General features: G+C 39.6%; 1 protein-coding gene across 1 annotated transcript; it reads right to left on the bottom strand.

Moving 5' to 3' along the window:
• Positions 1–5,649: 5,649 nt before the first annotated feature.
• On the bottom strand, positions 5,650–58,069 carry LOC124256250. The gene is made up of 12 exons (XM_046690215.1): positions 57,791–58,069; positions 40,727–40,792; positions 27,895–28,096; positions 18,845–18,957; positions 16,026–16,157; positions 13,725–13,898; positions 12,164–12,234; positions 11,823–11,921; positions 11,565–11,638; positions 10,890–11,044; positions 8,825–8,917; positions 5,650–7,625 (listed from the first exon to the last, which is right to left on the bottom strand). Exons 1-12 carry the CDS (start codon positions 57,908–57,910, stop codon positions 7,533–7,535), a joined length of 1,392 nt encoding a protein of 463 aa, XP_046546171.1. The 5' UTR covers positions 57,911–58,069; the 3' UTR covers positions 5,650–7,532.
• Between the last annotated feature and the right edge of the window lie 1,481 nt (positions 58,070–59,550).

The raw sequence follows: 59,550 nt of genomic DNA on the forward strand, positions 1-59,550 counted from the left end.
GATATGGCTTACAGATCTAATTGGCTTGATGATGATTTAGATTTTGACCTCGACCTAGATTTTGATTCAGATTTTATTGATGACGAGGGGAGCCAGAGTTAACTCTTTTAGACTTTGATCACTTCGATGAAGAAGACTTTTTCCGGTTCCTAGATTGGGATCGGGATTTGACCATAATTAGCCAACTTTCCTCAGACATCTCTTGGCAAAATAAACATTGTTCCGAGAGTGAACAGGACGCACAAAAGGAGTGGGGACCTATATCAGCCATAAATTTTTTACTCGGTAGACACTTGCTCTGGGACATGACGATCGCTCCTAAAAAGGGTGGGAAAATTAAAGTCCAATAACATGAAAAATCACCTAAGAAAAATGCGAATTAAATAGAATGCGACTCGATTTTACAGAGAATGCAATTGACTAACCTATGAATAGCTTGTAGGGAAGAAGGGAAGACTTGATTAGAGAAAAAATTCACTATCTCTTCTACACGTCTTGAGTGTGGAACATACAGAAAAATTATGAAGGTTTAAAAACAATACAGTGACGTCATGGTCAGGGGAGTTAACTCAGTAGTCTATTAATCATACCACTAGGAATAGCTATGACTAAATGTTTAACTATGTTTAAAATTTTATTTTATTTTCTGAATGTATCTGTGGAACCACAGGAATAAAGGCTACCATAATCCAGAGGGAATGTTTACGTTATAATTAGGAAACAGTACTCAGATCTTTAATCAACAAGTATTCCTATTTCAGTGAGTACCTCACACGCCAGGTGATGGACGGCCTCAACTCCACCTTGTCCAGATATACCGACATGTCAATCAGACTTCTGTGGCCTGCTCTGGTCTTCGCCGTCATCCTGTTCGTGCTCGGTTTCCTTGGCAACTGCATGGTTCTGCGCATATACCATCGTCACATGGCGCCAACAATGTACGGCCTTTTTGTCAAATCCTTAGCGACGCTTGACTTGTTCAGCATCTGTGTATGTCTTCCTACTTCCTTCTATTTCAACTTTTTTACACGTTCCAATAACACGCCACACATGTGTAAGTTTATAACGTTCATGAGCAATTTCACGACCGTCACCTCGGGCATCCTTCTGAGCATCATCGCATATGAGCGGTACAGGAAGGTATGTCATCCACTCGCCTCACAGATAACCCAGTCGCTAGCTAAGAAGTTATTCCTCGGAGGCAGTATCATTGTGCTTATGCTTAGCATACCTGTCCTCCTAATTGTGGGTGACAGTCACAACAAACTACATCTTGGTAACGACAGCATTGAGTTTCCTGGATGTGACTATCAGGCAAAATTCAAGCAGAACGGAAACGCAATAATATTCTCAATCAGCATGAACATAGGGTACATAGGAATAGTGTCTTTCATGGGAATACTGTATAGTCTCATAGGACGGGCCCTCCATCAACACAAGAAGCAACACAGAGATACAGGTCAAAAGAAAAGAATCCGAACAAAGATATTCTTCATCCTGACCATTGTATACCTCGTCTGTGTCTTTCCTATGATGGCCTTATCCTTGATCACTCCCCTACATCCCAACTTTAATGACATGTCCTTGACCAAAATGATGCTCCTCAATCTGGCTTGGTACTTTCCCTACGTGAACGCCGTTGCCAACCCCTTTATATACAGTTTGTCGTCTAAGCTGTTCAGGGAAAAGTGCCGAGACATACTCTGTTGTCATGAAGTTGCAGGTGTTACAAAAAGGACAAGAACCCTTACAGTACAATGAATTTTCATCCTTCCCGAAATATTCTCTGCAATTTGGAAATGAATACTGGCTCCAAACAAAAGATGGACTGGTCAATGTAATTAAAACTACTGCATTATTTATTTCATTTCCTTGTTTGTGATTGCTGTTTTGTTTGTTTTCTATATTTGAGGGATGCCTCCCAGGAATACTCCTGTGAATGATCTTCTGAACCAGACATTCCATCTATCAATAGTATGAGTGATGTCACATGACGTCAGGGTAGGATGGCATGTCATCAGCCAAGCTACACCACCTGATTCACATAATTAACTCAAGGTCAAATATAGAGCATTTTAAAGGGAAAAATGCTTGTTTTTGTTTGTTGTTTATTGCCGCACTCAGGAATATTCCAGTTCAATGGCACTAATGGCAGTGGTCTGTAAATAATAAAATCTGGACCAGACAATCCAGTGATCAACAGCATGAGCATCAATCTAGGTAGTTGGGATGCAATGTTGGCCAGCCAGACCACGTAATCTCTCACAACAAGCTTCCATGGATGAAGACAATTCTAACACGCATCTCCTTGAGTATGAGGAAAGAAAAGGAAAAGAAAGAAAAGGAACACATACATCACTGATGATAGATCTGAGACAATTTTATTTGCACCAAGAGCAAAGTCTTACATACAGTGTTAACAGTCTGGCTAGAACAACCTACATTATGTCAACAAGAGGTAACAAAGAACATCATAAATATATAGAAGTTCTGGAATTCACAGCCCAATATGTCAGACCCAACATGGCCGACTGTATTGAAACCTCAGTACCTGCCTTTATGCATGATTAGAATTTGAAGGATGATTGGAATAATTGATCTCAGAAACATGACTTCCAAAATGCTTGTCATTAAGATATGATCCACCTGAAATGCATGCCTTTTGACAAATACACAAATATTTAAAGGTCAAAATTTGAGGTTTTCTATTCACCCCACAATATAAAATTAACATAACAATTGAAAAAAAATGTGTATAAAAGTCATTGTCCGACACTGCCAATACGATCAGTTTTTAGTGGCATACTGTTCAATGATACCAGAGTGAGTGAGTGAGTTTAGTTTTAGCAATATACCAGCAATATCACGAAGGGGGAGACCAGAAATGGGCTTCACACAATGTACCTATGTCGGGAATCGAGCGTGACGAGCGAACACTTTAACCACTAGGCTACCCCACCGCCCCCAGTGATACCCGAAAATATGTAACAGAATAAGATGTCTGAGGGTAAGAAGTTAGCATTGGTATCATCCACGTCCAGGATGTTCAGGTTGTACAAGGAACCTGATGTATTTGACCTTCATTTTGATTTGGCTGGTTGGTGCAGTTGAAAAATGCATGTCGCTGCTAACCTTTTACAGCACAATCAGCAATATTCCAGCTAAATGGAGTCATTGAGTTTGAACTAGAGATTGACATCATGAGCATCCATCTATGCAACTGGAATATGATGTCATGCATTTGAAGAAAATCAGCAAGCCTGACCACCTGATCTCATGAGTCGCCTTTTACGACAAGCATGGGTTGCTTAAGACAAATTCTATCCCGAATCTTCATGGTAAAACCATGTCGGACACTAGATTTACACTCGAGATAGAACTCGGCAAAATCATTCCAGCTATATGGCGGCGGTTTGTAAATAATCAAATCTGGACCAGACAATCCAGTGATTGACAGCATGAGCATCGACATACGCAATTGCAATATGATGACCTGTGTCAACCAAGTCAGCGAGCCTGACCACCCGATCCCGTTAGTCACCTGTTACGACAAGCATGGGTTGCTGAAGACCAATTCTAACCCAGAACTCAAATGATGGACATCTTTAGAAGACACTGTTCAGATATCATTATTCAAAACACTTAACGGTTGGTCAACAGAGCATCATATAATGACCCACAATCTACAATCTATTCACAACTTAACAGATAATATTATAAAATTCTGCAACATATAAAAAATGACAAATCAACCCAATAACAAGCACATGTACATGAAAACATATGATACACTCAATAAAACCATGAGAAAATAACATATATTTGTCTACACGAGAAAATTCAGATTAAAAACTACTTCCCTGAAAACTCTTTGGTCCACTAACAAGAAATTATTAAAAAACTGAAAAACCAATCTCCCAACAAAGTCATTTCTTGTGCCATTGAATATTTTGATTTTTTTAAATGTTAGAAAATCCCTAAAGAAGGCATTACTTGTGCCACTTCATATTTTCATTTACTGAAAATTTAAGAAAACAATTGCGATATTATCCTGACACTAGGAACAGCTTTTGAAAAAAACTATTTGATTACTCACCACACCCACAAAGTGGACACAATTATGTCTGTGATTAGCAAAAGTAATAATGATGAAACTATATAACAGCAATACTACATTATTATGACATTAAGTTAATGAGACGCGTACAGTAAAAGATATGCTCCCATGATTATTGTGGGAGATGTTTATCAAACCTCCAAACGTGCACAGCAGTCATAACGATTTTTAAACAGTCAATTCAAAACATAATTCATGATAACATACTAACAGATTCACTACTACCTGTCTGATAGGATCATGCTGGTGAGCCACTAGGTGGCCTCGCAGGCTGCGTACTGTACTAGCCAGTCTGATTTGGTACATTAGGAGACAGATGTTACTAGCCTGTCTCGTGTCTTACTAGTCTGTCTTGCAAGTACAGCTGAGTACTTCTCATTCACTACAAGCCTGGGAGGTTAAATTCCACAATGCTGATAAGCAACTAATCTTTCTAGTCTATTACTAGTCTGTCTTGCTGGTGAAATTCTATGATATTGATCTACTAGCCGGTCTAGTTTACTATTAGACTAGTAAGTGACATATATCTATAATACACTGCTTCTATACACCATGGTCAATCACAGCATCAAAATACAGATAGCACTTCAGTAAAGTATCTTTTACAGGTGCTTCAACAGATTTTATCTGCTTGGTTTATATCTCTACTATCCAATGTGCAACAATATTTTATGGAAATCACTGTTTCTTTGTTGTTTAACGCCGCACTCAGCAATATTCCAGATATATGACATCATTCTGCCAGACAATCTAGTGGTCAACATCATGAGCATCAATCTACGCAATTCTATATAACACTGTTAACACTCTCTCTGCCAACCTATATTAACCCCTACAGATATACTGCTGATAATAACTTTGTTTGTTGGGTATTAAACGCGCACCGAGCAATATTCCAGCTATATGGTGGCGGTCTGTAACTAATCCAGTCTGGATTGTCGCAATTGGAGTTTTACAGTTTTACAGTTTTAGAAAGTTAAATGATTACAGGTTTAATCTTTTTCTCATTATCATCATTGCCTTGGTAATCAACTAGTAAGATTTAAACGTTTGTGTGGAGTGAGTGAGTGAGTTTAGTTTTACACCGCACTCAGCAATATTCCAGCTATATGGTGGCAGTCTTTAAATAATGGAGTCTGGACCAGACAATCCAGTGATCAACAGTATGAGCATCGATATGCGTAATTGGGAACCGATGACATGTGTCAACCAAGCCAGCGAGCCTGACCACCCGATCCTGTTAGTCACCTCTTACAACAAGCATGGGTTACTCAAGATCAATATTCTAACCCGGACCTTCACGGGTTGGCAAAAATATGAAATAGGTATGGACAAATACGCTCAACACAGTGATAATAAATACACAGTGATGTCTTGGCCCACCTGCCGAAAGCTGTCATGAGGTGAATACAAGTGTGAGCCTATGTATGGGAGTAACTCAAAGCTTAGTGCTACGACTGCTTTGTGCAGGTGGGCCGAGGAGTGGGTGACGGCACGTCTATTGCATCGATGATAACCCAAGACACTACAAGTGGAAGAGAAAAGCTATGTTTATTGAGAAAATAAAGTATACTACATTATTAAAACAACAATGTTAAGTGATAAAATGTGTTTGGGACTTGCTCATCTGATTGCTAAACATAACTGATATAGCTATTATCACATGCCTGTCTCATGATCAACCTTAAACAGCACCAAAAGCTCTAACACACCACATGCAACTCAAACACAACAAAAAGACTTCACTGGGAAAGAAGCTGTCAGTGTAGGGAACTCAATAAACAAAGAGATACCCTCAAACCTGGTTTTCAATCATTCTGATTATTGGAGAAATATTGCAGTTGGGATCATCCTCTCTTATCAAGGGTAATATGATGATAATAATAATAATAAGGCCACTTATTAGAGCTGAACATGGGCATGTTCTAAGCACACAACATAATGGACATTATTTACCCTGGATACCCTGCCTGTGGGTTAATAGTCACATGACTCATCCCACCGGGTACCCATATTCTAATGGGTGAACAGAGACAGTTTTGAACAAACTTATTTACCTTAGGTGAGACCACATGTGTCACGTGTGCTTCCTTGTTGGGTGGATCAGTACTAGAAACGCAGGAGTCAAGCTGCCATACACGATCACCTATCTATGGACTATGTGATCAACGCTGCTGAACTTCAACTGATTTCTGCCCTGGGCAGTTGAACAAAGTCACTCCATTCATACACAATACACAGAGCCTCCAAACCAGCTAGTCCATGTTTCAACCCAATATTCAAAAGCCAGGCAAGGTAACAACATGTATTTTGGTAGGACCTGACCTGGGATCAAACTAAACCTTCCAGCCTCCAAGCAGGAGCAGTATCCATTTGGCCACAGAGGGCAAGGAGGAGGGAGTGAACAAGTGAGTGAGTTTAGTTTTACGCCGCTTTTAGCAATATTCCAGCAATATCATGGTAGGGGATACCAGAAATGGGCTTCACACATTGTACCCATGTGGGGAATTGAACCTGTGTCTTCAGCGTCACGAGCAAACACTACCCCACCACCCTAGGGCAAGGATGAAACTTTCATAATTAACTTCTTGTGGCCTATTCAAAGATGATGAAGAACTTCCTTCACATATAATAATCCTACAGGAAACGCTTACAACCGCATTAGCTGCTTAATCCTTCACATTATGGTATGAAGAAATTATGTTTATCAGAGTTCCCAGTGCGATTATATCTTTTTAAAACAACAATTTCATGACACACAATATGTACAATAAAATAAATCTTCATAATAAAACAAATAGCAGGGACTTTAACAACATGCCATAAAATTGTGGAATAGGACTTCCAACCATTATCACAGCCGGAGGTGTCAATGGAGATGCTAAAAAAAATGGCTGCCACTGTCTCTTTCTTGTGGAAGCTGCATCAACATGTCAGATAAACTGGATCACGGAACATATCATTTACTGGACGAGATTTTATGCTGCTTACAATATTTTCATGACCATCAGCAGATGAGGAAGGAATGCTCCACACACGTGATCAAATCTAGGACCATAAACAGATGAATTTTTGGGATTAAAGTCAGCAGATCCTGGCTCGATTAAGACATGTAACTCCGCACAGCAGAGTATATCACTTTAGCAGTTGAACAGACAGAGACAAAGTATCACATACCCCCAATGCTGTTTTCACAAATTCTGGAAACAGACTTGGGACAGTCTACTACGGACATTTTTATAAGAAGAGGTTTTAAAAACACCACCTGACATGCCAAACGCACTGATTTGAGTTGATGGCTGAAAACTTTTGTGTGATCCTAAAGTACGACACTTGGCTAAAATACCACAATTAAATATTCAGCTGTCCATCCAATTGTCTGTGATTAGCACCATCTTCTGGAATGTGGCTGGTTTTATCGGTTGTAAGAGTGGCCTCCCCTGACTCCGCCCCACTCCAGGATCTGCTTGTCAGGGTTTTCACCCCAGTTCTCCGTCTCCAAACGCAACTGGAATAAACAAGAAACATTAAAAGATTCAGGTTGTTCATGAAGAAGAAATGGCTTTATTACACGAAATATTGATTGGCATTGATTGCAGCCCTATCTCTGGAACATTCTACTACTAAAGAAATAGAAATTGCTGATGCTTTCAAAACTGCCCTCAAAACTCATCTGTTCAAACTCTCTTTTCCATAGACATTGTCTACAATCTCTTCTCTTTATAGCGCCATTGAGCAATATCTTTTGGAAATAGGCGTTCTATAAATCAATTATTATTATTATTATTACTTATTGATGAGAAAATTTCCACAACTTGAATGAGTTAGTGCGTTTAGATTTAAGCCGTTTTTATTCCCGCAATATCATGGCAGGGGACACTAGAAATGGGCTTCACACATTGTATCCATGTGGGAAATCGAACCCTGGTATTGGCATGATGAGGGAACGCTTTACCCACTAGGCTGCCCCACCGCTCCTCCACAGCATGAATTACTCTAGTATAATATAATACAGCTGACCTGCGGTTCATCCCGGGTTCGGAAAAAGACACAGAGTAAACAATTAAAATGAACTAAAAGGGACCAGCCCAGGTCTTCCACAACCACCTCTGTGCACGTCACTCCCTCACCCCAGTGTCTCTACCCCACCCCAGGTCTTCCACAACCACCTCTGTGCACGTCACTCCCTCACCCCAGTGTCTCTCCCCCACCCCTGGTCTTCCACAACCCTCTGTGCGTCACTCCCTCAGCCCAGTGTCTCTCCCCACCCTGGTCTTCCCACAACCACCTCTGTGCCGTCACTCCCCAAGCCCAGTGTCTCTCCCCACCCATGGTCTCCCTCACCTCCCTTTGTGCATCTCCCCCTACACCCACGGACTCCTCACCTTCCTCCTGGCATGTCTCTCCTCCACCCTTACGGACTCCTCACCTTCCTCTGGGCATGTCTCTCCCCACCCACAGTGTCTCTCCCACACTCACGGACTCCTCAAGTTCCTCTGGGCATGTCTCTCCCCACCCACAGTGTCTCTCCTCCACCCACAGTGTCTCTCCCCACCCACAGTGTCTCCCCCCACACCCTTGGACTCCTCACCTTCCTCTGGGCATGTCTCTCCCACCCACAGTGTCTCTCCTCCACCCACAGTGTCTCTCCCCACCCACAGTGTCTCTCCCCACCCACAGTGTCTCCCCACACCCCGGACTCCTCACCTTTCTTTGGGCGTGTCTCTGAGTGTCCCGAGCCTCCCACTGCTTCTGTTTCAGCTGAGCATCCTTCACTGTCGATCCTCCACAGCCCCACACCTACCCAACATAACACACAACTACTCACAACGAAAGACTGTGCGGATTTAGTCATTTTACACATCAACCAGCATCCTTCACTGTCGATCCTCCACAGCCCCACACCTGCCAACACCAACACACAACTACTCACAGCGAAAGGCTAATGCGGTTAGTCATTTTACATCAGCCAGCATCCTTCACTGTCGATCCTCCACAGCCCCACACCTACCCAACATAACACACAACTACTCACAACGAAAGACTGTGCGGATTTAGTCATTTTACACATCAACCAGCATCCTTCACTGTCGATCCTCCACAGCCCCACACCTACCCAACAAAACACACAACTACTCACAACGAAAGACTGTGCGGATTTAGTCATTTTACACATCAACCAGCATCCTTCACTGTCGATCCTCCACAGCCCCACACCTACCCAACAAAACACACAACTACTCACAACGAAAGACTGTGCGGATTTAGTCATTTTACACATCAACCAGCATCCTTCACTGACGATCCTCCACAGCCCCACACCTACCCAACATAACACACAACTACTCACAACGAAACACTGTGCGAATTTAGTCATTTTACACATCAACCAGCATCCTTCACTGACGATCCTCCACAGCCCCACACCTACCCAACAAAACACACAACTACTCACAACGAAAGACTGTGCGGATTTAGTCATTTTACACATCAACCAGCATCCTTCACTGTCGATCCTCCACAGCCCACACCTACCCAACAAAACACACAGCTACTCTGGCGAAGGGAAGCATCCTTCACTGACGATCCTCCACAGCCCCACACCTACCCAACAAAACACACAACTACTCACAACGAAAGACTGTGCGGATTTAGTCATTTTACACATCAACCAGCATCCTTCACTGACGATCCTCCACAGCCCCAAACCTACCCAACACAACGAAAGACTGAGCCGGTTTAGTCATCTTACACATCAATCAGCAATATTTAAACCAAACGAGCAATCAGAAATAATTGAGTCTGAACCAGACAATCCAGTGGTTTATTTAATAAGTATCATTTGAGAGACCCATGAAGACCCACGCTAGAGCTGGTCTTCAGTAACCCATGCTTGTCGTAAGAGGCAACTAACAGGATCGGGCAGTCAGACTCGCTGACTTGGTTGACACATGTCATTGTATCCCAATTGCCTAGGTCGATGCTCATGTTGTTGATCACTGGATTGTCTGGTTCAAACTTGTTTACGTAAAGACAGCTACCATATGGCTGGAATATTGGGGTAGCCTAATGGTTAAAGCGTTGGCTTGTCACGCCGAAGACCCGGGTTCGAATCCCCACATGGGCACAATGTGTGAAGCCCATTTCTGGTGTCCCCAGCCGTGATGTTGCTGGAATATTGCTAAAAGTGGCGTAAAACCAAACTCAGTCAGTCAGTCAGTCTTAAACATAATCAGCTGAGGATTGTCCAGATCAACTAATCAACAGGCCCTGTGTTTTAAGAAACCAAATATGGTCAATTCTCCAACCTCAAACTTAGGAATTTTGATTGAATTGGGAAGTAGCACATGCATCTCAGTACATATCAGTAAAGGTAAGTCAACACTTTGTTCTCATGGCACCAGTGTAACCATGGCAACTGTCAACCACCCTGCTGCATCGTCTACTTCTGTCTTCTACAGATTACACATGAAACCATTGTTGGTTGGTTGGTTTGTTGTCCAATGCCGCACTCAGCAATATTCCAGCTTAATGGCGGTGGTCTGTAAATAATCGAATCTGTACCAGACAATCCTGTGATCACCATCATGAGCACCGTTACACACAATTGGGATACGATGTGTCAAGCAAGTCAGCGAGCCTGACCACCCGATCCCGTTAGTCGCCTCTTACGACAAGCATGGGTTACTGAAGACCATTTATAACCCAGATATTCACAGGTTGACGCCATTGTAACTATGGTTACTGTGAACATCCCTCCTGCATCACCCACCTCTATTTTCTGCAGATTACACATGACGCCATAATGTTTGACGCAGTCGAACTCGTGTGGTATGAACAGCACTGGACTTCGCACATCCTTTCCAATCTCGATACCCCTGGGCAGACTTCGGCTCAGGTCATTGTACAGCAACATCTTCTCCCCCGCTGCAGAGAAAACAGCAATCATTCGAAAAAATTGGGAAAGTGTCTCTTACAGTTTTGTTAATTAGACTTGTACAAAACATTATTTCTAGTTGTACGATAACATTGTTTGTTCATCGGAATTACTTGTTCATAAGTGACCTTGACCTTTGTTTGAACTCATCACTGACACAATATCAAAGCATATAAAAGACCGTTCATAATTATGGTGTGTGTGTGTGTGTGTGTGTGTGTGTGTGTGTGTGTGTGTGTGTGTGTGTGTGTGTGTGTGTGTGTGTGTGTGTGTGTGTGTGTGTGTGTGTGTGTGTGTGTGTGTGTGTGTGTGTGTGTGTGTGTGTGTGTGTGTTCCCATCAATTTTGTACAAAAATGTATTTTAAAATTATGCTTAAAAATTATGGGAGGGGGGATCATTCATTTTGTATATGACATGCAGTGGGGTCACTAACTTTTTACATAAATGTACACGTGACCAGACTTTTCATGGAACTCTGGGTAGGAGACTGATCCGTATGTAGAACTCACCCTGAATGACCCTGTACACCGGACATATCTGTATCAGCATACAGTCCTCGCCTCCAAACCGTGTGTCACCCTCTCTGTCACAAAGATAAACACATGACCAAATGATACAACATCACACATAGCACGTGCATAATTCTACACGTGGCAAGTTTTACACACACAGAAAAGAGGTAGACATATTGATTACACATGACGTCATCTGTAGCCATGGCAACTGGTAATGGTACATATATTCATTATCAAAATAACGGTCCATACCGTAGTCCCGTATCCATAGCAATACAGTACAGATTTCTTCCTTCGAACGCTACAAGGGTGATGGTGGGGCCCATATAGGAAGACACATGGTGGTTAAATCTGTGTGAAAAAAAGGAGATGATATTAAAATAAATAATAAAATATCTAAAAGATCAAAAATCCAAAATCAATAATGTAATTGTTGTTTAATGTTTGCTGTGTTACCATCAGGAAGCTCAACTAAACTGGCTTCATTACTTGATGAAAAAATATTCAGGGCTGATAGCTTTAGAGATAGTTCCATGATGACATTTATGTATGCAGTGAGACCATGTATGACAAGTAGGTGTTACCATGGTTACCTGTTTATGGAAAGTCCATGGTCATCACTGTTGTAAAGGAGTGCCCAGCTCTGGCACCTTGACAGACGAGCCTGAAAGACCAACACCAAACGAGGGTCACTCTCCGAGAAGTCGGATTATGTTTGTAACAGATGTCTTCACTGATCTGATCACCAACCTATTTTCTCAGAGTGCTAACATGAAGCCTTTTGACAGATTCTGGGTGTCTTACCACTGATTTTTAATTCTTTTTCGCAAATTTTCATTTGGCAACATGGGTCCACTGACTCCTATTTGTGATGCCTTGACTGTCATTTTCAAAACAAAGAAGTATCTCCTCTGATCTACAACTCTGAAGTGGAACCTATATAACCAAGGTAATTCAAAACAAAAGATGACACATTAATTGTGACCATTCTACTCCTACACACTATTCTACACCCACCCACTATTCCACCTCCTACCGTTACTCTACCCCCACTATTCTACCCCACCCCTACCCCCACCACTATTCTACCTCTACACACCCACCCACTATTCTACCCCACCCACTATTCTACCCTACCCAATTATATATACTACCCCCACCCACTATGCTCTATCCCTACTTATTATATATACTACCCCCTGCCAATACTCTCTACTATTTACACTATTCTACCCTCACACACTATTCTACCCCCACCCGATACTCTACCCCCACCCACTATTCTACCCCACCCACTACTCTACCCCCACCCAATATTCTACCCCCTGCCCACTATTCTACCCTCACCCACTATTCTGCCCCACTATTTCTACCCCTACCCACTATTCTACCCCATCCACTATTCTACCCATACCTATAGTTCTACCCATACCCACCTACCCCCCACCACTATTCTACCCCCACCCACATCCACTATTCTACCCCATACCCATGAATCTACCATCCATACCCACTATTCTATCCCCACCCACTATTCTACCCCACCCACTATTCTACCCTACCCACTATTCCACTATTATTCTACCCTTACCCACTATTCTACCCCCCATCACCCACTATTCTACCTACCCATACCCATCCACTATCTACCCATATTCCATACCCACTATTCTACCCCCATCCAATATTCTACCCAAACCCACTATTCTACCCCAACCCACTATTCTACACCCATCCACTATTCTACCCCTACCCACTATTCTACCCCATCCACTATGATTCTACCCATACCCACTATTCTACCCATACCCACTATTTTACCCCTATCCACTATTCTACCCCCATCCACTATTCTACCCCCATGATTCTAACCCAACCCACTATCTCTACCCCATCCACTATTCTGCCCCTACCCACTATTTTAACCCCATCCACTATTCTGCCCCCACCCACTATTCTAACCCCATCCACTATTCTACCACAACCCTTATTCTCTATTCTATCCCCACTCCCTATAATACTTCAGTCACTAGCTTCCTGAAAGGATTGGAGGAATTCATGAGATGATTACAGGACTGCTACCACTATCCACTATACTAACCCCAAAACACTTTCCTATCCCTACCCCCCGCTTCCTAAGGAGAAGCTACTCACCAGTTTCATGATGAGATGGTAGGAGTTTATGAGAGGGTTGGAGGACTGTTGTTCCTGCTGAGGGGTGTGAGTGTAGACTTGGGGCAGCGTCGCTGACAACAACCACAGCATGCCCATGGTGACGCTGTACCTGCCCTCCACAAAGCCCTCCAGCTGTGGCACTGGTGCTGTCTCCTGTCAAACACATCACAAGGATGAGAGAGTGAGTGAGTGAGTAAGTATGTTTTTTTCATCACTTTAAGAAGTATTAAAGCAATATCACGGCGGGGGACACCAGAAATGAGCTTCACACATTGTACCAATGTGGGGAATTGAACCGGGTCTTAGGGTTGACAAACAAATAATTTAAACACTAGGCTACCCTACCCCCCCTCAAGGAACGGACTAGGGAAAATAATAACAGCAAAAAGTAAAGACAGTTACCACTATTCCACTGCCATAGGGGACATTCCAGTGGTTTTACGTTCAATATCAGTCTTGATGACAATCTCTGAGATAAGCTTGAAAATTTCTTAAAATCACGATAAAACATTTTTTTCTTGAAAATGAAGTTTTAATGAATGTAATGCTTCGAAACTAACAGGCCATGATGGGTAATTATTAATTCTTTCAATCATAAACTCTTGGAACGAATATATTTGCATCCATAAGATATCAAATGTAATTATTAAACAATTTGGGATGCGGTTTATACAGAACATACACCTTGATATACGTTGTACCAAAATGAAAGCAAAATATTCAGTCGTGACAAATATCTCTGAACTAAGCATTAAAACTTTCATTTACAGTACAACCAGAAATTATTGAGAATTTAAGATTAGAATTTTTTAGAATTTTTTCACTCATTACTCACATATTAAATGTGTATATTAGCAGAACATAACTCCAGATTCAAAGACAGGTGAACAGTTTGTATTTGGTCAAGTCACCATGGGCAGCAATGCAGGCTTCAACGCGGCGGGGCATACTACTGATCAAAGAAGTTAGAAAGTCGTGGTCCATGCTGTCCCAATATCGGACCACCTCTTCTTTCATTTCACCAATATTTGTCAGATTTTTCTTATTGACACTTTCCTTCATAAGTCCCCAAACATTTTCTATTGGATTTAGGTCAGAGCTATAGCTTGGCCAATCTAATAATGTCATATTTTGGGTCCGAAACCAGGCCTGTGAATGCTTTGAACGATGTTTTGGGTCGTTGTCCTGCTGGAAAATCCAAATATTTCCAAAGAACACATGAGCAGATGGAAGTAAATGTCCCTCGAGAATATCTGTGTACCGCTCACTGTTCATATTCCCTTCAAATACACAGAGGGGCCTTGCCCCTAACACAGATATGCCACCCCACACGTTCAATTTTGGACTGTACTTTGGGCGCTGATACAAAGGTTTTTCAGTTTGTTTGGTCCAGAATTTCAGTGTATTAGGAAACAGCCACACAGAACTTTCATCTGAGAAAATCACATTGTCCCAGTTAAAATTTCTATGCTGTAAGCACCAGTTCAACCTTCGCTCCTTTTGTTCAGGTTTCATGATCCGTGATGGAATTCCTCAACTTTTCTGCCAACCCATTGCATGCAGCTCACTTCTAATTGTCTCCTTACAGACAGCCACAATTCCTCTATCAATCCTATCCAGCCTTAAGTTTTCTAAACTCCTTCGTTTGTTTTAGAAACAAAATATACTCCTGTCACCGACAGTCAATTTTCTGGGCCTACCTGAGGCCTCCCTGGTGCTCAGTGCCATATCCATTTGCAATATTTTTCAAAACACAATAAACAGTGGACAAAGGGATGCCTGTTCTACTTGAAATCACTTTAGCTGATCTGATGTCCTTGTTATAATACTCTAAAATCAACTTCCTCTTCTCTAAATCATCCATACTGAGGATCACTGAAAATGTTGTCTGCTAGCAAGTAAACTAAGGGGATAACTCTTCACAAACTAATGAAAAAGTATTAACAGAGTTGTCTCTCTTGAATAAAACCAAGCACTTGATAGCTGGTCAAGGTTGTTTATACTAGAAATCCAATTAAACATATTCCTACAATTCTCAATAATTTCTGGTCATACTATATGTACCTTCAGTATAGTTGCTGAGGAAAATCTGTTCCAATTTCACACAGTATGCCCCACTTAATGCCAGGAGATTTCAACAGAATTATATCCTCTCATAATTGTCATGCTAATGCATAGCACTTGAAAAACATTTCCATTGTGAGAGTTATCTCCCTTAGACAACCATGTCTGCACCATATTGGAGACATGGTCGATACAATGAAACTGTGAGTGTCTTACCAGTTCTGATGGCAGAGTTGATCCCGTGAGGATCAAGTAGACCCAGTTGTGTACACCACAGAAGAGATGAGGACAGTTCCACTTCAGCCAGCTCTCAAAACCATCGTAGGATATCTGGGTCTCGATGCCGAACTGAAACAACAGTATGTAGGGGTGACTATTGAGGGGGAAACAACATCCTATTGCGATAGCGATAGTTTATTGCCACCAACTATTAAATATATAGTTTATATGAAATAAAATCAGGTTGAAGTAGTTTCAGTCTCTTTTATTTAATAACTGACAAGAAACTATCTTCTACCATACAGATTCATGTGACTTTTGATGTGTTTGTTTTTAAATGTTTTAGCACGCTTTGAGCACGCCCCCTAGTGGTACAGAGTATTGCCCAGTATAAGTACCCTCAGTATTATTATTACTAAACCCAGATCAAGTAAACAGTTAAAACATATACGCAATGAAGCTGCAAGTCTGCACCCAATCATCCTGTATTGTGCACTGCGCATTTATCAACGGAAGTCAATTACTAAACTATTGATAATCACACATACTATCCCTGCATTGATTTTTCGTGTCTATCATCGATTAATTGCTATCGGAGACTCAAAATTGCAATCTATCTATAGTTCGATGCATCGTTACAGCCCTACCAGCATGTTTTCAATAAACAGTTTAGATGATTTAACCTATGGAATAAAAAAACATGATTCTACGAATGTTTTCTACAGCTGTGCAAACGAAACTGAGTGAGTGAGTTGAGTTTGGGTGGGAGGGTGGGTGATTTGGTGAAGTGAGTGAGTGAGTGAGTGAGTGAGTGAGTGAGTGAGTGAGTGAGTGAGTGAGTGAGTGAGTGAGTGAGTGAGTGAGTGAGTGAGTGAGTGAGTGAGTGAGTGTCGATTCCAAACTGAAACAGCATGTTCTCAATAAACAATTCGGATGATTTAAATTTAGGATTAAAAAACATGATTCTCATAATTTAGCATCTAGCTGAAGCTTTGGAGTAGTATGTGATAACAGGCATCACATCGATGTGTGAGAACAAAATCAATATCCATTATTGGGGAGGACCTAAGGTCCGATAATGATGGCCTGCTTTACTGATTGGAATATATTCATATGTGAGTCACGCTTCAGGCAAAACTCATATACATCTGTGTCAGAAGTTTACAGTTTTAGAAAGTTAAATGATTACAGGTTTAATCTTTTTCTCATTATCATCATTGCCTTGGTAATCAACTAGTAAGATTTAAACGTTTGTGTGGAGTGAGTGAGTAAGTTTAGTTTTACACCGCAATCAGTAATATTCCAGCTCTATTGCGGCGGTCTGTAAATAATCAAGTCTGGACCAGACAATCCAGTGATCAACAGCATGAGCATCGATCTGCATAATTGGGAACCGATGACATGTGTCAACCAAGTCAGCGAGCCTGACCACCCGATCCCGTTAGTCGCCTCTTACGACAAGCATGGGTTACTGAAGGTTCATTCTAACCCAGACCTTCACGGGTAAACGTTTGTGTGGAAGGTCACACTAGGTATGAATAGTAAGCAATATACTTGATGATGTCACCGCGACTGTTGTGTTTCGTATTAATACTGCCACTCCATATGACAGTTTGATGGATATTTTAGCACTATTAGAATTGAAAGCATGGCTCTCATTAACCAGTTCTTCTTATGAGTAAATGTGAGTTTTACGCCGCTTTTAGCAATATTCCAGCAATATCACGGCGGGAGACACCAGAAAATGGGCTTCACACATTGTACCCATGTAGGGAATCGAACACGGATGTTTGGCGTGACGAGTGAACGCTTCAAGACATGTTTTACCACTGGGCACTTCTTATGCTTCATGTTACTGGTGCATCAAGAATTTGCTTCCATATTTCATGCATATGTTAACACCAAAATCATAATGGTTGTCATTTACTGCTTTTCTCCCTATCAACATCTGGCCTCCCATCATTTTACAGGTCCAGAGTACCTGCACAGGACAGTATGTAAATTGTGTTGCTTTGTGTGTTTATTGGTGAAACGTACCACACAGAGCCATCATGTAAGCAGCCATTAACATTTGGCGTGAATCACATCTGTCGACAGTCTACACAGCTGCATTGAACGACATGTAAAATAACAACTGGAACACGATAAAATGACTGCCAGTTCACATTGTTTTTACTTTGAATGAGAATCTAATAATTAATTTAGTTTGGCTGAAAGTCTGTGATCATCTTTATCAGCTACTTTTTAGCAATGGGCTGATTAAGACTTTGTTAAAGCACTTCCAGTTAACAACAGCATCAAGAAGAATCAATATTTGATAATTTGTTCGTTCAGTAATATTACAGTTTCATGACAGGAGTCTCTAAGTAATCAAATCTGGACCAGAAAATCAAGTGATTGACATCAAGAGTATTGTATATTATATACAATGACATGGATCAACCTGACCACCCAATCCTGTTAGTTGCCTCTTATGATAAGCTAAGAGGCAACTAACGGGATCAGGTGGTCAGGCTCGCCGACTTGGTTGACACATGTCATCGGTTCCCAATTGAGCAGACCGATGCTCATGCTGTTGATCACTGGATTGTCTGGTCCAGACACGATTATTTACAGACCGCTGCCATATAGCTAGAATATTACTGAGTGCGGCGTAAAACTAAACTCACCCTTATGATAAGCATAAATTGCTGAAGATCAATTCTAACCAAGATCTCTTTGGACAACCAAATTTACAGGTGCACCCACACTGATGTGATTGCATCAGCTTGACGAGAGTACAACCTTCCCTGACTGTTCATGTCATACACCCTTACCATGCTGGTAACCATGGCCTCGAACACTTTGTCATCACGGTCACGCTTACTGAAGGGAATCTTGGATGCCGACAGAGTCAGGGCGTAGGAGATCTGCACCATCTGTAGAGCATCTGCAACAGAGGGAATCACGGTCAACTGAGTCGGCCAATCACTGGACAGTTTGAAGTTGGCTTATTTCATACACTGGTCCACACTGACCAATGCAAATTGGGCACAGGAATATCAAGCCACTGACACAATAATGACACTACCATTCACCACCTGTCTAATAGTGTTGGGAATTGGTTAAAATCCCATAATTGATGATTGGTTCATTACAACCGATCAATCATCGAAAATAATTGGCTAGCGTCATTTATGAAATTTTCCTGGTTATTTTTGGTTGCGCAAAAACAAAAAGAAAAAAAATGTACTTCTTTGATTTTTTTGTTGCAAATTGCACATCTTTAAAGGATGACTAGTATGTTAGAAATAATTAATTTCTTGGAGTCTTTAAGATAAATTCAATCATGACTTGGAACGAGCTTGTAGTGCTTATGAAATGTAACAGACAAAACCAAACTTGTGAAAAATCTTGTTAATGCAAAAAGTTTTCCAGAATTGTTTGTGTTCGATTATGAGAAAACATGATCGATTGCTTGGTCGTTTAGTCACTGCGACCAGTCTTCGATTATTTCAATTAATCGGACCACCACTACTGTCCAACACTGCAGTATTCTGGCATCATGACAGCACTTGTAAATAACAATATCCGGACCAGACAAGCCAGTGATTCATATCATAAGCAATCATCTACCCAGTGGTATCCTCTTTTGCCAGTCGGGAAAGTTGTTTATTTAGGGATTAAGAGGATTATGAGGCATGGTCGACAGGATTCGTTTGTTTAACTAATCCCACATGGCGTAGTAGGTGCTCGTTTGTTAGCAGTGTTCACCAGCAGTAAATAAATAGAAGGAATGATTTTGGTTCAGTTATTACATACAGGTATGGAGAACAGCAATAACTAACAATGCTGAGGGTGTCAGTCGTCAGATATGGAATCATTTCGATACAGCTGGCCTGAATACAGGAAGGAAGACTATGAGACAGTATGGGGACGCAGTTTCTCATGTTGTGTATGCTCCATTGTGCATCAACCATCATTGTTTACATTTATGTTTGTTATTGATATGTATGATGATTGTGATAAGTAATTTATCATTTTTTATATGTAAGCAAATACTTGCTGAACATAAAAAATACAAATGATAGTCTAAATCAGTTGGCTTTCTTGGCTTGGTCATCCTTGGTGGAAATCCCCTGTAATCCCCCCCATTGTCTTGCTAATTAATATGGTCTGGTGATTATAAACCTTTAACAATAATGACTAGCATAAGAGGAACACCCCATCTACACAACCAGGTTACCATGACACAGTATCAACCAGTCACAAGCCCAGTCATCCGTGTTCAGCTGAACCTAACAACAAGAATAAGTTGCTGGAAAAACAATTCACTGCATCCAGAGGGACACACACTATTATGTACTGTCCCCGACAACACATCTATGACTTTGCTAAGTGTTTGGTTGTTTCTTTCAGAGCAGTTACATGCATCATTTCATCCATCAGTCCACAGGATCAACGATTGATTCCAGCCTCTAAAGATATTATCAAAACCCACAGTTATATACATTGTTCCTGCACAGGACCCTTATACTGCCTGCCAGGACCCTTACAACTAATAATTAGGGGTCCCTAGGACCCCCCTAGGACCCCCGTGTTTGTGAGCCGAGGTAAAACCCTGATGGCTGATACCCACTGAAAATAAATGCAGGGGTGGAAATAACTTTAAAATTGATAGTGTACTCCGGTATAGTGGCACATGTAAAGTCACTTGCCCTGATATTTTTTCCAGTATACCAACCGTTTTCTTGCTGATTTTTTAAATAAACAACATAATTAACATTGGAAAGTCAACTGGACACCGGTATAGTGTGATATACAAATTTGCTTGCCCGACAGAAAAAAACACTGGATTGGGGCGTCGGGCAATGGGTTATTTCCACCCCTGAAATGCAGCAGAACACTTCATTGAAAACTAAAATATGATGAGTCGGGGATAAAATGAAGCTTGCATCATAATTAAATAATAACTATAAGAGTTCCATTTATAATCATTCTATTTCATACCAAGGCACACGCAAAGTGCTTAATGTCATACTACACATATTAGCTGCACAAAAATTGTTTGAACAACAAAATTTGATTTCTTTGAGTGGCATTTTAGAAGTTGGAAAGTTTAACAAAACCTCATGGATAACAACTACTATATATTTCGTGAGTGTGATGTTTCAATACAGATTCTTGTACCAAGCAACAATGTATTTTGAGTGGCATTTGTGAAGTTGGGAAGTACACTATAGACTTGATAGATATGTGTGTCATGCTTCCTGCATCTCATTATACCAAGTGAACTCAATGGTGGACGTGATATGTTTTTGTAAACATTACATAACTGATATTCCGCTGCAGGGTCACAAACAAACCAGCAACATCGACTACTGCAAAAGGTTTCAAAATGCAGCAGTAAGCCACAAAAATATTAATCCTAGCCCTAAGGACACCACCTTCAACATTCACAAATCACCATATGGTTGAAATACTGCAGATATGATTGAAAATCCTAACTCAATCACTCATTTAACAAAACTAGTTAGTTGTTCATTTGTTGTTTTGGTTTTTTTACTTTCTGTGTTTCTTATTGCTCGACCGACCCTTCTAATTTTATTGCCAACTCCCACACAAAACTTTTTTTTCATTCCCACACTGCAGACTCAAACCTAACACATACCAAATCATCACATAACATGTTTATCTTTCAATCAGTCGCTGCCGCAAGTCAAAAGAAGGCGACAAATTGTAATAAGAATTGCAATAAATGAGAATCAATAACATCATTCAGATAATTTTGTCTTTATTAAGTTTATTTTTCTTTCCCCGACTGACTGACCCATGTTCAGAATTTGGTGGCTACGTGAAACACATAAAGAAAATATGATGCCCTATTCAATGTGATCCCCCATGACCAGCCTTGCACAATGTGGAATAAGACTGATATGTACAACAGTTGATCAGCAAGTGTCAAGTGCTCCAAACAATGAAATGTACAACAATGTATAACAAGATTGAAATCAACAATACATTGACGTAGGCATGTTCCACAATGTTACACTGCAATCAATGGCGGGCTGGTGTGAACATAACAATAGCGACCCTGATCGAGGGAGCTATGGAATTTATTGACGGTGTTATTTGTGCTGTTACTCTGTACTGGCTTTGTGCTAAATCTCGCCCTTGACATATGTTGAGACGGAAATGGAACTACAAGATTTTGTGAAGTTAATCTGGGGATACATTATTTTACCCTGAATAGATTACAATAATTCTCTACCAAAAGACAGCAGAGGGATTTGGAAATCAACATAAAAAGCTTATAATATTTTCAAATCTTGTGGTAGAATAATATCGGATTAGATCACACAGGTTATATGAATGTTGTATTTTCCATAAAACTGATCTACTTCAACAGTTTTCCTAAAATGTGAACATGATAAAATTAAAAATTTAAAAATCAAATAATGAAAAGAGTAAGTGAGTGAGTTACAAAATTACAGACACAAAAATAATGATGAATACAGACAGGTACACAAAGTACCTGATCGTGATAAACAGTTGTCAGATTTCCATTTTAGTGGCGGCCTTGGTGGCTGGGTGGGTTAGATCTCTGACTTTGTGTGCAGACGATTTCGTGCCTCTGCGACTCTGAATGTGTGGGCTTGAATCCCGGATGGGACCCAACCACAAAAACTACTTGAATTTGTACTTCCTAAACAAAGTGTGATCCTAAATAGAACATTTGTTACATCTGTCTGTTACAACAGAATGGTTGGTACTTCATGGCAAATATCTTCTCATCTTCATCACTTATTGAGAACAAATGTCTGACAATGTAACCGTAGATGCTGCTGCTAACCTATAGTACTAGAATCAGTACTTGACATATGTTTAAAATAATTACATGTATATACTTATGTATATACATTGACGCCACCAAATGCTGTATTCAGACTATGGAGGTGAGGTGAAATTGGGTTTAACGTCGTGCTTGAAATATTTCGCTCATATGACGACGTGCATGGGTGTGTATGTGTATGTGCGGCTGCTTGTACTAGCCCAGACTTAAGCTGGCTTTATAGTGCTAGCTCACTGAGATACCATGCCGCAGTCAAGGGTGAATACCCCACTCAGACACATTATACTAACTTCAAGCCGACTAGTCCTTGTTGTACCCATTAATGCCAAGCGCCAGGCAGGGACCAACAAGTACCATATTTTAACGTCTTTTGCTATGACACTGTCAAGGTTCGAACCCACGACCTTCCTCTCTCCGGTGGACGCTCTAACCCCTACACCACGGAGGCGGTCTCAGAATATCGAAAGCAAAATGACTCTCAAAATAAACACACATCTATTTCTTCTTGGCTTTTTGTAAGTGCTTGTGATACTCTGGTGGATAGCACTGTTGTTGATAGGAAGCTTCAGTACATATTACAATAACTATCAAGGAATCAATTGTTCATGCCCAATGGCAAGATTTCAGCGACAACAAGTTAAATCGTTGATAATATACATCAATGTTGTAAAATATACAGTCAAGTATGGCCGCAATTCATGACCAAAAACATTACAAGGCTACCATAGTTACCAAGGTTACCAAGGTCATCAGTTTTTCACTACAACTGAGGTCTAACGTATATAACATTATCAGACAAGCTGACAAAGGGCTGGGTTCATGTGTCATTTCACTGTTACGCACCAGTAATCTCAATACATGACAAACTCTCGTTCAAACCTATGGCTTCTCCCTATTTCTGATGCTCTAGGAAACGCCTTGAATACTCAGATTCAGTTTATAAATATAACATCCGTCGAGGTCAATGCCCGAAGAGTGGTCATTACTTTCCCCTTGGTAGACCAGGGTTTATTATTCCCTCAACCCTTCATCCGGAATAATTTTGGTCAAGGTTTTATACCCTGCACGCCTCATGGGCGATGTAAAAAGCATGATGGATGACATGAAATGGTGGTAATAGTTGAGTTTAAAATAATCGCACTTATAAAGCTACAGGGCTCCAGATAAGGGCCGTATCGGCGTATGTACGGATAAAAAATATGCACGATACGGTAGGAAATAATTTAGAAAACGTAGCACATACGCACCACAGCAATGCTGTACGGTCTTGGAATCATTTACAGACGTATGTATCTGAAAGAGTGTTGTTTATTATTGTTTATTGACCTGTTTACACAAGACTAGCAATGTTGTGGTGCATATATGAAACGAAACACAAGATTACTGATACGCCATTAAATTCCATTCAGTACTCAAAATGTACTCTTAAGTTTATCCAGTACTCCTATATTGAAAATATAAGGAGTACGTACTCCCTGATGTTGAAAATTTATCTGAAGCTATGTGCATAGACATGTGCTAGATGTTAGGGCGTGGTGGGTCAACACTGGGGTGAAGATTCAACTGTTTAAATATAAAGGCAGTGAGTATAGAAAGTTATAATAATAATGATAATAATAGTGGGTATTTATAACTCTGCCTGTATCAGTGCATTCAATGCTCGCTCAAGTCGCTACAAAAAGGGTAAATCTATGTACAATGTATACAGGAGATTACAAATAGTTGGAGTTAAAAAGAAAGAAAAGATCTAATAGAAAGCTATCGAGAAGTTTTTTAGAAGGGACTTGAAAGAGTTCAGTGATTCAGCATATTTGACATCAGCTCGCAGTGAATTCCAAAGCAATGCTGTAGTGTTGGCAAAGATCCTCTGACCATAGGAGACATGTCTGACTTTAGGGACTGTAAGTAAGTGCTGATTCTGGGATCTTAGACATCCTGTGTCCAGTGTGAGAAGTTCAGATAGATACCATGGAGCTTGACTGTTGAGACAAGTAAAGTCCCTTTAATTGGTCGTACAAGTGAGTGACTGAGTATGGTTTCATGCCACTCTTAACAATACTCCAGCAATAAGCCGCGGGGTGACACTAGAAATAGGCTTCACACTGATTGTAAAAGCATGTCCATACAATAAATGTCCGTCTGCTTCCCGTCCCCAATGAATCAAACTTCCTGGTGACCTTAGCCTTTGAAATCAAGATTCAACCCTTTAAATACCAACACAGTGATTATAGAGAGTTATGTCCCTTTGTCATGTTGGTCATGCAAGCATAATCCCTACAATAAATGTCCGTCTGCTTCCTGTCCCCAATGGATCTAACCTCATAGTGACTGAGCCTTTGAGTTCAGAATTCAACCCATTAAATACCAAAACAGTGATTATAGAGAGTTATGTCCCTTTGTCATGTTGGTCATGCAAGCATATCCCCTACAACAAATGTCCGTCTGCTTCCTGTCCCCAATGGACCTAACCTCAAGGTGGCCAAGATTCACCCCTTCCAATACAAAGGCCCTGATTACAGACAATTATCTCCCTTGGTCGGGTGTATGTATGCACAATATTTTTTTCATTCCAGAGAGTTTCTAATTCTCAAATTTGTTCAGCCATTGAATCAACATCTGCAGAGTCTAGGGCTGCTTGTAATGACGTCTCCAGGCCTCACCTTCACATAATGTGCAGATTGTCGTAACAAAGCAAGCATAGTGACACAGTTTCATGTGTTTAAATAGAGTCTTAAGCTGGCCTACATCAGAATAAAAACCGAATCCATCACATACAAATCGAGGTACATTGAGCTGATCAGTTTCTCCACTGATGTAGAAGTAATCTTTATACATCTCATACACACTTCGAAAATTAACATAACAGTAAGTTTTTCTTGTGTATATTTTGTTCGGAAGATGCATCAATGTACATTGGGTGCATCACTGCCTCAATAATCAAAACTGTTTAAAACAAATGAACTAAGTTTTTTCTCTACCAATGTGTCTCCAACAGCAAAATTTACCTGTATATGGTTTGTTAGTTTCTTGTTTAACGCTGCACTCAGCAATATTCCAGCTATATGGCAACGGTCTAAAAAATAATTGCGGTCTGTAAATAATTGAGTCTGGACTAGACAATCCAGTGATTAACATCAACAACATCGATCTACGCAATTAGGATACGATGAGTGAGTGAGAGAGTTGAGTTTTACGCCACACTCAGCAATATTCCAGCTATATGGCAGCGGTCTGTAAATAATCAAGTCTGGACCAGACAATCCAGGGAGCAACAACATGAGTGAGTGAGTGAGTATGGTTTTACGCCGCTTTTAGCAATATTCCAGCAATATCACGGCCGGGGACACCAGAAATGGGCTTCACACATTGTACCCATGTGGGGAATCGAACCTGGGTCTTCAGCGTGACGAGCAAACACTTTAACCACTAGGCTACCCCACCGCCCCCAGCAACAACATGAACATCGATCTACGCAACTCTGATACAATGACATGTGTCAACCCAGTCAGCGAGCCTGCCCTCCCGATCCTGTTAGTCGCCTCTAACAACAAGCATGGGTTACTGAAGATCAATTCTAATCTGGACCTTCACAGGTAGGATACGATGACTTGTGTCAACCTGACCACCCGCAGAGGCCCAGATAAGCTGCGTATCCGGGTAAAATACGCATGGAAAATTTCCAATTACGCATTGAAAAATCATTGTTGCATACCAATTACGCATTTAAAATGTTACATACGCAAAAAGTTTAAAACAAATGCGTACGGAATATATTTATAAAAATCGCTAGCGTAATGAAAAAGATATGGATTGCTATCAAGTTGTACTGATAGTATAGGACTAGTGTTGTACTGTCAGTATAGGATGAGTGATTTTTTTATGAAATCATTTCCATTATATTTAAGTTGGTTTTGATTAGGTATGACATAAGGCTGAACACACCTGCTTAGTAAACTTACTCAATGACATAATACTTAGGTAAGTAAAATGACTGAAATACGCACATATTTGAAAGCTGTGGGTAACGGAAAATGAAATACCCACTCAACATTCATAATACCCATTCCCAAAAAATACAGTGTGTACGGTACCCACATAAGCTAAATCTTATCTGGAGCTTTGCACCCGATCCCATTAGTCGCCTCTTACAACAAGTACGTGTTACTGAAGACCAATTCTAACCTTGACCTTCACGGGTATGATACGATGATATGTGTCAACCTGACCAACCGATCCCATTAGTCGCCTCTTACAACAAGTACGTGTTACTGAAGACCAATTCTAACCTTGACCTTCACGGGTATGATACGATGACATGTGTCAACCTGACCAACCGATCCCATTAGTCGCCTCTTACAACAAGTACGTGTTACTGAAGACCAATTCTAACCTTGACCTTCACGGGTATGATACGATGACATGTGTCAACCTGACCAACCGATCCCATTAGTCGCCTCTTACAACAAGTACGTGTTACTGAAGACCAATTCTAACCTGATTATGAGAAGAGCCTGATTTGGCACGTGTTTCAGGTATATATACCAGTCTGGTAACACCTTCGGTGCTGACAATCATACAGAAAGAAAGAAAATCGTAAGATTCGACTAACGGGATCGGGTGGTCACATTTGACAAATGTCATCGTATCCAAGTTAAGCAGATCGATGCTCATGATGTCAGTCACTGGAATTTCCGGTCCAGACCCTATTATTTGTGACTTGGTGATACTGTGTTATGGTAACCTGACTGGGTGGATCATTGCTTATAACATAAATCACTGGCTTGTCTGGTCCAGACTTGTCTAAACAACAAGCAAACAAACAAAAACAAAAGAAACAAACAGGGTGGAATGGGCTTCAAACCCACTATCATTAGATTCAGCCACAAAGGGCCATAACTCTACACAGCAGTTTGCAGGTCAGACAACTGGGCTACCAATCTCAATAGCAACCACAAAACTAGCAATGTGACGAGCATGATTTCAAAGACATACAGGAAAAAATAACACAATAAATAAGGTTCAGTAAACACCAACCATCAGTCGTTAAGTAATCCTTGCTTGCAGCAAATAGCTTGAAATAATATTTATGCTGTTCCACTTCATCGAATTTCTTCAGAATCTCCTTGCCGGACTTCACGAACTGTTCCCTTGTAATCCTGTCCCTCACAGTGTTGCCGTTGAGCATCTGGCGATACATCAGTTTCCCAAACTTGTGTAGCGGACCATGGAACGCATTCTGAAACAAGAACATATGTTCCTGTATTGTCATTTTCTGAATTAACATCTTGAAATTACTCAACAGTTACTCAGAAGCTGGAGTTCAGAGATGGAAGCAAAGTCATCAATAAATCTTGTTGGTACATCAGCTTCCCGAACTTTCGGGCTGAAGATGAAATCTAAAAATGTTTCTACATAACATCATGAAATATTTTAAGAGTCACTTTAAAAGCTATAGTTTTTCAAAGATGACAGAAAGGACAACACAAATATTTCTTGGTAGGAAATCAGCCTTCAAAATATCATGCAACACAATGCAAGAATTTATAGAGATTGTTTAATCTTCATTGTACTTGCTTCATAACAGGACTTGAAACTGAACATAAAAATTACATCGAAAGTACAAAGAATGTAACCCAAAAGATAACCCTGTCTACCTCATAAATTTCAACCAAGTAGAGCTCAGCAGGAAATGACCTCAGAAAAGTAACATCAAGGTCACAGAATTTCCCAATACTTTCAGTGGGTGATAACGAAACCTTTCAACATGTCAGGTTTACAAGTCAAGATAATACTACTGTTGAATTTACAGACTTTTGTACTGATACATTTTACTAGAATGTATTGCATCTGTCAGTGTTTATTCGGTAAGTAAACAAATACTGGTCCTATCCACGAAGCCTTCATAGCACTACGTCATTCGTAAGCCAGTGATGTAGCATAGAGTTACGATAGGTCATAACATTACAAACTCTTTGTGGATCAGCACCCTGGTTTCATGAAATGCATTCATTAATGAGTGAGTGAGTTTAGTTTCAGGCTGCTTTTGGCAAAATTCCAGTAATATCACGGCAGGGGACACCAGAAATGGCTCAACACATTGTACCAATGTGGGGTTCAAACCCTGGTCTTCAGCGTGACAAGTGAACGCTTTAACCACAAGGCTACCCACCACCCTGGCATTCATGATGGACTGTTTACACAGGTTTTATAATAAATGCAGAATTCAGTCTCCAACCCCCTTAAGAAAAATGTAATATATGAAACTTTTCAAAAATCTCACACCAGCATGGACCTGCCAAGTTAAGTTGTCAAACGGTCAGCTTCCATGGTTTACAGTAGCTAAATGTGGAAAGACACAAGTCTGATCCAAGGTGATATCCAAGAGATGTTAAACTGTGAAGGGTACTTGTTTCATTGCTTGATCGACATTCTGGAAGTTGGTAAAAAGCATGTGACTGTATGGATAACAATTTCTTGCTTATTGCATAGCAAGATGTTTCTGTGTAGATTCTTACATCATTATCAAGCTTAAAGTCAATTAAACCTTTAGCTTGATGCCAGTGTAATGAAATAGGAATCAGGCTGATCTATTAAATATTCGAAATTTAATTTGTCCATCATTATGAATATGATCTTTGTACATGGAAACATTTCTGTTGCTGTGAAATACCAATTCTATCAATATTAATAAAGATATTTTGATACAGAATCTGCATTAAAATATTACAATCTCCCTTCATGAAACCATGTTAGGTCGCAGTTAGGTAGCCTAGAGGAAGGAAATTTATGGTGTCCCCTGCTGTGATGTGGCTGGGATATGGCTATTAAAGAAGCATAAAACTAAACTCACTCTCCCTTCATGAAATCTTTCTCTTTGTTGATGACAAGCTCGGGGTCATTCAAATTTCTCACATTAATTACACATTTGCATCAATTTTAGCCGAAAGAAGAAATAGCCCTCTCATGTTGTTACCTCCCTTGTTTCCATGACAACAAAATGGCAATGCCTGACACTGCTGAGAAATAATTACTATATTCAGAAAGTAGGATGTGCATGTACAGCTGGCAAACAGTGTCAATTATGAGTCAATCACTTAAATCCTAATATGACACAATACTGGCCACATGTGAAGTTTAACAAAATTCAGCCATTTATATGCTAAAGTTAAAAAAATAAAAATCATGAAAATGATGACTCATATTTTATAAAATATGTTTAATTGTATGCTCAGTCAAGGCTACTAAAAATATATATTAACACCAAATATATATTACACATTAAATATTTTGCCAAAACACAGTATATTAACAACACAATTCATTTATTAATTTACTACTTTCACAGTCACAATATGGCTGACATTCTGATGTGACTTTTAATCTTAACTCATTCACCCTAACAACACAGTCTAAAACGTCCATTACGAACATGTGTGATACATGAGGTACATTATCGGTTGGATCATGGACTTGTACCAATCAATTCCATCCAGTAGAATTATGGGATTTTAGGAGAGAGTCCCTGTTTAACTCGTATAGATTTGTGTGACATGTGTTCACATAACTCCCCAACATTTAAATCACATGACCAGCAGCTGTCGTCATGTTGTACTATATTCCACACAACTGGACATACTCTGTCAGCTGCATGTTACTGACTCCAACACTACTGACAATCAAAACAGCCAACATATATAGCCAATTGGTTTTCCAGAGAAAAAGGTAACCGACATATATAACCAATTGGTTTTCCAGAGAAAAAGGTAACCGACATATATAACCAATTGGTCCTCCTGAGAAAAGGTAACGTACATCAGCAAAGATGTCCAAACAAGCTGAAAGTGGCATGTGGCCCTTTTTAAAAAACCAACACATCCATTTTAACTCAAGTGATCAGAAAAACATATTGTACTATATTGTATAGCTATTTAAAGTACAGATAATAAGAGTTTTTCAGAGTGTTATTAACACTTATTTATGCCGGAGATGGCTTTATTCATTTAAAATGGGAACTGCAGAGACAGCTTATTTTTCTATCCATTAAAAAAAGGAGCAATAAGCGTTAATGCAAACAAAAAAAAAAACAAGCATCACTTTAAATTTACTTCATATACTGTAACTTTAACCTCTTGTTAGTTAAATCCATAAATTGACAAAAAGACCATAAGGCCACACCAATTTTACTTCTTGTTTTACAGATTTTTGTTCTCAGAAACCTAAACGCAGAAGGGGAAAAGAAGAAAAAAATCACCAGTAAAAGCAAAAACCATAATCTCCAGAGTATACGTTCCAACAAATCTCCACTAGTATCCTGGATGCATTTATGGCTAGGTCGGATAATTTTTAATTACATCCCATTGCTGGCTCCGCATTCTCACAGTAGCCAGTCAGATAACCAGTTACAACCAAGCTTGCCAGTGTCAACAAAGATAGCAGGCACAGGTGCGAAGGTTTGCTCGCTGTGCGACTCAGAAACATCATAAAACACCGACACCGAATAACTGACAGGTCTGAAACCTTCAAAAAATATATGCAAGAACTCCTTCTACCTCTTTCAGGGTACCTCTGCAACAATTGTGTTGCCCGTTGAAGTTTAATCGGTTAGATAAAAGAAGTGAAAGTGAGTTATGATAGAAGCCTTGTGATTGGTACCCTGCGTAGACACCTGATTGGATAAAAAGCCAGCCAAAGGAGGTAATAAAATAAGATACCGTAGATGCATCCAGGGTATAGTGGAGATTCATCGGAACATATACCCTGGAGATTATCAAGGATGCATAAAACCATACTCACTCACTTAGTTAGTGAGGAAATCCTGTTACCTGTGTGCCAAATAAATTTTGATTGGAGAATAACAATAACTTGCATGTATTCAACAATGCAAAAACACAGACTTTCCAAGAAGAGCCCAGAGTGTTCCAACCAGGCACTAAGGATATAGTATGAAAGGGAGTGATATCCTGTTTACCTACGAAATGTTTGATGGGGAGCAATCTAACCAGAACGTCGTATTCAACACTGCACATGGCTTTGACAATGAGAGTGTACACTGTACAATACTTGTACGTGAAAGGATATCCGTGCTGCTTAAACGATGTGTACACTGTACTGTAGGTGTCTCTTTCAGTGGATGTTCTTTGTTAAATGTCAGTTTGGAGATGAACATGAGATTGTGTGTATTTAGACTTGTACTTTATTGGCTGTTTGATACCCGGAAGTTTCATTTGTAACACATGTAAGCCAGAGGTCAGATGAAATTGGGGAAACATGTTCCACGGCATGTCCAGCTGTGAAAATGTGAATGTTGGTGTCACCACACGATCACATGCATGGGATATTGGGAGCAAATTCTCACCGAGTGAGTGAGTGAGTGAGTGAGTGAGTGAGTGAGTGAGTGAGTGAGTGAGTGAGTGAGTGAGTGAGTGAGTGAGTGAGTGAGTGAGTGAGTGAGTGAGTGAGTGGAGGAGGAGGAGTGAGAGAGAGGAGAGGAGAGTGAGTGAGTGAGTGAGTGAGTGAGTGAGTGAGTGAGTGAGTGAGTGAGTGAGTGAGTGAGTGAGTGTGTCTCGATTCCAAACTGAAACAGCAGTTTACATCAGGTTTGCTCAGGAGCATCAAGTGTATTGAGCAGAAAAACATAAACAATTATTTATACAACTACAAAGTGGATTTGATTGAGATTTTGTAAAGTTCATACTTTATTTATTCTGAGATATTTTAAGGTTAAATTTATCGACATATTTCTAACAAGCCAATTACCTGAAACCTTGTCCCCTTTTTTAAGGCTTTTTGTCCACATTAGTAAAGTTGAAGTCTCTACAGGTCATAAGGTCAACTATTATAAACACGAACTGAGAAGGTTTTTGATTCGAGTTTCAGAAATTATCTGATATTTGGGGATATAGGATGTATGATAAAGTACTCATGGATGAAAATTGGCCTCTGTGTATCACGTGTGAAGCCCATTTCTGGTGTCCCCCGCCGTTATATTGCTGGAATATTGCTAAAAGGCGCATAAAACTAAACTCGTTTACTATCCCTACGTTAAATCTCAAAGTGCAGTCTTTGATATGCATATAGAAATTGCAACATCAAGATGAACATGATGAAGGGCGAGAAGTGGCTCTGAAGCATCATAGCAAAGAATAAAGAGGGTGTTATCCATAAAACAGACTGTCAATCCAGTGTCAAATCTTCCATAGGCATTTCGAAGTTGCAACATTAGGATGAACATGATGAGGAGCTAGAAGTGTCTCTGAAGCACCATCACAAAGAATATAAAAAAAACATTATTCACAAAACATTGTCATATATTCATCCCAGAGTCCCTACAGTATTCTCAATGACCAACAATTGATGTATTCCGACCTGTTCACCTTCTAGTCATCCCCCAGGCAGAATGTGATAAACACCAGTTTAATACTCCCATGATCCTGTGCTGTGAAAGTGAAATTGCTGCATCAAAACGACCCTGGCAACCATTAAACAAGTTCAATTGTACTGCAGACATTCAACTTTCATGCACATAAATAGTTTTACAACATGATGGACCTTAAATGGGGAATTATTTCCTTTGAAAAGTGCATTAACATGTTAAACAGAGTTTGATCATTGCTATGATCACAGTACAAGCCCGGTAACATTTGAACTCAGACAAAGCCCTAGGCTAGTTTGTGGGCAGTAATGAAATTAGGAGGAAGTGCTTGTTTTTACAAAATATTTATTAGGCAAATGAAAACTTGAGAACCTCCTTAAGCGCTTATAACAGTAATCAACCTCCCTCCTCGATTAAACAAGTGGGCTGAAATAAACACTTGGGTCTCGACTGCATACCATGTCTCAGTTAAACATCAGGTAGTTTTTACGCAATGAATTCTCCCTTTCATTATCTTTGTGATAAATGCCTTGGCTAAAGCGTGTCTGAAAGAAACACATGCTCGTGTGTTCAATTGAATAAATATGGTTGTTCATAAATAGATCAGGAAGAAAACAAACATAGATTTTAATTTATTCCACATTTGTGAACTTTTGGCTCTTGGGACTAATTAAACAACCTTGAACTTGTAATATCTCTGTGAGAAAAAATTACATTATTGACAGCTGTTGCCAAGACGACCAACGACCTTTGTGATAAGGGAACATAATTGCCATGTAATTATTATTTTAAAAAAATTAAAGGTGGAAATAGTATATCAACAGAGCCAACTTAGCAAACAAGGTACATAATTGTCACGTAACTATTGTCAAAAACATTAGAGGGTCCCATCCACAAAAACACCTTAGAGATTAGGTATGATAAAATGGACTAACAACTACATGTAGTATAATTTTTTTATAAAAGACAATTACAGAAAAGACACTTTAGTGTTAAGGATTACTATATAACTGCATTATACCCTTCACTAAAAATTATTATGTGAGTGTCTCTTCTACTCTGTCGTACAGATCCTTAAATAATATACCCAGTTCAGCCCATGCAAGTCTAGAATGTGTGGCAAGTCTAGATTAACATAGTTTCTGAAAATGAAGAAAGTATCAGGGCTCCTTTTCCTTGTATATATATATTTATTTATTTTTAACTGTTTTATCTGTGAAATATGTTCTTTTCAGAGACTAGTTGTTAGTCTAGGTCTCTTCTACACAGCATACGTAGCGCTAAGGGCAAATTATTTCCACGTATTATTTCCAGTATACATTAAAGGCAAATATGGAATAAGTGTCCCATCAACCACGCTACCTTAGCGGTAAGAGAAAAGCACTATAGGACAGTAAGACTTTCATAACCTTAGCATTAAGATCTTTCTGAGGAATGTGACCTTGGTCAGCGTGACATCCACAAATATTCAAATCTTTACCCGGCCATTACTACATTAAGAACAGCAGGACAAAGACACCTGATGAACTGTCTTGAAGGAGGTAGACAATCAGGGTGAAGTACATGAGTGACTGACTTCGTCAGCATCAACGTCACATCGCAATATATCACCCATGTTGTGACAAGAGTCGAGCACATGAGATAGGTAAATTGGACAGCAGTGATACAACCAACACGAGTCCTAGTGTCAACACAGCCTCACCCGATCACACAGATCTCTCAAGACACCCATCTGCTTTCCACTGAATGACCCACAGCACTATGTCATAAGGATGTACAGTGAAGAAAATTGCTAGTGGGCTTCGACTTGATATATATGCTCAATATTTGCAAGGAACAAAAATGGTCACCACAAGTATAAGGTCTCAATAGCACATGTGGGTAATTTGGGTTTTTTCCATAAAAACATAAATCAAGATTGTAAACTGATTTTTAAACTTGAATTTATTTATTTACCTATGATTATCACCAGTGATCGTTTCAATTTAAATGAAGGAGTATTTATATTAATATTAAATTTCAATGATATGTCAAATACACCATCAAAGGTTTTAAATGTCATTTTAGTATTTTTGTTTTTCTACACAAATTAAATGCTGTGTGTGTTTTTGTAATGAATTGTTCATAAATATCATATATGTGTATAGGTCAAATACATTGTTTTATGAGAACTTTGGTGAAAATAATAGTATATTTTTTTTAAACATACTTACAATATGGGATCTCACAACAGGTTATAATGTTTACATTATGTAATATTGATAAAGTAATTGAAGTTTAAGACACATCTGGAACCACAAAATTTACTTTCTATGTTTAGAAACTGGTTACAAATAAAATGATAGAGTGACCTCTTCAGGATAAGGTACAGTGAGTGAGTGAGTATGTTTTTACGGCCTTTAGCAATATTCCAGCAACATCACGGCAGGGGACACTAGAAATGGGCTTCACACATTGTACCCATGAGAAGAATCGAACATAGTACTCATGTGGGGAGTGAACGCTTTAACCACTAGGCTACTAGCGCTAGGGCTACTAATTTTAGTCACGGCGATATATTGCCAAAGTATTGTGCACTGAAGCTGCGATACGATACGGAAAATAAGTAAGCATATATTTTAATATTCAAAGTTGCAAATCGATGTATCGTGGCCCTTTTGATTAGTATCGTATCAGGATATACGACAATGTAAAACTTTGTATCGATTCACTGTATCGGCAGCCCATGGATCAATGCATCGATGTGTATCAATGAATCGTCACAACACTATAAGCTACCCCACCCACCCCCAATAATTTGAATGGGACTTTGTAGAAGTAGGCTATAGTCCTCAAAATTAGTACTTTACAAATACTTTTGTCTTTAGTGAGTGAATTTAGTTTTACGCCGCTCTCAGCAATATTGACGCTATATGGCATCTTTTGTATATACACTTATAGAGATATATATGTTGACAGGAACAGGGTTTAAGTGACAGAAGTAACTTGTATCTGAAGATTCAAGAATTATAATCAACCATCCCTTGATTCCACTTCTGGAATACCCAGATTCTCATCCTTTCTCCATATATAACAATAACAACAATAATAATATGGATTCTTATGTTGCGCTAAACCCCACACCAAGGTGAGCTGAAAGCGCTAACAGGGTTCGTAGATATCACATGCTTACAGTGAATTTCTATTGAACAGGTAGGTCTTAAGATGCTTCTTGAAACAAGTTAGAGTTGGAGTTGATTTCAGATAAAATGGGAGAGCGTTCCATTCAACAGCAGCATTATATGCGAATGATCTTCCACAAAATGTCTTGAGCCTGATGTTAGGGACCTTTAGTAGCATTTGATCACTGGAACTAGATCACACAGATAGCCAGGAGCTGTATCATTGATACACTCAGGGCTCAGATAATGGACGTATCAGTAGGAAATAATTTAGGAAACTATCAGATACGCACCACATCAATGGTGTACGGTCTTAGAATCATTTAGGGTTGTATTTATCTGAAAAAGTATTGTTTATTGACCTGTTTACACAAGAGTAACAACGTTGTTGTGTATATATGAAACGAAACACATGATTACTGATCCGCCATTAAATTCCATTCAGTACTCAAAATGTACTCTTAAGGTTTTCCAGTACTCCTATATTGAAAAAATAAGGAGTACGTACTCCTGATGTTGAAAAATTATCTGGAGCCCTGCTACACTGATATGTGAGGATGAGGACCTTATGATGTATCCGTTGCTATCATGTGTTGCTGTACAGTTGTCCGCCCAGGACTTTATAATGTGGTAGTACATCCCAGGTGAGGTGAGGTGAGGTGAAATTGGGTTTAACGGCGTGCTTGAGAATATTTCGCTCATATGACGACGTGCATGCGTGTGTATGTGTATGTGCGGCTGCTTGTACTAGCCCAGACTGAAACTGGTTTTATAGTGCTAGCCCACTGAGATACCATGCCGCAGTGAAGCATGAATACCCCACTCAGACACATTATACTGACTCTGAGCCGACCAGTCCTTGTTGTACCCATTGATGACGAGCGCCAGGCAGGGACCAATAAGTACCATATTTTAAGGTCTTTTGGTATGACGCGGTCGGGGATCAAACCCGCGACCTTCCTCTCTCCGTGCGGCCGCTCTAACCACTACACCACGGAGGCGGTCAGTACATCCCAGAGTTACTACTCCAAGTTCACAAATCAGAAAAACATTAGCCAAGTTAGGACTATTGAGAACAAGCCATTCTTGATATATTTACAAAATGAAACAAGATGAATTAATTTCTAATGTTCCTAATGCAACATGTATCACTTACTAATATCTATATCTGCCACTGTCTGGTGTATAATTGGACTTGCGTCTATTAACAACCACATTATAGAATTATTAGAAGACATAAAACATTAATGGTCAGTTTGGCATTTCATTGAAATGTCACTGACGTCAAATAGATGCAAGAGCTATAATTGTAGTAGCATTAAAATCTATATTTACTTTATCTTATCTCTAAAGACAATTAAATAGAAGAATTTTGTCTACAGACTCAATCACCATCTACTACATCTGGCCCAAGTCTGTGGAACAATACCCAGAAACAAATATATCTAATACAACCCACGCAAGTCTATAATGTTATAGGGGTAATAATGTGCTGTGCCTTGATTGTTAGCGCTATGAGCATACCTAGTGTGGAGTTTGGCGCTATATAAATGGACACATTATTATTATTATTAAGTCTATAATGTATGGTGAGTCTAGTTTTCTACACTTTCTGAAAATGAAGAAAGTCACTTGGCATATTTTTCATATTTTATTTAAATAATTTGAGTGATTTACATATTGTAAATTAGTAAATTATTTCCCATTGTGACTACAATAATTAAATTGCTTCTTCTTTAGCATAGTAGGGAGGGCTAGGCAGTAGGAAAAATATGACTTTAAGAAATTGTTTCATTTAGGGCTTTTGCATAGTAGGGAGGGCTAGGCAGTAGGAATAATATGACTTTAAGAAATTGTTTCATTTAGGGCTTTTGCATAGTAGGGAGGGCTAGGCAGTAGGAAAAATATGACTTTAAGAAATTGTTTCATTTAGGGCTTTTGCATAGTAGGGAGGGCTAGGCAGTAGGAAAAATATGACTTTAAGAAATTGTTTCATTTAGGGCTTTGCATAGTAGGGAGGGCTAGGCAGTAGGAAAAATATGACTTTAAGAAATTGTTTCATCTAGGGCTTTAGCATAGTAGGGAGGGCTAGGCAGTAGGAATAATATGACTTTAAGAAATTGTTTCATTTAGGAAAAATATGACTGTTTGCATAGTAGGAGGGAGGCTAGGCAGTAGGAAAAATATGACTTTAAGAAATTGTTTCATTTAGGGCTTTTGCATAGTAGGGAGGGCTAGGCAGTAGGAAAAATATGACTTTAAGAAATTGTTTCATTTAGGGCTTTTTTTGCAGGAGCTACAGTAGGAGGGCTAGGCAGTAGGAATAATATGACTTTAAGAAATTGTTTCATTTAGGGCTTTTGCATAGTAGGGAGGGCTAGGCAGTAGGAAAAATATGACTTTAAGAAATTGTTTCATTTAGGGCTTTTGCATAGTAGGGAGGGCTAGGCAGTAGGAAAAATATGACTTTAAGAAATTGTTTCATTTAGGGCTTTTGCATAGTAGGGAGGGCTAGGCAGTAGGAAAAATATGACTTTAAGAAATTATTTCATCTAGGGCTTTAGCATAGTAGGGAGGGCTAGGCAGTAGGAAAAATATGACTTTAAGAAATTGTTTCATTTAGGGCTTTTGCATAGTAGGGAGGGCTAGGCAGTAGGGAAAATATTGTAGTTTAGGAACTGTAAGACAGACTAGGCAGGGTTCAATTTCAGAGATGTTAACCTACTTGCACCAGGTGCAACCTGAAATAAAAATCTAGTTGCACCAGCCAAATTCCAGTTGCACTGCTTTTTTTGCAATATGTCAAGAAAGAAATGTTCTATTGAATTATTCAAAGTTTAGAAGACAGCTGACAGAGTTATATGCTGCTTGTATAATGTTAGACTTGTTGTTGATTTATTTCTCAAAAATAACTAGGTTGCACTTTGTAATATTGGGTTGCACCAGTGCAAGTAACAAAGCACAAAATCGAGCCCTGCTAGGGCAATAGGTTTGTTACCAGAATAAATTGTGTTGGATAAATTGAATAAATATACAATTGAGTCAGACATATACAGGGTTCGAAATACCCCATGTATTAGCGTGCCAAGACACGGTAAATATCGAAATGGCACAGATAAAAATGTTCTTGGTGCCCTTATGGCACGCCTAATTTTTTAGAGACATAGCACACCTTTAGTCATTTAATCCCCAAACAAAACACTTAAGCAAATGACAACAAGCAAAAACATTTATTGACTTTTACGCCCAGGAAATCACTGGAATTATGATGGATGATGTAAAGAAATCTGGTTGTTTTTCCATTTAGAGTGTTGTGAGTACTGATAGTTCGGTTAGTGAAGAGTAAATTGTGTATGTTAGACATATTGAAAAAAGTGAACCTCTCACACGATTCTTAGCTATTAAAGGTGATGGGAAAGCAGAACAAATGTAACATAAGAAAGCCATCTTAAGCAGAAGACATATCAGTGATAACCGAAAACTGGTTACATTTGTTGATTTCAGACAATAAATTTTAAAAGATCATCCTTGCTACAGTCATTGATTCTAAAAACATGTGGGCACACTTGATTTCTGAAAGGCACACCTAAAATATTTGCCTGGTGCCCTAAAGCACACTTAGAAAAAAAAGTATTTCTATCCCTGCATATACTAATGACTTAGATGACTACAAAGTTGCAAGGACAGACTACTAACACTCGTCCAACAATGCCCCCTGTAGGGCAATTATGTAACAAGTTGATTGTGTTTTGATGAGTCAGCAAGTCTGTGGTGGGTTGTCACGCTGGTGTGAATGAGGATGTCCACACAGGTGCGGCTTGACCAACAGGATGTAGGGGTGCTGTTTCATTGTCTCCTCTTCCAAGTAAAATACAGTCACTGGGGGTCGTGAATCATTGATACAACTTTTTTCAAAGCACTTTACAGATTTATTCAAACTTCTTCTGAAGCTGATATTTGGGTGCAAGACTGCTGTAAATGTCGGTAAAAACTTCAAATTTACATTTCAATTATCACAAAACACCTATTTATAGTTAAATAGTTCAAACTTATATTTGGCATTGCAGAAACCTGTATCTTAATAATTTCAACAGTTACAGGAAGTTGAAATTTAAAAAACCTAACTACGTTTAAATTTTAGGCAAACATTTTGAAAGCCACCACCCAAAAATTATCCTTAGGTTAAAACTACTAATTTATAAATAGATGAAGGAGGGATTGCTAACAGCTGGTTGAAAAAATATGTAGAAGAGGGAAATACACTCTTAAGTTAACATTTCACCTACCTAAATATATAGAGCATGTGTATCACTAAGTTAATTGTTTGACCTACCTCGAATGTCGTCTGTGACAACTCCCCTGGGTGGGAGTTTCCTAAGTCCGCTGTTATTTCCATTTTCTGAAATAAACAAATTCAAGTTTATCAGATGTAGCCGCAGGAATAACGACAAGTTTATTCAGTATAATCTCATTTGAAATCTTTATTGTCTCATTTAACATGTTCAACAAACTTTCAAAGCTTTGTACATGTTTATATATATTTTAGGAGCGACACAATAAATTCAAAGCAACAAATGTCAGTGACGAAGACTTCATGTTGTCTAAACATCTAAACATACTACACAACTAACGTAATGATGTTGGAACTGAAGTTCATTATGTAGAGTTGTGTCCCCTGAATGTGTCAGGATCTGCTGGCTGTGGTTCAATTGTTTATTCTCGCTGATGACACCGTTACAGCCCAATCCAAAGGCAATTCTTTCTATTTTCTTAACACGTCTTGGCACGAGGTATGAGGGATTGTAACATGCATCACTTTATGATATGGATAATTCATGTTCACTTACTAACTTAACCCTTCAGATGTTGGTGATACTTAGCCCTTTTTTATATTCCATTGTCCTAATTTGAAATCCAATTTTAGATATATATCCTAGTTTTAATTCTTGTTACTGTGATATACTAGTTGGTTTTACTGTCCTTTGTCGACAGGTTTTTAAAATTTGTGCTTATCATGAATTTATAACTATTTTAAGTCACGACATGGCTGAAATACTGCCGCTGTGACTATAAACTTTAACTCACTCACTCACTCACTCACTTACTAACTTAAACATTTCATAGGAGTAATTTCAGTGACTACAGTGATTTCTTCGATTACCCACATGGGCACAATGTTTGAACCCCATTCCTGGTGTCTCCCACCATAATATTGCTGGAATATTGCTAAAAGCGGAGGAAAACTAAACACACTCATTAACTCATTTTGGTTTGGTTGGTTGGTTGAAAACACCGGCCCTAATTTTCAACCTGGTTCCTGGTGAGAAGGGTGAAATGTTCCACTGCAAATTCAACATCATGACCATTGATCTATACAGTTGGGATATGATGACATGTTACAACCAGTTAGAGAGTCTGACCATCCGACCCCATTAGTCGTCTCTTATGACAAGCATGGGTTGCTGAAGACCAAGTTTAACCAGGATCTTCACGGGGAGCTTCATTTAGGACTTTAGCATTGCAGAAAAGGCTGGGCAGAAGGAAAAATACAGAGTATCTCCAGTGCGTGTGACTGGATAGGTATGTGCCTCTTGTATGGATATAATCCTCAGCCTTACACTTAGTTGACCTATGATCTGGCGGTTTCATGAAGGCTATTCAGCTGTACGGATCACAGGCCAGCAATGATTCAGATCACTGGTCAAGGATGTCAAGCTCAACTGACTGACTGATTTTGGTTTTACGCCGCTTTTAGCAATATTCCAGCAACATCACGGCGGGGGACACCAGAAATGGGCTTCACACATTGTACCCATGTGGGGATTCGAACCCGGGTCTTCGGCTTGACGAGCCAACGCTTTAACCATTAGGCTACCCCACCGCCCCTGTCAAGCTCAAGACGTTGGACTACAAAATCATTAAAAGAAGGGAACAGAGGTTTCAAGTAAGGGCATCAAAGGAAATTGGGCTCAAATATTCCACAGCATGCACAACAGTGAGTGAGTGAGTGAGTGAGTGAGTGAGTGAGTGAGTGAGTGAGTGAGTGAGTGAGTGAGTGAGTGAGTGAGTGAGTGAGTGAGTGAGTGAGTGAGTGAGTGAGTGAGTGAGTGAGTGAGTGAGTGAGTGAGTGAGTGACATTTATAAAGTAAGCATTAACCTTATAAGACAGCATCTGGTGTAATACTTCCCAAGGAGCTGAGAGTGCTATTCAAGGGCACAATGTTGACGTATGCCTTAGGGTGCAGAATTGGCACAGTATCATTGTTCTGGCACCTCAACATGCCTTAGAGTCTCCATAAACCATTGGGTACTGGGGACCTAGTCCTCCCTGGAATCCCCACACAGAGTGAGTGAGTGAGTGAGTTAAACTCAGTCACACTCAGCCATATTCCAGCTATATGGCGTCAATCTGTAAATAATCGAGTCTGAACCAGACAATCCAGTGATCAACAGCATGAGCATTGATCTGCGCAATTGGGAAACGATGACATGTGTCAACCAAGTCTGCAAGCCTGACCACCCGATCCCGTTAGTCGCCTCTTACGACAAGCACCAGGGTTTCTGAAGATCAATTCTATCCCGGATCTTCACGAGTCCCCACACAGAGACAAACATGAAGTACAGGTGACCTATCCTAACTTGAAATTCCCACAAAGACTGCTCAGAGATCTCCAGCGGTGCAAACAACTCGACAAGTGATCCTGTTATTCGTTACACAACTACTGTTTGTACAGACAGCCAACAAAGGGGTTAATTTTTATGCCATTATACAAACCTCCTACAAAGGGGTTAATTTTTATGGACTAAAACATACATGCTGAGAAATATGTACTTAATTCTAGCAGAAGTAAAGTGAATTATGTGGTGTTCAGAACACAAGACAGTTTTCAGTGCTGTGAGGGGCGGTGGGGTAGCACAGTGGTTAAAGTGTTCGCTTGTCATGCGAAGATCCGGGTTTGATTCCCCAAATGGCTACAATGTATAAAGCCCATTTCTGATGTCCCCTACTGTGATATCATTGAAAATATTGCTAAAAGTGGTGAAAAATCTAACTCACTCCCTCTACCATTTCATGCTGTTCTTTTTTAATGTTTTTTTTGGATAAATTAACAGTAAGGTAACAACTTTTTCAACTCTTAAGAAATTTTCTTACCTATTTGATATATTTATTATAATCAATAAGACTCACTAGCACAGAAGTTTCTTACAGGGCTCGATTTAAGAGATGTTAACCCACTTGCACCAGGTGCAACCTAAGATAAAAACCTAGTTGCACCAGCCAAATTCCAGTTGCACTGCTTTTATTGCAATATGTAATGAAAGAAATATGCTGTTGAATTATTTAGATGTTTTATTTTGAAGTTTACCCACTCAAAAATTGACTTGCACCTGGTGCAAGTTAGACTACTAACTAGCTGGCACTTTGTAATATTGGATTGCACCAGTGCAAGTAACAAAGCACTAGATCGAGCCCTGTCTAACCTTCCCACTTTCACATTTATAACAACTGTCTGTCATGAAGAAATTTACACAAAATAAACAATGTGTAATACTAAATATAAAATTGGTCACATTTGACCAATTCCATTGTGTAATGGCATTGTGTATTCATAGCACTCTGCCAACTTACACCTGTCAGAGGGGTACACAAAGTATGTGATCTAGACAACCAGTTGTCAGACTTCCATCATGTGGAATCTGTGGTGGTTGAGGGTTAGATCGTTGACTTTGTGAACTGACATTGGTATGTTATCACTCTGTGAGTGTGAGTTCGAATCCCAAATGGGACTCAACCCGAACTCTACTAGAGCTGTGTATCGTGGACTAAGTGGCGAGACGATATATCCCGATACTAGTTTAATGAGGCGAGACGATATATCATGAAAGTATTGGCAAGGAACCTGCGAGACGATTATCATCACTATACAGTGATGGCGATACGATACTTATCCCGATACTTTACAATCCTAAAACCAGGACATATATGATAGATTAAATGACTGAATCTTTATTTGTTATTCAGCAGAACATGTGTTACATTCACACACACTTAAAAGGCTGTTCATGTAATAAAGTTTCAGCATTTAATGCTTAAGAAAGTACAATCAAACATATTCAGTATACCTTGCTCTAGGTTTCCCTTGGAAAGTTGTGTTTCTGCACCAATGCTTGCACAGGCAATTTATACAGTAATTTATACCAGAATCACTGCAAAAAACTCATAAGTATGCTTTCTAAATTTTATCTTCTCTTTCTTAACAAAGCTAAGACTTCGTTTGATCATTGTTAATAAATGGTGTTATTTGTCAAACAACTAAAACATGTTTCAATTACTTAAAGACAAGTCTCTACAGTTCACAGAGATTGTTCACATGCTTTCACTGATACACTAACTCCTTTGTTCATGTAACAAAGATGGCAGACACAAACAAATTCCTTTTAGGTTCAGTTTGTTTGTAAAATTCAGAAAAATTTCAAAGAGACTCCCTACCTATTACTTATGCAATACTCACTACAACTTTAAGTAATATTTAAGTAGTATCGGGATGTATCGTCTCTTGTGGTGATGCATCGATGTATCATGGACCCTCGCGATATAAATATCCTGATATATTGCCTAAACGTGTTTTGTATCGATGCACTCGTATCTCGTAGTTGACGATGCAAACATCGATACTATCGATGAATCGTTACACCACTAAACTCTACTAGTAGTAGAATTGATACTTCATTAACAAAAATGTAATTTTCTGAGTAAAATTGATATTTTATACTTATCCTGACTCATGCTCTTTTGCTTGTCCCCTTCCTCTTGAGAACATAGTGGAACACTTGTATCTCCTTAATTGAAGCTCCCTTCAATGTAAAATCACTAATTGGTACTCACCCACGAGTTACCTCCCCTGCCGTAGGCGCGGGAACAGGTGTCGCCACCCTCTGGCCTCATGCTTCACTCTCTCCTGATTTTTGCGAGCCCAACACTTGAATTTACAGGGGAAATCCAAAGTGTTATGTGGGGAGGATGGGAGCTAACCTCATGAGTCAGGATAAGTATAAAATATCAATTTTACTCAGAAAATTACATATTTTTCCTTATCCTGACTCATGCTCTTTTAACTTGTAGAATCCACGGAGAGGTGGTGGGTAAACAGAATACTTTGGATTAATTAGTGATTTAAGTAAGTGATATTGTAATAACCCCTCTCGCGGGAACTTCATAAGGCATTGAGACTTAGGATATTTCCTTATAATAATCCATAGATATATACACTATAAGTGGGAATTATTACCTTACTAATATACTGATATATCAATATATATATATAAACTGCTACTCTAACGTAGCTGTACACTGAATATAACTCAGTATGAGCTTAAGGTTGAATAACCTAAGCTAAATATGTACATAGCCCTAGAACTCCATGGAGTTATAAGCTAGTGAATATATGTATCATATATCTAATAATCTCGTGGGGGTGAATATTAACGCCTCACGAGGGACTGTCAATTGCTGGCGAGGACCAAAGGACCGAAATGATGAATGCCAGAGGCGATCCTCGGTGGTGATATCTCTGAGATAGTGATTAGCAAACACCATGTTAGATTTCAAAAGCATCCTTCCATAATTGTATTCAATGAACAGTTACCATGAAGGCTGAGGGTGGATGCCAATGCCCTGATTTCATGGGGATTTGATGCTGTTGGAGGGTCCAGTCCTGCTGCCTTATAGGCGTGTAAATGACAGTTCTTATCCATATTGATATGGTGAGTGCGAGACTTCTGTCTGATTTGTAGGCGATAGCAGGATGAACAATCTTCTGAAGCGATCTTAAGCCTTGTTTTGGAAACGGCGTAAATAGATTATGAGAGCTCATTACTGGGCATAGAGATAAGTCAATGTATCTTGAGATCAAGAATTGAGGATAAGCAGGGATGTGAAATAACCTGTCTGGTTGACCTGGTAGTTGATTTTTAGCGATGAAATCCCATCTTAATCCCAGGTAGCTGTCTTTTGATTTTCATCAAACTGTATCCTCTCATAATCTAGAGCATGAATTTCAGATATTCTGGCTGCGTGGCTAGCGATAACAGGAAGACTGTTTTCTGTGAGAGAAATTCAAAGCGTTGTCGATTCCAATGGTTAAGTAATCCTCACTTGTGAGGTGTCGTAAAACTACATTCAGATCCCAAGCTGGAAGTGGAATTTCCGCTTTTGGTCCTCAATGCGGAAGCTGCGTAGTAAGGCCAGTAACTCTGGTGTTCTTGTTAATTTAACACCCGTTCTCTCATAGAAATCACAGAACTAAAGCGGCGGCAAGATATGTTGACAATGTCGAGCCTTTTAAATGTTTGTTTTGCGTAAAAGTAACACAAATAGTCTGCCACTTGAGGATCGTAGCATCTCGCTAATAAAACCCTTGTTTGTTGCATAATTTTGAAACTTTGCCACTTGTCATCATTACAAGTTGCGGCGTTGAGTATCGTGAGCAAAGCGTGACCGCTTTTGCGCCCTGGTAGAATATCCTCTCTTGTTTAAACACATTTTAATACAGTCCATCATTGAAGTTTGAATACTTCTGGGTTTCTGTGCACCTGTTTGGTGTGAGGATGTATTAACAGGTTTTAGCAGCAGGTAGTTCTAGTGCCGGTTGACCCGATATCTTGTATTAAGGCGGAAACCACGTTCTGGCTTGGCCAATAGAGGAGCGACCAAAGTGAGTTGTAGGCTCTGCGTTTGGTTGATTTTCTGTAATACTAGAGGTATTATTGCTGGGGAAGAAAGCGGCGACGCATTGAGGCCTTCCCATGAAATGCTTAGGCGTCTGTTGCCCATGCTTGTGGGTCTGGCACTGGTGACACGAATGTCGGTAGTTGATTGTTGAACCTTGTGGCGAATAGATCTACTAGCGGCTCCTATTTGCTTGATTATCTGTGCAAATATCTCTGTATTGAGCATCCATTCTGTCGGCGGCGGTAGATGTGAGCGAGAGTCGCGTCTGCTAGTATATTCCTGGCTCCTGGAATGTGGCATGCTTTGACATGTAGATTTAGATCTTGGATTAATTGAACAGTTGAAAGGTTAAATTCAAAAGGTTAAAGCGATCGTTGAGCCTTGTCTGTTCACATAAAACGCCACTGTCGAGTTGTCGGTATGTATCATCAGGTGCGCATTCTGTAGAATGTTGCTCCAATGTCTTATGGCGTTGATTACAGCTTTCATCTCTAATGCGTTTATGTGGAGTTTGCTTTCTAGCTGAGTCCATAACCCTGATGCCGTCGGTTGGAGAGAGATGAGCTCCCCAACCTTTGGAGCGGCGCGTCTACATATAGATGGGTCTTGAATTCCTGCTCTGCTAAACAAATCCCTTCGCCCAGACATTCGATTTCTTTGTCCACCATAATAGATGAGGTCTGAGATGTATCGGTGGAGCTGAATGGTTGTAGGTCGTCGAGATGTGTATTGACGAAGACCTGTAACAGACGTAACTGTAATCTGCCTATGACTGTCAAGTCTTGGGCTGATGTTAGAGACCTAGTAAGCTCTGCCATTGTCGAAGTGGTAGCGGTGACAGTAGAGCTGGTGGAATGATCTGTTGGATCTTGAGCCAGCGGTCTTCTCAAGTACGACTATACGGTTGAGATTGGTGATAATCGGATTTCTAGGAATTACCAGATCTTCGCGATGGTACTAGGTCCGACTTGTGTAAGTTTACTAACCATCCCAGCTGTGTTAGTAGCTTTATGATGTAGTTTAACCGTAGTTTGAGATGCTGTGGATCTTGATCTACTTGTATCCCGTCGTCGAGGAAGAACGCACTGCGTAGCCCTTGACCGATGTAGATAGATAACAATCGGTTTCGTTATCCTCGTGAATAACCATGGGGCTGATGCTATTCGAATGGGGATTACTTTCCACTGGTAATGTAACCCGTCTACGCAAAACCGAAGGTATTTCCTGGATTCGGGATGTATTGGGATGTGCAGATAAGCATCTTGTAGATCTATACTGCCCATGTAGTCCATGGGGCGAATCATCTGCCGTAGCTGCGGTAGATGTATCATAGTGAACCTGGGTGGTTTGTTTAAGTAAGTCTTGTTGAATAAGCTCATGTTGTAAATGAGTCTGTATTTCTCCTTGGAGTTCTTCTTGGGTACTAGGAAAACTGGGGAGTAGAAACCTGGTTCGATGTTTCCTTGCTCTATTACTTCTATGGCCTGCTTGGTTAGGAGTAATGTAACCGCCTCTCTTAACTTTAGTAGTTGTTGTGCCTCTACCTCGAACTTGTGAGGGTTGACTGTTAGTGGAGGCTTGGCCTGTAGTGGGATCTGTGAAACCAGCGTTGAAGAATGTTGGAGACATAGGTGTCTTGAAGTATTCCCCAGTTTTCCCAGTGTAGTTGAAGACGTCCACCCACTTGTGACGGTTGTACTGAACGGCTGGGGTGGAAGACTCCAGTCGTTCGAACCTGTCTTTCAGCGTTTATAGTTGCAGGAACCTCTGGGTGTCCTGCCTCGCCCTGACCCTCCCTCTATAGTTGCCATATGGTGACGAAAGAATCTCTTCCCTGGAACTGGCAATCTTCCTGTCCTGCTAGCTCTTTGTAGGCCCGTGAATTTAGATCTCCCTGAGTATCTTTGTGAAGTCTGTCGAATGACACTGGCTAGCGTGTCCATCGATTTAATCATCAGGACTTCTCTAGAATCCTTGGTGACTTCTTTGGAGACTGTGTCTATTCCTCCGTCAAATATGGATGGGGAAGACCACGGGGCTGTATATAGTGGAGCTGTAAAGTTCTCACCCCAGTTGCAGGAAGCTAGGAGGCCTTGACGACGAGCTAAGGTCAGTGCTGCTGAGACAGACGTCAGATGATCTGTTAAAAACTGCTGGTCCTTCTTTTGCATCAGTAGGGCCGAGTAAATCATTCTGTCATCTTCAGAGGTCGTGTTCCGAAATCTGGAGATAAGTGTCTCATTTATTGTTCTAGATCTATTTAGAGACCCGAAGAACATACGCCTCGTCATGGTTTCTATCTGAACCAATTTCGATCATCAATCTTGTAGTACTTGTTCTTGGCATCGAGGAGATCAGCTTATAGTTCTCATCGATGTCTTGCGCTTTGAAGAAGGGTTCCATATTATGCGTGGAGAACTTCTTGGCGCTGAAATTTGGCAGATGTGGCGTCTGAACCTTTGTGGCTTTGTTAAATGCTGTATCTAGGTTCTGAGGTACGCCGCAATCGAGGTCGATTGGGGTAGTGTAATAGCATCTCGTCATCTTCTTTCATCAGATAAGTCTAAGCCTTATTGCCACTCTTGAAGGTGATGAGAGATCTAGATTATTGACCATCCAATATCTTATCTCTGCATCTGAGAAAATAATTCCTCCATCATCTTCCATTCCATCATCATAGATAAGAGGTTGTTGCTCTTCTGATGTAGGGCTGTGTGGCTCTATCTCTATATCGTTTGACGCTTGTGGAGATCTAGTTGTAGGCTTATGTGCAGACCTGTGAGGTGATCGGCGTGGTGATCGGTGAGGTGATCGTCTTGGTGATCTATATCGATAGGTTGACCTTCTTGGCGATCTATGAGGGACTGATAGCCCAGCGAAGCTCTTGTGTAGTCCCTTGCTGATCTTTTAGATGAAGAGCGATCTGGGTTCAGGTGTCCTTCGCGAACGCGCGAAGCTTAAAATATCGTCGGTCCTGGGGAACGATGATATGACCTTCGCGAAGGCTTGCGTGTGGTCTGGTGATCAGATTCCATATCTGAGTATGGCCTTGAGAAGAAGGTGATGATTCTTCCGCCTTCGCGAAGGCCTTCGAAGGCTGTACATCTGGGTCCGCCGTCGAGGTGGTCTGTGACTTCCTTCGCTTGAAGGCTGCATTGTCGTGGCTGCTCGTTGACAGATGGTGCCCTGGGGTGCTGTCGTTGGAGCCTCGCGAAAAGGCTTCGGACCCTGGGATGGCTGCTTCTCCAGTCTATAGTGGCCTTCCATCATAATCATGATCTGTTTCATAAGATCGTTTGGGATGATCTGCGGCGTAGTAGATGGTGCCCTTTCTGCTGTGTTAGCGGTGGGGCCCTCAGCGATCTCGTCTGACATCAGTGTAGAGGCATCAGGCTGCTTGTTGATCTCTGCTGGCGTCACTGTCGCTGTCACTGGTAAGCTTCTTGTAATGTATGTCGGGTATGATGATCGGCTGGTCATAGAGGCTGAATTCTGCTGCTGGAACGATCTCGTCTGAGAAAGTTCTCGATGACTTCGTGGATTTCCCTTTGGAGGAAGCGGCTGCCCTGGGGAGTACGAAGTCTGCGTTGAAGAAGACGTTGAGGCCCTCTTGGACTTTGTCTGCGATGACTGGATGTCTGGAGAGGCGATTCGCTTCTTAGAGGTGACGGACTGCATCCCGTCCTCCGATGGGGTCTCAAGCAGAACACCAGACGGAGGGATCACTCGACAGCAGTTGACTGGATGGGCAATCCGGACGTATCGGCCCATGTCTACACCTAGTTTGCGTGACCTATCTGCAACCGTCTCAAAGGCGCAAAAGATGGTATTTATCAAAGGCAGAATTGGTTAAATTTATGCAGTAACTGCAGCGTGGAGTCAAAGCGCGCATGAAGTAGTACAACTAGGGCATACCATGCGGATCCGCGTGAGGAAAACCGTAATCTACAAATAGTACAGTTTTTCATCAATGTAAAACTAGCTGAACAATCACTTAACTCACGTGAATAAACAGTAGAAATCACGATTAATTATTAGCATGAAAATAACTGAAGGATACTAGCTATACCTTTATAGTAAACTATAAAAGAAATTATTATTTTAAATATAGTATTTATTACATCTGTCTGTTACATACCCATGAAGGTCCGGGTTAGAATGTGACTTCAGTAACCCATGCTTGTCATAAGAGGCGACTAACGGATCGGGTGGTCAGGCTCGCTGACTTGGTTGACACATGTCATCGGTTCCCCATTGCGCAGATCGATGCTCATGCTGTTGATCACTGGATTGTCTGGTCCAGACTCGATTATTTACAGACCACCGTCATATAGCTGGAATATTGCTGAGTGTGGCATAAAACTAGACGTACTTACTCATTCTTTGAATCGGCTGAGAGTGGCACCTTCCCAGAAAGTACTAGCAGTGTCCTGTGAATGACCATGGTCCGGACAGTGCGGCGTAAAACTAAACTCACTCACTCACTCACTGTCTGTTACAACATCATGGCAAACACTGGTTTGTCTGGTCCAAACTAGATTATTTATAGTCCACTGTCATATAGCTTAAAAATTGCTGAATGCTGCATTAAACAACAAACAAACAAACAAACAAACAAGCAACAGCTCCCACGTATGTGTGATGCCTGCATTCAATTAGAAAGGAAAGACCTGTACAGGAAAATGGTACTTGATTTGAAAGGATAATTGGGTATAACACAGAATGTGCCTCTCACAGGAGGCAGTGGGGTAGCCTAGTGGTTAAAGCGTTCACTCGTCACTGAAGACCCAGGTTCCATCCCCAAATGGGTACAATGTGTGAAGTAGTAGTGTAAAGCCTATTTGTGGTGTCACCTGCCGTGATTATATTTCAGAGGTACAGATAAGCTGCGTATCTGTGTAAATTACGCAAATATTTATGCGAAAACTCAATTCCTATTAAGTCTATTGCGTACAAGTACCCTTGAAATTTTGTAAATACTCAATAGATGTGATGTTACATGAGTACACACAAAAGTGTCAAATCTTAGCTTGCGTACCGGTGGATAGATACAATAACTGAGGTATTGAGAGGTTCTATTTCAGGACATGAACTTGGCAACTTGCAGTCTCTCTTATCGTTTCTCATATTACAGATCAAATATAAATAACAAACACTAACATTTAAATTTTATTATATTTTAACAATTAATGGAAAATGACAAAATACCCAATTGAGTTTGAGTGAGGTTGGTACAATTTATTTGGTTATTCAAAGGAAAATTAGGATACCCAATTGACATGACCACAAGCGAGTACATAACTCAATGACCCAAAACGTTATCTGTAGCTCTGTATTTGCTAGCATATTGCTAAAAGCGGTGTAAAAACCTCACTCACTCAAACTCTCGTTTCTTTAAATAAATCAGGCAGACAAGCAAATCAAAATCAATCGCATGCTGGTGATATAATTTGCTTGTATTACACAAACAGCAGCTAATCTCATCAACATGATGAATAGTGTCATTTTTTCCAGCTGTCAGAATGGTGACTGATGGTTTGACAAGTTGTGGACATTCATTTTAAGAGCAAATTCTATAATGTTAACAAAAAATCTATTTGCGATTATGTATACATCATACCTATGTCAACGACAGCATGTCAGCTGTCAATCATTGTCAAGTCTACGCAGTTTAATGATAGATTCTCGCCTCCAGTGGTTCAAATAAAACCATTACTCATGTAACATGACAGCAGGATAAGTCAGGATTGGATTTCTTTTCCATATTATGAATTTTATGCAAAACACTCCTTCAATGATGTCGACATTCTCACTTTTCTGTTTATTTTTTAGTCAACCTTTTTTTAGCAAAACAAAACTTATCAGACACGAGATATTTATATCATACACATTTATATATGATGACAATTTGGGATCTGATTAATCATGAATCTTTCATCGTGATTTTTACAAATCTGAGAAGCATCATAATTTGTTATAATTTTTATTTCCTTTTAAAAAGTGCATAAGTACTGTTTTGTTTGAATGATATCCACAACTCATCTATAATGATTATAACTGATATGATTGCTTGTTTGCAGTGTTGAGCAAATGTATAAAATGTAAGGGCCAAAGGGGAGGAAGATGCTCCAACACTCAATTTCACAATATTTTATTCAATGCAGAATTCATACATCTGGTTAAAATTCCTCTGAAATTATCATTTTCAGATCTTCAAAAAAATCATTATTTTAAAGAAAAATATTATTTCACATATGTCTACCAAGGCACTAAGTTTGGAATGTTTTAGATAATTTCCTGATTATTACATCATGAATAATTTAAAACAAACTTAAACTTCCCTTCAGAAATTAACATATTCAGTGAATAACCAACACAATAAATGTCAAGTTTTTATGATTTTCTTGATAAACATAATAAAATAATTTTATTGACATAAAACCAGTTCAACCACAGATAAATCTTAGTCAGCTGTAGGACTGGCTAAATTATTGATATATCATCTATAGGAAACATTTTTAATGATTATCGATATGAGTCAAAACTGTGTCACTAATAATATCGAACATAAACATTTGACACAGAATAAAGTTTTCATTTATTCACGAAATACACAAAGTTGGTTCTTATTCATGGGTGGCTTATAAATTATGTTCATGGCACTGGTTTGTTAGTAGTCTGTCTCACAGTCCATGAACCACATTATTTTCTCGGCCATTTTCCCTACTGCCTAGCCCTCTTTGCAGTGCTAAGGCCCTAAATGAAGCAAGTCTAGATTTCCTCAGGTTCAGGCTCTGAATCTCTAGTCTCCCTGGGGCTCCTGTTCAATTTAAATGGGTTTGCTTGTTACTACCAAACTTATATATATTCAGAGACTAAGCGTTAGGCTATTTTGTTAGTAATCCATCGATGATCACACTACTCATCACTGATGTAAAATATATTTATTTCTTTGAGATTTATTTGGTATTTTTGCATAAAGTTACGTCTTTATTACTTATCGTTAATCGGACAATATTTAGTTAGCGATTATTGCTCTCTATAATCTATATCGATGGTCTGTGTAAGAGCTGTACAACACCTGAGTGTAGATCATTAAGAACCAGTCAGCTGACTACCAGTTGATTGAAAGGTTTGAAATTGATTACTTCCTGAAAGTGAGTGCAGGTTAACTGCTGTGTGTGTCTATATCAACACATGCTGGGGGATCAAGTGCCCCCCCCTAGAACCCTCACAGCTGGGGGCACAATGACATAAACACACTGAAATATTTAGCAATCATTCATTTATATATACATACTGTGAGATAAGCAGGACAGGATTTGTGGTTAAATCCCAGCGTCAGTTTCTTAAGATAGCAGTGAGGTATTTCTTTAAACAAATCATTTTGAACATTCAGAATTCAAATAAAGTTTATCTTGATCTATATCCAGATTTGACTGTCCCTTTATTATGGTGTAAGATTCATCCCAGAATGATTACCATATTGACATTTAAAACACCCTATGATTACACAATGTCATTTATAGGTGGTGTCTGGCAATTAGGTGCCTGACTCTGAGGGTGTGGGTTTGAATCCCGGATGGGACTCAACCCAACAACAAAAGTATTAGAATTTGTACTTTATTAAGAAAGTGTAATCTCAAATATAATATATGTCAAAATACCCTACATTAAGACTGCCCTTCCCCACCTCCAAGACTTCAGTGAGCAAATCCCTTTCTATTTCTCAAGAGTAAGTGAGTGCATTTAGTAATTTTAAGCCTCTTTTAGCACCATACAAACAATGGGGGACACTGAAAATGGGCTTCACACATTGTGCCTGTGCAGGGAATTGAACCTGGGTCTTCGACGTGCCAAGCAAATGCTTTAACCGCTAGGCTACACAACTGCCCCAATTTCTCAAGATAAATGTGGTGTATTTGTTAAATAATATTTATTTAGAACATAGAGAACTTAAATAAACTTTCATCTCAATCCATTTTCAAACTTGACTGATCTAAGCATGGTTTCCGTATTCAATGTATTAAGCACCAAGGTCAAATAAGCACCCCTCCCTTAACTTCAGGAAAACATCAAGACGAATCTGTAAACAATCTTTTTAAACGAGGCCTACTAAGACTGAAAGTTCACATGGTCATATCCATTTCCATGAGTATGTTACAGACTTTCACAAAAACTGACTGACTGACTGAGTTTAGTTTTACGTCGCTTTTAGCAATATTCCAGCAATATCACAGCGGGGGACACCAGAAATGGGCTTAACACATTGTGCCCATGTGGGGAATCGAACCCGGGTCTTCGGCGTGACGAGCCAACGCTTTAACCACCAGGCTACCCCACCGCCCCTTTCACAAAAACACAACAGTGTATAAGACGTAGATAATTGCCAAGTAACTGTTACAAAAAAGTTTAGTTTTATCGTTTGAACAAGGTTTATGCTCTACCCCTTAATCTCTGAAAAATATTTTCACTTGTTTATGGTTTTAACAAGTGCCCCTCTTTGTCTACTCAGTAAGTACACAGGCACTTATCATGATTATCTTGGATTATTCAGCAGACATACTTATTATTTACAGTCCCAAAACTCTTGTGGACGGAAAATTACTGCCAGTCCATGACTAGTATTATTGTATATCTAGCAGGATAAAATCTTCTAGGATATGACTAGCCTTGATGACTGGGCTGACATGTTCAATGTTAGCTGAAACCAGTTAAAAAATAAACATCTTTCCTCATGACTTTTTTTCAAAACTGATTGGGTAGGGAGGGTTTCATTTAATTTTTTTCATTTCTTTACAAGCATTGTACAAAATCAATAAAGTAAATTTGATTTAATGTACAATGTGAAACTTGTATATAGTGTTTTTTACAAAATCCTGCACATTTGCATGTTGTTGGCATAGCCTATGTCTGAGGCAAGTTGAAATGAAACTAGGAAACATTGAAAGTATGGAACTATTTGTTGTGAGTGAGATTGTTTTGGGTTTTTTTCCCGCTTTAGGAATATTCCAACAGTATCATGGCCAGGGACACCAGATATGGGCTCCACTCATTGTAACCAACTGCATGTCCTGAATAAAAAAATTGTAACCATGGCAACATCTGATGAGACAAAGTTGTCAATAGTGTGTAGGGTAAGCATTATATAAGGGTCGATCTAAGTACTGAGGTACATATCACAGTAGTCTTGGGAATTGGTTAAAATCTCATAATTGATGATTGGTTCATTACAACCGATCAATCATCGAAAAAAATTGGTTAGCGTCATTAATGAAATTTGTTAATGCACATAAAAAATAAGGAAAAAACATGTAGTTCTTTTGGGTTTTTGGCAAAATTTCACATCTTTAATGGATGACTAGTATGTCAGGAACATAAATTTCTTGGAGTCTTTAAGATAAATTCAATCATGACTTGAAACGAGCTTGTAATGCTTATGAAATGTAACAGACAAAACCAACCTTGTGAAAAATATTGTTCATGAAAACAAGTGTTCCAGAATTGTTTGTGTTCGATTATGAGAAAACATGATCGATTGCTTGGTCGTTTAGTCACTGCGACCAATCTTCGATTATTTCAATTAATCGGACCACCACTATATCACAGTACAGGAATCCTTATCAGGCTAATACCATCACTAATCTGCAAAGCCTTTGAAGGGTAATGTAGATATTGATGTTGGACATTGTGGTGCCACACTCTGAATACCTCACTTTACCAGTTTCCCCAACAAAACAAACAAGCAAAGCTAATCCCTGGACTTCGTTAGGAGAGAAAAGGCTTCTGACTTATCATGTTTATGAAACCATGGACATGATGAAGTCATGGAAATTGCAGCACTGTTTGTTAACCGGGATTGTCTTGACCGGGATTTTTCTTATTTATTTAAATTGATTATATTCAAATTTCTTATTATACAACATGCATATCACCATGAACAAGCAGTCACCTTGGTTTCATTATAAATGTAACAGCATGAATTGTGAAATTTCTAATTTGCATTTTGAATTTGCATACTGACATTTGACACAGGTTTCTGGCGGAATGTTGGCCTCTGACAGTCTGAGTTAGTTTGGAGAGATAATCATGATGTCTGTCAACAGACATTGAGACATTTGAGTCAGCAAGCAATGAGAGTTATGAATGACTCTACACAGTGTGGTAGTAAGGGAAAACCAACTGATTTGGAGCCCAGGCCTGTCCTCATATAACATGCATTCATATAGTGCCATAATAGAAAAATCAGGATTAATTATCATCATCCGTGACTTATCAACATCACAATTGTCACAGTCACATCATCATAATCATCATCACCACAATCCCTGAAATTACACTTTCACCATCATTAGATAATCCAATCACTGGACAACGGAATATGTCATTCGTAATTCCAATGCTGGTTTGTAACACACATATAACACAGTTCATTGATCACCACTACCCATCATCATCATCATCACCACTACCCATCATCATCATCATCACCACTACCCATCATCATCATCATCATCAGAACTGTCATCGGACTTCATCGTTCACCGTCCTCATCGTCAGATAATCCCATCTTACGGACCATAGTTGTGAAACATTCACTGCTGATACAAACCTAAGACATGTGTCATGTCCAAATATAAAGTAAAATCACACAAAAACACTCACCTCAAAAAGTTTGACAAGAGAAGCATTATGAGCCTTAGATGATGCCCGTCTTGTGCTTCTCGATGGAGCAGTAGAATGGCCTTCATGTTCATCAGGAGAGGAAGCTTGACTATTCCCCATGGTCAACGAATATCACAATCCAAGTTACTACAGGAGAACACCTCAAACACGCGTGACAACTAACCCGGACTTTTCAACGACCTTCTCATGGCAGGACTGAGTGTTATTATCTATGCCAAACACACTGTCCCGATCCGGAAGTCGCAATTCACGGATTCACAATCGGAACTGACTCGTATCCTCTTGCTAATTTCAGAGTATTATATCAACGAACAGTAACGTATATCTCCGAGAATATCCGAGTGTCGTAACCCGGAAGTGATTCCGGTTGGTAGTAGTATCACAACAACTGTATATAATTGCCAACGGTTGTCTGTTGACAAACAGGATTGTCAAGAAAATATGTTGAATCGCAATCAAAGTGATAAAAATGCATGTAATGTTTGTTATCTTATCATTAACAACGGTAATACCGAGTTTTCTCGCTAATAACTCAGTTTAATCAGATTATTTTTTTTAAAACATTCCTTGTTTGAGCAGTCGTGGGCGTGCCTTTCCGAATTGTATCTACCATACACGTTTTTGAATTTTGGAGGAATGTGCGAAACCTTTCATCAACTCACCATCAGTTTGTCTTGTTATGTCGTGAGTTCACACAGCAGTAATACTTGTTGCAGACAATGGGTGCATCATGATGACATGTGAATCTGCTTTCTAGGCCACGGGTTTTTTATTACTTGGTTCTCGTCACGATATGGCTGAAATATTGCCGATGTGACGTTAAATATTAACTCACTCACTCACTATTACTTGGTTCACGGATCCGCCGACTGTAATTTTTGCTAAAGTGGAAATAAAATTCAATTTTGCCATTTTTTAAATACCGCCGATAAAGAAAATCCAAATAAATATTTTAAAAATCTACTTTATTGAAATCACTTTCTATTACGAATTTAGCATCGGTGCAAAACAAAATTTTAAATATTGAAACAAATAAAATCGCCGAATTAACGTTACTGGGTGAAAATTCTGGGGGAGAGGTGAGCGTCCACTTAGGGGGAAAATTCTGGAATAACATTTTTTATTTTTTTTAATTTAAATTTTATTCTGAATCCCTGTTACAGTCAGGAATAAGCAGCCAGGGAACCGCTCAGTCAAGAAGATATGCAGCAATCTAATGGGATACAGGTATATTTTTTACGAAACAAGATAAACCATTCACACATATACAAAGTTATTTTTAATTATCAAATTAATTCATTAAGAATATAATTAATTTAGTCGTCTTTGAATTCGGTATATTGTATATAGTTGAAACTGAACATTTACGAAAAGTTTGTTAGCGCTTCTTTGCCCATTAAATTTCCTTATACTTTTTAAAATAAAGGTATGAATAGATTTTAAACCATTTTTTTTATTTTACAAAACTATTGTTGACCGCAACCACTGGCGATTTGAAACAGATTCGTTATATCCGCTAGTTCGTAATAAGCGTAGACGTTAAAATGAATGAGGTTAGTTTAGGCCGCACTAATATTCCAGCTATATGGCGGCGGTCTGTAAATAATGGAGTCTGGACCAGACAATCCAGTGATCAACGGCATCAGCATCGATCTACACAGTTGGGAACCGATGACATGTGTCAAACAAGTCAGCGAGCCTGACCACCCGATCCCGATAGTCGCCTCATACGACAAGCA

The sequence above is a fragment of the Haliotis rubra genome, unplaced genomic scaffold, assembly GCF_003918875.1.
Source record: "Haliotis rubra isolate DU_JTF1 unplaced genomic scaffold, ASM391887v1 Scf621, whole genome shotgun sequence".
Lineage (NCBI taxonomy): Eukaryota > Metazoa > Mollusca > Gastropoda > Lepetellida > Haliotidae > Haliotis > Haliotis rubra.

Bases quoted from the DNA above. Each gene is read 5' to 3' on its own strand.
- LOC124256250 (XM_046690215.1), bottom strand. From the start codon at position 57,910: ATGGGGAATAGTCAAGCTTCCTCTCCTGATGAACATGAAGGCCATTCT. The intron at 8,918-10,889 runs GTGGGTGATGCA...TATGTTGGGTAG, and splicing joins GTAATCTGCAGAAAATAGAG to GTGTGGGGCTGTGGAGGATC. The intron at 7,626-8,824 runs GTGAGGAGTCCG...TGTTTATTCCAG, and splicing joins AGAGACACGCCCAAAGAAAG to TTGCGTTTGGAGACGGAGAA.